Genomic DNA, 64076 nt, shown 5'->3' on the forward strand with positions numbered 1-64076 from the left:
TTAAAGGCCTGCGCCACCACCTCCTGGCTGCAAGCCTCAATTTAAAGAAAAGAAACCTGGGATTTTTGGGGTGTCATCCTGAGAGTTAGCAAAAGGGTTCTGGAGGCTCATCAAGCATGGCAGCTGAGCTCAGAGGGTGTGGAAGGGGTTCTAACAGGGGTTAGAGAGCACAGGACCGGGGCAAGGCTCGGCAGGTAGAGAGGTGCTTGCTGCCAACCTTGACAATTAGAGTTCGATCCCTAGGACCCACATGGTGAAGGAGAGAACTGACTCCATGTTAGCCCTTGATTCTCAAAATAAATGAAAATCTATGTTTTTGTTGTTTTTAAGCACACAGTTCCAAATGTGCTGCAAATGAGGTATGTCAGAGCCAGGCACTACCTGCCAATAAGCAAAGCCCCACTTTACCCCAACCCCTTATTCATACTTGGGTGAGTTTTTGTTGTTTTTACAAGTCTAGGACGAGACCTCAGACCTCCACGCACACTGGGCCAGTAGTCTGCTATTGAGCTGTACTCCAGCCCACCCAGGCAAACCTTCACCGAGCAAACTACACATTGCTGAAAACACGATCCGGGTATTTAGCAAACACCTGCTGTACAACACGTAGCCGTTCACTCAATCATGCTAAAATGCTACAGCCAGGCCAGGCATGGTGGTGCATGCCTTTAAAACCAGCACTCGTTCTTCTGAGTTCAAGGCCAGGGCTACATAGCCAGTTCCAGGTCAGCCAAGGCTACACAGGGAGACCCTGTCTCAAGAAATAAAATGCTACAGCCAGTCCACTTTATAGCTGAAACCTTGGCCTAAAGAACAGAAGTCACATGACCAGAACCACTGCCAAAGCCAGGACTTTAAACCACTTGTGTCTGGCACTAGAGTTTAAATTGTTATATCTTCTGACCTTAGGTGAATAAACTCTTGCAGACTGTCTGGGCAGAGGTTAAGTTTATACTTACTTTGTACTTTAAAAAGACGGAGCTGGCCGGGCGGTGGTGGCACACGCCTTTAATCCCAGCACTCGGGAGGCAGAGGCAGGCGGATCTCTGTGAGTTCGAGGTCAGCCTGGGCTACCAAGTGAGTTCCAGGAAAGGCGCAAAGCTACACAGAGAAACCCTGTCTCGAAAAACAAAAACAAAAAACAACAACAACAAAAAAAGACGGAGCTGGCTGGGCGGTGGTGGCGCATGCCTTTAATCCCAGCACTCGGGAGGCAGTGGCAGGCAGATCTCGGTGAGTTCAAGGCCAGCCTGGTCTACAGAGTAAGATCTAGGACAGGCACCAAAGCTACACAGAGAAACCCTGTCTCGAAAAAAACGGAAAAAAAAAAAAAAGATGCAGCTCTATACACATGTGATGCAGATATAAATGCAGGCAAAACACCCATACACATAAAAATAAAGGTTAAAAAAAAAAATGAAGCTCTCCTCCCTCATTGTTGGAGACCCAAAAGAGTGGGCTGAGAGTGACAAGAATCCATGGAATTCTCGGATGAGTTCTCTGTACCAGGAAAGGGCAGGGAAGAGAAAGGCTGGGGCTTGGATGAAAACAGGCGCAAAAGTCATCCCTGGATGTGACTCCCCCAAGTTCTTTGCTAGATACTTCGGTGAGAACAGCTCTGCTTACAGGAACAGACAGCTTACTCTTGCGTGACAATGCTCCTTCAAAATACATTCCTGTGGGACAGGGAGAAAACACTAAATTTTCATTTACTCTTTCAAACTTCTCCCAAGGCAAGCCGGTCGTTAGCTTCGTTTACAATTGGAAAAACTGCAGCTGCCTGAAGTCACAAAGCTGATCAATGACAGCTGAACCTGATCCCATGTCAGGCCCCTCTTCCTACACAAAGCTAGTTAGCTGTTTCTCACAGGGATACAGTGTATCTGTGTGAGGTCTATTTTAACTCCAGGATTCTCCCCTGATTCTTCTCCACATTGCCTTTCCCGTTTCCTTCACATGGGAAAGTTTCTAGACAGAAAGACCCACAGCTGGTTGTATAATTTTTTTGTTATAAAACGTTTAATGTTAACCTACAATACAATGTAAACCTTTATGAAAAAAATTTGAAGTACACTAGATTTCTTCAGGAAATTGTTAACTACTCAGGGGCAGCACAGGATGGGGCACTGCATCCTTTGTGGATGGATATTGTTGCTGTGTTCTTCTCAAGTCAGAATCTCCCCCAGACCAACAGAAAACCCAACCAGCTGTAAGGTGGCGGTCCCTGTTCAGCACCGAGTGACACCCTGACTTTGTGTTCTGGGGGATACTGCTCCTTCTCAGTCCATTTCTGCAACTCTTTCGAAAGTTGGCCTTGGCACCATTAGCAATTTTCATAATAGCTGATCAGTTGGAGACTCTAGTTTTAAAGAGACAGGAACTCTCTTGCCGTCTCTTCTCTATTACCTCATGTGGAAGCAAGCAAGGAGAAAAAACAAAAACAAACCTATATGCTGCAGACAACTCAGCAGAGGAAGACCACACAGGACCCACTGAGGCTGCAAAACTTCAGCTCACTCAGGCACCACTGCCTGGTCATCCCCATGGCCATTCAGCTGAGACAACTTCCGTGGGGAGCAAGGGACAGAACTTGAAATAAGTGCTTCTATCATCCATGACTTGCAATTTAGACACCAGCAAAGGCTCACAGGTCTTAGGGAGTCACAGACTGTACTGGCATGAGGGACACTATGTCAAATTCATATTTCACCTAGGAAAGGGGGAACTGCCACCCAGACAGCAGAACTAGGGGCAGCAAGAAAATGGAACTGTTCAACAGCTACTATAGAGCCTGGTGTGGTGGTGCACACCCATGACCGTGCCACATGAGAGCAGGAAGCAGGAGGGTACGAGCTCAAGGCCAGCCTGGGCCACCAAAGCTGAGGAAAAAGCTAAGGGGAGGTGAGATGACAACAGTTGGGCAGGCACTTCATACAAAGCCTCCAGTCCACGAACAGGCTGTCTGTCCTCAGAGGTCCCCTGCTTTTATTCCACCCTCTAGTATCTTTTTGTAGCTCTCAAAAGGTGAGAAGCATAAAATGCACACACTACAGAATGAGATTAAGGGGGGGGGATCAGAACTTCCTCAAGTAGGTGTGAGCAAGACTTCCACAGTACACCTGCCTGTGTGCCAGGCAGATAGACTACACACTGGGAGAGAGGCTCCAGGTGAAAAAGTCCCTCTGAGTAGCTGTCATTGAGAAGACTCCACTTCAGGGCCATCTAGGCCCATCACTGCTGTTTGGCATCAGGTGTGGTTTCTCACCCACCCTGGCAGCCAGTCAGTAGAGCTAACATTTCCTAAGGTAGAATTTCGAGCCCTGCACTACGGCCACAGGACAGACATTCTCAGGTTTTCCAAAGGACTCCATGAGGCATCCTCACCACGTTTATTTTAACAGTGGAAAGCTACAGAGAGCAGGAGCACACTGTCACAGAGAGCAGTGGCTTTAGTTAAGAGGGGCTTCTGGAGGTGGCCAACACAAGCTATGCTTTCTCGACTGGAATGCCTTGCCTCAGGGTATACTAATGACTACAGTCAATTCAAAGGGTGGCAGTGTGAAGCCTGTGTCAGTCTAGCTAGTCCACACTTTGGAAAACTTGTCAGTGCACACCAGTGTGTGTTAATGCATGGCCTAACCATGTACCCACTACCATGAACTCAACCACAGATGAGACATTTAGAGGAAAAAGCTCCCATTGCTTCACCACGGCAAAGGAGAAAGGCTAAGAGCTGCCTCTGCTAAGTGGCCTCATCAGAAAGTGAAATGTGCCTTCCGACAACTTACACAGGCTGGGAATCTCATTTCCCCTTGTTTCGAGACAGGGTCTCATTATGTAGCTCTGGCTGGCCTGAAAATCAGAGATCTCACTTCCTCTGTCTCCCAGTGCTAGGACTTGAAGTGTGTACCACCACGCCGGCTATGGCTCCACGTTTAAAACGTCATTACCACACTTGCACTCAAACAGGACGGGCACCCGCAGGTGGAACGGTGGGCCCAAGGGTGGGTCCCACTAGTCCTTTGGGAAGGCACCAAGCTTGACAAGTTAGGAAAGCTGGGAAGAGTAGCATGTGCAGAGAAGAACCAGAGCCCTTCACCACCACCTGGTACAAATGCCATGGAAAAGCTGCAGTTGTGTGTCAAGGTGAGCACACACCCCACACACAGGTATAAACTGTACACACACAGCCTTTGTGGGTCACGAACCCAGAATTCTTCTCACTGCTCCAAATGGTATACACAGTGGCAGAACTGTACCGAAACAAATGACCTCTCTGGGAATATGAGAGGGGCAATGGCAGACATAAGCGCAAATTAGCCCAGGGCACCTTTATTACACTACCTTGGGCTAAGGAACCCACGGCACTGGCTCTTTATCAAATAAATTTAAGGAAAAAAAAATACACCTAAGTCAGCCTCATTCCTTTGGTCATTATCGTTACAAAACAAACAGAAACAAAGTTATTCGTAAACTGCGGGCAGTCTGCTCGTCTGTTCCATACTGGCTTCCCCTCTTATTCAGGAGATGCTGCTGTAGCTGGTTGACGGAGGTTTCCATTTGTATTTTCTAGAAAAGCAAGAATGAATGAGAGACAGTGGGAATGTCTCCTTCCCCACTTGGACAATGGATGGGTTAGAGGAGAAGTCTCTTCACTGGAAGATGTGTGGTAGAGGCTGTGAGAAGGTAAGTCTGCCGAGCAGGTGTGTTCATTGCTGGCCTTGCACACGCACACAGGCTGTGACTCTTGCAGGCAGCATGGTTTCTGATCCTTCCTTAGGATGCAGCAGTTTTCTTCAAAAAAATATTGTATTATAATAATAATAATATGAATTTATCTCTTGTTCTCTCTTTTTGTTTTTCCATTACTTTTAGGGATTGGGGTGGGAGGGAGGAGGCATCAAACTGTCATTCGTCTGTCAGGTCCTGAACAAAGAGAACCTCTGTGTGGCTGAGTCCCGCCTCCTGCAGTGTGGGGGGGTTGGGCCATTCCTCTGAAGGGACACAGGGCAGGACCCGTCTTGGGAAATTGGCTTCAATCTGGAACTTCTCAGGGCTTTCCTTCAAGGAGAATAAGAAGTCATGGATGACCTGTAGATGCCACACAGAAAACAATACAGTGAGGAGACACACTGTGAAGTCAGGTGTCCCCAACCTTCCCCATGATGACCCAGTAGTAGTCATATTACAATGGAATTGAATGTATGTTCACTGGAAAAAAAACTGTGTTTGCTCTTTTTAAGAATTCACAAGGAGCCAGGCAGTAGTGACATACGACTTTAATCCTAGCACTTGGGAGGCAGAGGCAGGCAGATCTCTGAGTTTGAAGCCAGCCTGGTCTACATAGTGATTTCCAGGACAGCCAGGGCTATATAGAGACCCTGGCTCAAAAAAATTCACACAAGCCTATCACTAGTCCTCTGAATTATGTTTTATCTTTGAGAATCTGTCTTTAAGTAAAGATAAACCATTTTAAGTTTATTCATTTGTTTATTTGAAAATCTCACAATGTAGACCAGGTTGACCTTAAATTCAGAGATCGACTTGCCTCTTCTGCTACTTCCAGTGCTGAGACCACAGGCATGTACCAGCATGGGGCAATTACACCCAGCAAAGTAAACAATATGTACTCAGAAATAACCACAGTTACAGAAAAGCTACAAGTGTAGTATACAAAATATATTTCTCTTTGAGGTAGTCTTAAGAGGTCTGTCAACCTGGTGTCCCATTACCCCAGAAGACATTATTTTGTTACACTTTAAATGACTTCAAAATCAGAAAATTTAATTGACATATTACAAAAATTTATACACTCATCCCTCAATACCATGCAGGATAACAGTTTCAGGATCGCTCCCCTAAGCCAAAATCATCAGACACTCAGATATATCTCAAGCATTCTTCTGTATCCTTTAAATTGTTTAAAGTACTTATACCTATTTAACTGATAATATTATACAAGTTACTGTTTTGGGGATTTTGTTTGTTTGTTTGTTTGTTTGAACTAAGGTTATCAGGCTTGGTGGCAAGCACCTTAAGCACTAAGCTACCTCATTGGCCCTTATTTTTGAGTTTTAGGTAGCCCAGGCTGGTTGTGAACTTGGTATATAGACAAGGCTGGCCTTGAACTCCTGATCCTTCTGTTTCCACTTCCCAAAGTAGCAATTACAGCTATGTGCCACCACTCCAAGCATTCTTTTCTTTCTGTGATGAAAATGAGCTGAGTAGCAGCTGGATCTCCTTTACATTTGAAAGGAAGTCAACTGCTTTAAAAATGTCTTAAAAATTATGTGTATATGGTTGTCAGGGGATGGGGGTTGGTTCTGGGGGGGTATGTACACATGAGAGCAAGGCCCATGGAGGCCATGGGAGCTTGAGTTACAGGTGGTTGTGAACCACCTCAAGTGGGTGCTGAGAACCAAACTCAGGTTCTCCGGATGAGCAGGAAGTGCTTTTAATAACTGAGCAGCTCCAGCTGCTGCTTTCTGGACCACCCATAGGATCTAGGGATGGTTTTCCCCTGTGGTTTAGCCTTTTTTTTCTTTTTCCCCCTTCAAGACAGGGTCTCATTGTGCTGTCTGTGACTAGCTGAAAATTCAGTAAGTAGACCAGGTTGAACTCAAACTCAGAGACAGAGGCACATTTATGTTACCTAAATAAAAATTCCCAGGCTTAGCGGAATTAAAAGAACTGGCTGCTCTTCTGAGATCTTTAGTTTAATTCCTAGCACATACATGGTGGGGCTCACAACCATCTGACTGTAGTCTCATGTAATTCTCATGGAATCTCATACCCTCTTCTGGTGTACAGATAAAACATTAATCCCAGCACTAGGGAGGCAAAGGCAAGCAGATCTCTCTGAGTTCAAGGCCTGCCTGGTCTACAGAGTGAGTTCCAGGACAGCCAAAGCTACAAACGAAACCCTGTCTCGAAAAACAAACCAACATACATACATATACATAAAATACATAAATCTTATTTAAAAAAAAAAAAATCCAGGGCTGGAGATGTAGCTCAATGTTGGAATGTTTGCCTAGCATCTGGGAGACCCTTAATTCCATCCCCAGCACTAAAAATAAAACCCAAAGAATCAGAGGTGTGAATGCTTTACTCTCAATATAAGTAAACACATAAGTGGAGCTATCTGCTTCTCTTCCAAGCCACCGCCTCGTTTTCATTCTGTTTAGTCCTTTGAGTCTTATTTTCTTTTTTTGTTTTTTTGTTTTTTTTTTGTTTTTCGAGACAGGGTTTCTCTGTGTAGCTTTGCGCCTTTCCTGGAACTCGCTTTGGAGACCAGGCTGGCCTCGAACTCACAGAGATCCGCCTGGCTCTGCCTCCCGAGTGCTGGGATTAAAGGCGTGCGCCACCACCGCCCGGCGAGTCTTATTTTCTGTACTGACCACAAGTGTGTCTAGTTCAGAACACAATGTATTTTCAGTTTAAAGTTAAGGGGTGGGGAGGAGCCACATCAAAGGGCTCAGTAGGTAAGGGTTCTTTCTGCCAAGCCACAAGACCCCATCCCAAGGACCCACACCCAGGACACTGGACTCCCATGACTTGTCCTCTGGACCTCCATATGCACACCATGGTACACATACACAAACACACATCTACAGCCTAAATCTACATATATCATCTGGCTCCTTATCATCAGTAATCCTTACTGTTAGAGACTGTGAAAAATGGAATCGTCTCTCTACTCTGGAATCATTGGGTAACTTGAAAATGATCTTGACACTTTCAGGATCATCCGGGGATGGCTCAGGAGGCAGGCATTCCAACTTTCTTTCTTTTTCCTCCTGTAAGTTCTAGAAAGACACAAAACAAAGGTAAGGATTTGGCTTAAACAGGGAAACAAGAAACCAGGATACAATGGCCATGTAGGTTTATTGTGCACCAGGAAGAAAAATTAATGAACAATTACTATAAGGAAACTCTTGTGGGGGCTGGCAGGATAGCTCATCAGGTAAAAGTACTTGAGCCCTAAAGGTACAAGCCTAAAGAAGACCCGAGTTCCATCCTCAGAAACCGTGTTGAGGGTGGAAGGAGAGAGAGAGAGAGAGTCCCCAAATTGTCTTCTGACCTTCACGGAAGCCCTGTGGCATTGTGTACCAGCACTCACACATCACATATACACATCGACAAAATCTCATTGACTGACTGACTGTTTGATTGAGGCAGGGTCTCATTATGTAACCCTGGCTGGCCTAGAACTTGTTATGTAGATCAGGCTGGCCTCAAATTGACAGAGATCCATCTGCCTCTGCTTTCCGAGCGATGGGATTGAAGGCGTGCACCACTACACCTGGCTGGATAAAATTATAAATCAACCACCCCCAAAAAACCTACTTGGCAAGAAATGAGGAACAACTTCACTGTACCACCTGTATTGCTGACTATGTTTAGGCATTTGATTATTTAGAGGAAAAAGGATCCTGGCTGTAAGCAAGTGGCAATACACAGTGAAATAACACCGTGAGCAAAATGCCTGTCTGCTGACACTGATACCGAGAACCAATGAGGTGAGAAACAAGTCACCCACAATCCCAACACAACTCCGGCCTCACACACAGAGCCCTGAGTGACAAGGTCTCAGCATGCTGGGAATGACAAGGACAGAGACAGGGCTCACCTGCCGCCTTCTCTCCTCTGCCAGCTTCTGCTGCTGCACCTCCTCCTCCTTCCGGCGCTTCCTCTCTCGTTCCTCTCTCTTCTTCCTTTCTTTCTCCTGGTCTGCCCTGAGGGAAGCCAGGTAGGCTTCATCCTGTTGTTGTCTCAGCACTTGGGTCTGGTTCCTTTCTTCCCTGAGGACAGATCAAAACCCCACCAACAAACCCCACTTCACAAAGCTGTTTTCTAGCCTGTCTTCCTCCTCCCGCTCCCTCTTCGCTCTAGGGATAGAACCCAGGGCCATTGGTGTGCTAGGCAAGTACATTTCTTGACTGTGTTTCTCCCACTTCCCTTGTCTTGAAGGTTGGCCCCTCGCTTGAGATCTTCCTGCTTCAGCCTTTCAAGTACTGAGATTAGAGACATGCCCACCATGCCCAGCTCCTGGTTTTTATTTTATTTAAAAAGGTTTTTTTCTGAGACAGTGTCCTGGTTGCTGCTACTTATTTACTTGTCAATCTGACTCAAGCTGAGTTACCTGAGAAGAGTGAGACACACCTGGGAGAGTGCCTGGCTCAAAGGCATTTCTTAGTGATTGAGGGAGAGGGCCCAGTGCATTATGGGTGGGGCCACCTCTGGGCTAGTGGTTCTGGTTTCCATAAGAAAGCAGGCTGAGCAAGCAGGTAGCAGCACTTGTCCATGGCCTCTGCACCAGCTCCTGCCTCCGGTTCCTGCCCTGTTTGAGTTCCTGCTCTGACTTCCTTGGATGATGAACTGTGATGTGGAACTCTAAGCAAAATAATCCCTCTCCTCCCCATCGTGCCTTTGGTCATGGTGTTTCACCACAGTGATGGAAACCCTGGCTAAGACACAGGATCTTACACACCTCAGGGTGCTCTCAAAACTCACTACGTATTTAGTCAAGGGTGACCTTAAACTTCTGACGCCTTTCCCAAGGGTTAGGATTCCAGGTAGAATCGAACTCGGGGTTGTGCATGCCAGGGAGACACTCTACTAGCTCAGCTACATTCCCAGTGTATCTTCTCTTTTTTTTTTTCGAGACAGGGTTTCTCTGTGTAGCTTTGCGCCTTTCCTAGAACTCACTCTGTAGTCCAGGCTGGCCTCGAACTCACAGAGATCCGCCTGGCTCTGCCTCCCAAGTGCTGGGATGAAAGGCGTGCGCCACCACCGCCCAGCTCAATCTTCTCTTACACTGCAGATTTGGTGGCAAGGTGAACATGCTGCTCCGCAAAGGTATTTCTGAAGCAGAGCAGAGTCTGAAAGAGCCACACCCTTCCTCAGTGGCCAGCCTCATGAGGGATTCGGTCAGGACCAGAATCTGCCTGACAGACAGTCCCTTTACCTGCTGAGCTACTTCACTGCTCTCCACTTACTGTTGGACAATCTCATCATTTACACAGTGACCTTCATTCATCTTCCAACTTCCATCCCCTCTCATCCCCTCCCTTTCCACTGACCTTCTCAACAAGTCCTCTCGACCGTCTTTCTGTATGTGGCCACTGAGTTCAGTTTCTTGCCAGAGGGTAGTTGGGAGGTTATTTATGGAAGCATGGACGACTTAATCAGTGCTACCCCCAACAACCACTGAGGCACAGACCCTCAGGGAGGGCTGCGGCCTATGAGGCCCACCCAGGATGACGTGCTGACGAGCCGGTCACACAGCTGCAGTGAGTTGAGGAGTGCAACGGCTGGGCTGTGTCCAGACGACGTCTCTTCACGCCCCGGCTTTGACTTCCTTTCTGCGCCTACTTCCCGGGTATTCCCTGAGCCCTGAAGGGCATGGTTACAGCTCTTCCACTTGAGAGCCAAGCACGTCATCAGCACTATTCTCCACACTTTGGCCAGTTTCAGGCTTCTGCATGTTTTCTCCTACATGTATTTATTTGCACATGTTACAGGGATGGAGTGAGCACCCCACAGCACAATGTGGAGGTCAGAGGACACTGGGGTCAGCGCTTTCCTTCCACCATGTGGGTCCTGAGGACTCAGACTTAAAAACAAGTGCCACCTGGCTGGCCCTCAACCTTGAAAAAAAAAATTTATTCTTATTTTTTAAATTGTGTGTGTTGGCCGGGCGGTGGTGGCACACACCTTTAATTACAGCACTTGGGAAGCAGAGGCAGGCAGATCTCTGTGAGTTCAAGGCTAGTGTGGTCTACAGAGCTAGTTCCAGAACAGCCAGGCCTACACAAAGAAACCCTGTCTAGAAGAAAAACAAAACAAAATTGTGTGTGTGTGAACGTGTACAAAGGTGCCCTTTAAGGAGTAAAGCTGTAGTTATGAGCTGACTGTCTTAAGTGCTGGGACTTGAAATAGGGTCCTCTATAAGAGAAGTGCATGGTCTCAACTGCTGAGCCATCTCTCCAGGCCCTCTTTTGTGTGTGTGTGTGTGTGTGTGTGTGTGTGTGTGTGTGTGTGTGTGTGTCTGTGTTTGAAGACAGGGTTTCCTGTGTGTATCTTTGGGTGTCCCAGAACTCAGTCTGTAGACCAGGCTAGCCCTGAACTCACAGAGATCTGCCTGCCTCTGCCTCCCCAGTGCTGGGATTAAAGACGTGCGCTGCTGCCACCACCACCTGGCTTATCTTATTTCTTAAGACAAAGTCTTTCAATGAATCTGAAGCTTGCTCACTGGCTAGACCTCAAGGATCCTCCTATTTCCAGTCTGCTCAGCATTGGGACTGCAGCTGTACCTAGCTTTTCATGTGAGTGCTGAGAATCTGAACTTAAGTTCCAGTACTTGCAAAGACAGCATTTTATGGATAGTCAACTCCTCAGTACCTTCTGATGGTTGTTTATGCCTTTATCATGCTCATGCAATGAAGTCTGCACTAGATCCTGGAAGGACGTAATTTAAACACTGCCTGAGAGCTGAAACAAGTGAAGCTAAGTGCTTCCAGAGTTTGCTGAACTGCTTGAGTAAATTAATCAAAGTGCAAGCTGTGGGAGCCTTGATATATGGTTCTAAAAGTACATGCAAAACAATGCAGGAGTTGCAACTGGCGTCTACAGTGAGAGAGGAGAAAGGTGACAGCCTTGAGGCTTGGGCTCGACAAGAGGGTGGGAAGTGAACTGATTAAGCAGACACCCAGCTGTAGTCCACCGCTGCGGAACCACTTACACAGCTGGAACCAGAAGTGATGTTCTGAGTATGGCAAGGGAAGCAGACAGAGGTGTGCACAAGTGTCTACAAAATTAAAAGTACCCTAGAATTATGACTGATTCCCAGTGTCTTTGACTTTCCCATTTCAAATTTTCTGTAATTGTTGTACATAATTCACGTAATAGGGGAGGAGTTATAACCAGTCCACCTTTTTCACATTAAGTTCTTTCTATAATGTTCAGCATTCTAAGATATTCTTCAACATGAAGCAAAGGCTTTTAAAGTGCCTAGGACAAGGGAAAGAAGTTTGTGGAGCCCGAGGCCAGCACTTCAAACACATCTGTCTCTTTTTAGAAAGGAACTCCCTGGTACCTTTCCAGGCGTTCTGATACCAGGTAAGTCTGGTTTGCATCCATAATAAATGTCAGCTGGTTGATGAGGTCATCGGGTTGAATGAGGCCTTCCAGCCGTCCCACCACAGTCATTCGGCGATCTTTCAACATGATCACAGCCAGGAACGGATAGGTATTCTCTCGCAAAGCCTGTGAGACTGACAGACCCAAGAGACCAGGGTAAGACTTGGGGAAGAAACAGATCAACCTTCTGACTTTGCATACTGAGTGACGGAATGCTTTAATCTTGGCTGGGAAAAAAGAAAGGTGTCATTTCTTCTCTGCCTATTTCTTTTTCTACTGGCTTCTTTTTCTTTTTTATAATAGCTGCTGAAAATACACTTAAAGATTTATTTCTTTTTTATGTATATCAGTGTTTTGTCTCCATGTATTTATGTGCACCACATGCACAAATAAATGGTACTTGTGAAGCCTGGAAGAAGGTGTCAGATCCCCTGGAACTAGAGTTACAGACAGTTGTGAGCTGCCATGTGGGTGCTGGAAATTGAACTAGGTCCTCTGGAAGAGCAGCCAGTGCTCTTAACCACTGAGCCATCTCTCCAGCTCCTCTACTGTTTTTGTTTGTTTGTTTGTTTTTCTCTACAGGCATGTGCAGAGATCAGAGGACAGCTTTCTGGAGTTGGTTCTCTCCTTCCTCCATGTAGGATGAACAAACTCAGCTTGTCAAGCTTGATGGCAAGTGCCTGTTCCAACTGAGTCCTCTAGCTAGCCCTGCCTGGCTTCTTCACCTTTTCTGTCACGTGTTTGGATTCTTAAACTGAGGTGAGTGATTGGAACAGGACAACCCTTTCTGATGAGTTGTTATCACGCTGGGAAAGGTTGCAAGGTTCTAAGACCATGTCTATTGAATGGAAGAAGGCTCGACAAAGAACCAGCTACTGCTTAAGTTATAATTTCTCCAAATATCAACGAAGGGTCAAAGCCAAAAGGAGACAAGGCTGCAGTTCTCAGCTGCATGCTGTTGGTCATGATTTCTTTTTTTAAATTTTTTTGGTTTTTTTGAGACAGAGTTTCTCTGTGTAACAGCCCTGGAACTCATTCTGTAGACCAGGCTGGCCTCGAGTCAGAGATCCACCTGCCTCTGTCTCCCAAGTGCTGGGATTAAAGGCATGCACCACCACCACACGGCTATTGTCATGGTTTCTACACACTACATATGCTCTGTCTTTTCCTCCTCATCTAATTGAGGCCGTACCTCATTTTCCTAATCTTTTTTTTCTTCCCTTAACAGGGCTAGTTTTTCTGATCCAAATAAAGTAAGAAAGTTGGTCTGGAAATAGCCAAAATTTTACTATAATACACTTGCATCTATGTCCTTATGTTATGAAAGAAGAAATTTTATAACTTTCTACAAAAAGTACCCTTTGTGCCATTTATCTGCTAGCTCTACAGAGCCATAATAGAATGGCAAAACACAGACTGCAGGACATGCCAAATGGTCACAAAACACTTAGGAGTAAAGATTAAGAACTAAGATGCAAGGCTGGGTGGCAGTGGCACACGCCTTTCATCCCAGCACTTGGGAGGCAGAGGCAGGCAGATCTCTGTGAGTTCGAGGCCAGCCTGAGCTACAGAGTGAGATCCAGGACAGGCACCAAAAACCACACAGAGAAACCCTGTCTCAAAAAACAAAACAACAGAGAAACCCTGTCTCGAAAAACCAAAAAAAAAAAAAAAAAAAAAAAAAAAAAAAAAAACAAAACAAAACAAAAATGGGCCTTAAAGTCTGTCAATCCCGATCATGCTTCAAAACGTGCTGACTGTATGCTCTTGGATCTGTCTTATGTTAGCCTCTGAAATTGTTTCATATAATCAAAGAAACAATACAACCTTCATCTCTCAGGACTACTGACCAAATTAAGTGATATAAATAAAAACTACAACTAGTATTATGTTTACCACAAAATAATCAGCCAAGAAATGGCATGGCATATTTTTCCAGACCTCCCCAAGGATATTCTGATACGCTCAATGAGGCAAGAGAAACACCACTTACCCCTGTACCCCTCAGGTTTGTTTGTGGAACAAGCCCAAAAGAGCATCCTGCTGTTTATTAGTGTGACAACTTCAGGTGCACAGAGAGTGTTGCTATGGAACAGGATGAAAACAACGTAAGAACAGCTTGCCAACTATAAAGTGTCAGAAAAGAAAGAAAATGACTCACTTACTTACCGACAGAACTCATCGGAGTCCTGGTGGTCATCTCCATGAAGATAAACCAAAAGAAATCGAAGTTCCCGCTTGGCATCGTTAAGTGCCTGAGAGAGACAAGGTCACCGCTCACTATTAAGATCCTGAACTTCTATTTAGGCTAACAGTCCAAAGGACATAACTATGTATTATCAACATCAGCAACCAGGAAGAAGGGGGAGGGATGGGGGGGGAAGGAAAGCAGGAAGGTAAGCACTTCTGAGGCTTCTACCTTTACACCCACCCTGGCACTTTTCTCCCTGTAACAGTTCAAGCTGACAAGCTTTGATGAAAAAGGTTTTAGTGTTGTTAGAATTTACACGGCATCATCAGGCACGTCAGAGTAGACAAGGTAACACAAACAAGTCAGAGAAAGTCAGCTGCCCACGGTTTAAAGACAAAAACAGGAGCCTGTGACTGTGTGAAAGCTACTTTGCAACTCTGAAGTTCTTGTTAATAAAAAAAAAAAAAAAAAAAAATAGCTGCAAAAATCAGTTGGATCCAGCAGGAACCAAGAATGAAGGACCAGGGCACCCAAAGGCATTCTAAAGAGCACAGGGTTCAGAAGATCTTCTAAGACAAAGCAAGTGTCCACGAATCTTGTATCACACACAGTATACTCCTGAGTAACTTCCACTCTAATGGTAGTCTACCCTCAAAATCATACAAAGAAGTGCTTCTTTCCCTCATCCCTGTTCTCTGCAGCCCTGAGCAGGATGTCTGAATTCTGTACAGCAGGCATGTAATGTTTACTGAGGGGGATAGCAGCAGCCACCAAGAAGACCAACTGTGAGAAAAAGCAGATGTGGGGGAAAAAGCAGAAGCAAGGTGAACCCCTGCCTTCTTCCAGCAAGAATCAGAAAACCTGGACACTCCTAAATAGAATCATCTTTTAACTATGTCCATGGTGTTGATTATTTTTCTCTGACAAGTTATATATGCCTGTCACCCGGTTTTCCCCCTGAAAGGTGACAACTGAAAGGTTTTTGTGGCTTAGTTTGAGTGAAATGAGCCACCTTGAGCCTATAGTCTAAATTCTATTCAATTCTATAAAGGATCAAAACAAATTCAGGTTTTGCCTTCAAGGTAGTCTGATAACAGAGCAAAGACATGAACACAAATCACTGTAAGGAGGAATGTAAAATTGCTATAAATTTAAAAATAGAGGAATGGAAAACAAAAGGGAAGGTCAGGACTTTAGAAAGCAAGGTAGGGCAAGACAGGGGACAAGTGGACTGGTTAGGGAGGATGGCATGAGCTGGTCTGAAGGATGGGCAAGATGCCCGTCAGTCACAGTGTTAGAAGGACATTCCAGGTGAAAGGAACAGCAATAAGCAAGGCACTGAGGTAGGGAAGTGTTCAGGGAAGGGTGTGATTGGAACCCAGGGCGTGAGGAAACAAGTTATGCAAAAAAGACATCAGAGAAGATTGGGATTAGATCAAGGAGGGCCTAGATTAGATAAAAGGTTTGGTCCTGTCTTTAAAAAAAAAAAAAATTCTGTAACCAATGAAGAGCTATTTAAGTCTTTTGAGTATAAGAGCAACATGATCAGAGCTAAACTACACTTCCCTTTGAGGACAGAATCATATTGTTAAGTTGGCATCTATTTGGTTTGTGGCACTGACCTGGCTGTACGTTCCCTGGTAGAAGACAGGGTGTGCCCTCCCATATTTCTCTTCAAAAGAGTGCATAAATGAAACAATGTCCCCAACAGGGTCAGTGACCCGGCTGCGAGGGTCAGGCCGTATAAAACGAAGAGCAAACCTGGGGAGGAAGGAATAAATATCACATGAATTGGCTTCCTGTAGTGCATATGGAGTGGGCCAGTTTGTACAGACTTCTACAACAGAGCCAGAGGCATGGCAGCAAAGGAATGAATGGTCAGTGAGCAGGCCATCAAATTGGAGTGTAGAGCCTGGCTCAAAAGCCACAAGGCTGTCAAGTGTTCCACTATCTGCTCAAAAAGAGTGCACACCACTAGGACTACAGCATTCCAATGCTGGCCTAACCCTTCCTGAGTGCTTTCTGTAGAAAAACAGGGCTAGAAGGACTGGGTAAGGAAGATCACAATCCTAGACACTGTCTACTATAGCAGCCACTAACTACTTATGGCTATAAATTTAAATACATTAAATTAGATACAGCTAAAATTCAGTGCCTCAGTCACACCTGTCATGTTTCAAGTGCTCAACAGACACACGTGGTTAGTGATTTCCACACTGAACAACGGAGACAAGGAATGTGTCCTAGTCAAAGAGTGCACAGGACAAACACTGCTCTAGAGCAGACACCTCCTCTGCATCCTCCTCCTTGCAGCTTCCTCTCCTTCATGTCCTTCTGGGATTCTGATTTTAACTCATACTCTCAAGTTACTCAGGTTATCAACAGGGACTTCAAACCTGAACTTAGTCACAACTTACTTGTTCTTCAGAGGGGCAGGTAACTTTGCTTCACTGTGTTTGCACTGATGGCATCCATAAAACTGACCCAGATGTGGTGTACTGTTAGCGACTTTAGAGTCAAGGATGCATTGCCTAATGAGCCCATACATCTATTCCCAAAGAGCCTATCACACTGCACCTTGCCCCTTCTTTATGCTTTGGGTTTCCATAGAAGGCAGTGGGGTAGAGGATGAAGTGGGACATTTCACATTAAGTTGCCTGGATGACACCACTGCATTAAAATTAGTAAAACATGCCATGTATATTTTCCAAAGGAAAGCAAACAATATTTACTTGAATTTTTTAGCATAGGAAAAAATAACTACACTCTGATACTTTCTTTACCAATTCTTGAGCCTATTAATACTTTAACAAATTCTCCACATGTATTCAATGATATTTAGTTTTTCCTAAGTCATTAAACCAAATTCATCAATACAAACATGCCAAGAAAATTAAAGACATAAAATGCCATTACTTCTATATATAGGGAAGCAGTTATGAGTGTTTCAGAAGGCCAGTACTTTGACTATTTTTCTGAAAAGATTATTTAGGGTTATCTCTTTTTAAGTGTCCAAATTCTAGGAAGGGGTAAAGGCTTTAAGTCTACTGTTTCTCACTACACTGTATTTCCACAGCCAACTTAATTTAAGAACTATGTGTCGACTCAGTTTTCATTGTGATTTTGAAAGATTTTATGGTTCCACATGCCCATTCCTGAATAAAAGAGATGGAAAAACTACAAAGCAAGTAGCCACTAAGAAGTCTGCACTAGCCAGGTGGTGGTGGCGCATGCCTTTAATCACAGCACTCGGGAGGCAGAGGCAGGCGGACCTCTGAGCTCGAGGCCAGCCTGGTCTACACAGAGAGTTCTAGAACGGTCAGGGCTACGGGTGGGTGGGGGTGTTCTTTGCTACAGTAAGGATGCCATTAAACAAGAGACCAAGGGGAAACAATTATCCAATCCCTGAACTTCTGCAGTGGCTGGCTCCTTACTTCCAGCCTCTGCTATTCAGAGCAGAGCAAAAGCTACCCTGAATTTGGAAGGGGCACTGTGTACACACTGTACTTCCAGCTCCATGTGCTGGCCTGCACGTCATGCTCATTCATCATACTCTCCCCATCCCTTTCCAAACTCAAAATCCTCTTGCCTCATTCTCAATAGGATTATAGGTGCGTGCTACCACACCTAGCCTCCAATGAACATTTCAGTCTCCGACAAAGCCTGGGTGTAGCTCCAGACCATATTCTTTGCTAAGCCTGATCTGCCAGAAGTCAGGTCACACTCAACATTTCCTAGCTCTGGACACACACTATAGCTTCCCATGGTAAGTTCTTTGAATGGTACACAAAGAAAGCTTGATGGTGAAAGTATGAAACAAATGGGTATATATACGAAAGGGTTCCAGTGTTGACAACTAAGCACTGCCAGGGCAGAGGGAAATGTACAAAACACTGCCTAGAAAGATGCCAACAATCTATGGCAAAGTGGGTTGTTTCAGAACAAGAAAATCTTCTGGGACTGTAGTGAGGTAGAGAAGAAGTGGTTTAGGGTAAAAGTTCCTGGAGTATGAAGTTAGGAGATGGACAATGGTGGTTAGAAAGGAAAGAGCACGGTGATTAACTTGGGAATGTAGTGGTGACAAACGTGGTGGGGGAGGGAAAGATCAAAAAATACAGGCAGATTAATTTGATTCCTACAAACAACAGCCAGGACCGATTTAAAGCCATTTATAACACCTTCCACTATGGAACAATTTAAAACATTTTTTTTACTATACAAAAAGAGAGTGCAGGAAGAATATTTAATCTGGTAACAAACTGGCTAGTAACAAATGATTGAGCATCAAGCTCACTCTAAGTCTCAGAGCCCACCCTGCTGCTGGTAGTACATAAACACAGAGGTACATACCTAAATATATCAAGTATCGTGTAATAGGTAAACCGGAATGGAAGCATTATCAAGTAATAACCCCATCCAAGCAGCCCCTGAAATTCCAAAAACAAAGTTAGAGACCTCATTCTCTTAATGTCCAACACTTCAGAAAATGGCTAGTTCGTATTTCCATGCCCCTGACCCCACTACGGTGACTCTTCTTTCTATAATATACAGTGTCCTCTTCCTGGCAATCTCAGCCTTCGATGCTACTGCTTTTGGTATTATTTCATCTAAGACTATTATTTTTTTTCCACAGGATTTTTATCTTTAATCTCCATAACATTCTCCAGCAACTACTTATATTCATCGTCAACTTCAAGTTTCTCCCCACGTAATAAATATTCATTCTTTCCATCTTATATTTAAACATCAACATATGGCACACAGAAATATCAAGAGAGATGATTATTATTACTTTGGACACTTGTATAAGTCTATTATCATAAGGATAAATCCTTATAGCTACTAATCTTTGTAATAACATTAATTAACCTTATCTTATTGCTGTCATATACAAACAGGGCTTATTGTCACACCGTGTCAACATGTCCTGTGTATCATCAGGGGGAGCTCTAAAGCTGAATGGGGACCAGGGTCTCAATCACAAAGTGAGCCAGTTCAAGCTGAGGAAACGGGTATATAGACAACTACTCCTTGAGTTATGTATTGCTCCAGGAATTTGGAGTTTCTTATTTGTTTGTTTGTTTGTTTGAGACAGGCTGTCTCTATAGTCCTGGCTGTCCCAGAACTCAGCAGGAAGCCCAGGCTGGCCTGCTTCAGGCAGCTGAATGCTAGTATTTCAAGCAGGAACCTTTACCTGGCAAGTCTGTACTCATCTACTTACGTCTTTCTTCCCTTTATCTATGGCTTTTTTTTTTTTTTACAGTTCAGTTATCCTCAGACAACTGAGGTCTGAAAATATTAAGTGGAAAATTCAAAAACTAAATAATTTGTAAGTGTTAAACTGCAAATTGAGTAGTGTGGTAAAATAGTGTGCCATGCTGTTCACTTCCCACTCAGGAAGAATCTCTTCATCCAGCATTCCATACATGACACCTGCCTATTAGAATCTTAGTTGCCATCCTGGTTAGCAGATGTGTCAGGGTGTTGCTTGTGTTCAAGTAATCTTTATTTTACTAAAAAAAAAAAAAAAAATGGCCCCTGCGCTGGGCGGTGGTGGTGCACGCCTTTAATCCCAGCAGAGGCAGAGGCAGGCGGATCTCTGTGAGTTCAAGGCCAGCCTGAGCTACAGAGTGAGTTCCAGGAAAGGTGTAAAGCTACACAGAGAAACCCTGTCTTAGAAAAAAACAAAAAACAAAAAAACAAGGCCCCTGCTAGACATGGTGGTGCACGGTTTTAATGCCTATTCTGGAGAGGCAGAGGCAGGTGGATCTTTGTGAGTTTGAGGCAACCTGCTGTACACAGCAAGTTCAAGGGTAGGTAAGGCTACATAGGAGACCTGGTCTCAAAACAACAACAAAACTAAATAATTAGCTGGAACTGATATGGCAAAGGGAAATCACAAAATGACCCATTTAAGTGAACAGGTAAGACTTAATAAGCCAGGAAACCATATGGTAAGGTTGCTAATATCTACAATAACAACCAATCTTTTGTTCATAACATTGTGAAGGAAGAGAAATCTATGCTGGCCTTGCTGCTGCCCCTTCAACAGCAAAAGTGATGGTAAATGCTTGGTGAAGATGGAAAAAGCATTAAGTAATAAGGCTTAGCAGTACAGAGTCTCGGGTTTCTACCCTGGAAGTGTATCCTCTATGGAAAAGGGTAACTAAGCTCCACATTTATCTGGGGACATGGCTGCACTACACTGCCCAGGTTAGCCTCAAAACTTGTGATCCTCCTGCCTCAGCACTCCTTTTTTGTTTGCCTGCTTTTTTTAATTCTAATTTTAATTCTATGTGTATGGGTGTTTTCCCAACATGATGTCTGTGTATTATGTGTGTGCCTGGGAGTTGTGGAGGCTGGAAGAGGGCACTGGATCCTCTTGTGACTGGAGCTACAGATAAGTGTGAGCCACCATGTGGGTGCTGGGAATCCAACCTAGGTCCTCTGGAAGAGCAGCCAAGTACTCCTGACTGCTGAGTAATCTCTGTAGCCAAGCCTTTTCTCCATGGCAGTGTCCCATCAATAGAGCTGGGCTGCCCTTGAACTAGAGCTCCTCCCACCTCAGCCTCCCCAGGGCTAGGATCACAGGCATGCACCACCGTCTAAAGCCATTTTGCAACATTAAAGTACTCCAGACACATAAGCAAAAAAGGGTATGATAATGGAGTACTTTTAATTGTTCTAGGATTTACTGAAGTGCTTAAAAAGTTTTTGGTTTTTTTTTTTGGTTTTTTCGAGACAGGGTTTCTCTGTGTAGCTTTGCGCCTTTCCTGGAACTCACTTGGTACCCCAGGCTGGCCTCGAACTCACAGAGATCCTCCTGGCTCTGCCTCCCAAGTGCTGGGATGAAAGGCGTGCACCACCACCGCCCGGCTTTAAAAAGTTTTGTTTGTTTTTTTTTTAAATTCTAAATGGATGTTCAAGGGATGAGTGTCATCACTCAAGGATAAGATAAGCTCCAGAAAGTTCTTCGGAGTTCATGATCAGTTATATATCTAATTTCCTTAAACAGATCATGAGAAATCAGACTGTAAATAGGAAAGCTAAGACAAAAGGATCCAGAGTTCGTTCGATGATAACCTGGACTACATACTGAGATGCTGCCTCGAAAAGAGAGGAAGTGGATCAACAGGCAGAGGGTCTGCTCTCCCTATGACCCACACGGTGGAAGGAGAGAACTGACTCTGCAGGTTGTCCTCTGACTACATGCACACATACACAAATTAATAAAATGTGATACAACAATGTTTATAAAGGAAAGAAAGGGGGAGGGGGGAGGCAAAGGCAGTGAAGGAAAGGAAGGAAGGGAATGAATGGGGAGGAGGAGAGAAGGAGGAAGGGAGCAGTAAATTAGTTCTTTCTGGACCTCTACACACCCTAGGAGCAGTCAACTGGTGCGTTCTGAAGTGCACCACCTCTATGCCACCAGTCCTTCAGGACCAGTTTCAAAACAGCAGCACAGAATTCCCAAAGACTCTAAGCACTTCCTTAAAAGTAGCTGAAGTCAAGTAAACTCAAGTCACAAAAAACTTATCAGATTGCAATTTAATGGTAGAAAGTTGCCAGGTATGGTAGGTTGTTCATGCAACCATTCCAGAACTCAAAGGCTGAGGCAGGAAGAATGTCCAAGGTTTGAGGCAGCCTGTCCTACACAGTGAGTTCCAATTCAGCCTAGGCTGTAGTGAGTTGCCAACTAGTCTGGGTTATTTAGTGAGCTCCTGTCCAGCCCAGGCTATATGATGATTTCCAGTCCAGCCTAGGCTAGACTGAGTTTAGACTGAGTTGACAGCCAGTCTGGGCTACAGAGTAAAATCATGTCTCCAAACAAAACAAAACACACACACACACACAGAGAGGAGAGAGGAGAGAGGAGAGAGAGAGAGAGAGGGCCTGAAGAGATGGCTCAGTGGTAAGAGCACTTACTGCTCTTACAAAGGACCCAGGTTTGGTTCCCAGCACCCACATGGTGGCTCACAATGGCCCATTTCCAGTCCCCAGGGATGCAGTGCCTCTTCAGGCTTCCATGGGCTCCTGCAGGCATGTGGGCACAGACATATGCTCGAAGCAGCTCTATTCAGCCTGCAGCAGACATTTCAAAAGCAAGTTGCTCAAAACAAGGTACAGAAAATACTTTTTCAGTAAAGAACAGAAAAATAGTTCCTATAGCAATTCATTAAAAGATCCAGGAAAACTGATAAACCCATTAAGTCTTCCAAGGGCCCATACCTAACAAGTTTATACTGCCAATATTTCTTTTGCTCTATCACACGAAAATAACAAAACCAAATGGGTGAAATCGTTAAAAAGGGGGATATTCTAGCTACAAAACTTGCCCTTGGTTGTGGTCTTGAGACAACATAGCTGTAGATCCTGTGATCAGCTGTATTAACCTGTAGGGGTCGGGACGGAGGTGGATTGAAAACACTCGGTACACCCTCTTGCTCATTCAGTCTGTCCTGGACTGCAGCCTGAGAAGGAAAACAGAACACAGAACTTCAGTGATGCTCAAATCCACCCAAGAGGAAATTACTGTTTGGTGTCTCAAAACAAGGTCAACACTACACGAAGGTCACTTGATGAGTACATGTCAAGGGACCTTTATCCTGCTATGCTATGGGGTAATGAGAAATCTTACCTGGTGGAATCGGCAACTTGTCTTGAAGCCACATTTATACAGTAAGCACATTATTACTAATATGTGTTATTCAGAATGGCAAAAGTACAACGTGCTTTGCCACACAACCCCAGGAAAGGCAGTCCACAGAATACAGTAGGACAGCACCTCCAGGGCTGTGCAGTGGGCAGTTTTGGCAAAGAGAGTATAGTCTGAATACAGCCCCATAGCACGGAAAGAGACTAACTTACGAGTCGGAGATTCTTTCTCTGTTCTTTAAAATTCAACTATTTATTTTACATCCCGGCCACAGCCTGCCTCCCCACATTCTCCCCTCCCAGTCTGTACCCCCCCACCCCTCTGCTTCAGTCTCCATCCAGGAAAGGGTGGTTCTTCAATGAGTACCAACAAAACACAAGCCTTAGATTCTTTATGTGCAAAATTGAAGGAAACTTAATGTGTAGAATTAATCTGAAAATTTTTTAAATTTAATTTAACTTTATTTTTTGTACACTGGTGTAACTCCACTGGAACTGGAGTTACAGACAGTTGTAAGCTTTCATGTGGGTGCTGGGAACTGAACCTGGGTCCTCTGGAAGAACAGCCAGTGTGCTATTAACAGCTGAGCCATCTCTCCAGCCCTGAAATTTTTTTTTTTAGTAAAGAAACAGATTTGTTTAAAAAAAAAAAAGTGAGAAATTCTTCAAAATGGGAGGAATTTGAAGGGAAGGTCGACTTAATCTGAATATTCAGAGCTTGGGATGTAGCTCAGTTGATGAGCGCTGGCATGTATGAGGCATAAACCATTGCTTTAGTCCCAGAACTCAGGAGGTGGAGAAGGGAGGGTCAAAAGTTGGTGGTCATTTTGAGCTATATAGAGAGTCTGAGTCAAGCCTTGGCTAGAGAGTCTGTCTCAAAAACAGAACAAAACAAAACAAATTCACCAAGAAAAAAAATCTGAATATTCAGGTTTAAAAAAACAAAAACAAAAACAAAAAACCCTTCATTCTCTAAATTCTGTCTCTGAAAATAAGCTTTCTGTCTCAGTTTTGTGACAAAATTGGCCATACCCAAAGAGATGTCTGGCTTCTCCTCAATGACCTATTCTACCTGATAGGAGTAACTCTTTTGTTATTATTACTGGGATTGCTCCACCTAATAAACAGTCTGAGGGGAAAATGTGGTAATGTCAGAAAGACCAGCCATATGATTTAGGGTGGGGGACTTTGGATAACTGGGTGTCTGTCAACTTGGAGACTGCATTCTACCATATGGGCAGCCAATCAAATCAATTATGCCTAGATAATGAAGACCAACAACAACAACCTGAAAAACCAAAACCCACTCTGGACACTTCACTAAGGTGTATGTCTCTGGGGGTTGGGGATTTAGCTCAGTGGTAGAGCGCTTGCGGCCCTGGGTTCGGTCACCAGCTCCAGAAAAAAAAAAGGTATATGTCTCTGGCTGTCAGTAGCTTATGCATACTGTCACCCATCTGTATAAGGAAGGTAATGCATCCTGACTCCACAGAAGATGGATATACAAATTTCCTATGTGGGAAGCCTTTGAAATCCTGTTCGAAGTCTCTTAGCTGGTTTTTAACCTACATTAGTATCCTATCAAAAACTATTATCAGGACTATGGAACAGTTTTCAGTGTGTTTCTATTGAACTAAGTGAATTCAGTGTGTTTCTAGTGAATTAAGCCTGAGGATCATTTTGGAATTCCATTGAACTCACAGTTGGTGTCCTCTTTGGGAGGGCTATGTGTCTTCTAAACTTGAGAAGTGGACTTAACCTTTATGGTTTGATTAATTCCAGGCAGTCAAATCATACTCAGTGGGCAAAGAATAATCTTTCAGGTCTGGCAAGCTGGCTCAGTGGGTATCTTAATTAGCTTTTTGTCAACTTGGCACAAGCTAGGTTCATCTGGGAAGAGGGAACCTCTACAGAGAAGATGCCTCCATGAGACTGGCTTATAGGCAAGTTTGTGGTGCATTTTCTTGACTAATGATTGATATGAGTGGGCCCAACTCACTGTGGGTAATTCCACCCAGGGCAGGTGGTCCTGGATAATACAGGACAGCAGGCTGAGCAAGTGTGAGGAGCAAGCCAGTAAGCAGCACTCCTTCACAGACTCTATTTCAGCTTCTGCCTTCAGTTCTTGGTCTCATGTCCCTCAGTGCCACTGTGATGTGGCACTGACTGTAAGCTGAAATAAACTTTGCTCATGGTCTTTTTATCACAGCAGTAGAAACTCACTAAGCCAACAGGTAGAAGAGCTTGCTGCCAAGCTTCACCTTCTGAGGTTGGTCCCCAGGTTTCTCTACAAAGCGTAAGAATTTTGTGTTTAAACTTTCATAGGCATATTTTGTTTCTGTAATTGGAAAAAGACAAGACAATACCATTGGGAAATGAACCTTTCCAGTCACATTTAAGCTATGCAAAGTAATCTCATCAGATATGAAGGAATAAAAAACATGGATATAGCCAGGCAGTGAGAGCACACACCTTTAATCCCAGCACCCGGGAGGCAGAGGCAGGTGAATCTCTGTGAGTTTGAGGTCAGCCTGATCTACAGAGTGAGTTCCAGGACAGGCTCCAAAGCTACATAGAGAAACCCTATCTCGAAAAACCAAAAACAAAACAAAACAAAAAGATATAAATCTTTAGCTCACAAAATATTCAATCTTTGGTAAACACATACCTGTCAACAGCAATTTACCCCAAGAAAGAAGGAAATGGGGAGCAAGAGAGGACATGCAAGCAACTCACAGACAAGCTGTTTTTCCCACATCTGATGAGCAGAAATTTGAAAGTGTACTACATAAAACATTTCAGGGTTAGGAGCTGAAAGGGAGGCACAGGACTGCCCTACTTTCTTCTCCCTTCTTCCGAGACAGGCTTTGCTATGTACTTCACACAGGGCTCAACTCCCGACCTTCTTCCTTAGCTTCCCAAGTGCTGACATGTAGGTGTTACCATGCCTAGTTCACCCCTCCCCCAAGTATATTTGTTTTTGTTTGAAATATTTAATTTAAAATATACTCATAGATTTATGATGTCAACAGAAACTTATTAGAGACCCAGACACCTAAATGAAGTAAAATGAAAGACTAATATGAAAAGGATAAACTGAATTACGCCATAGAAAAAAAATAAAAATTTTAATTTTGTGTACACACACACTCATGCTGGAGGTCAGGTGATGACCTCTGTGTATTTCCACAGGTGCCGTCCACTCTCTTTGAGAGAGGATCTCTTTCAGCCAGCATATATAAGCTGCTAATATACTAGAAGTGGTCAGCTGATATCCCTTAAGAATCTACTCTTTTCTTTGCCAAGGTTTCTCTGTGTAGCCCTGGCCATCCTGAAACTTGCTCAGGTAGACTAGGCTGACCTTGAATCCACAGAGATCTGTCTGCCTCTGCCTCCTAAGTGCTGGGATTAAAGGTGTGCACCACTGCTGTGGGATGTTTTGTATGGCAAATGTGTTGCTCTGATTGGTTGGTAAATAAAACACTGATTGGCCAGTAGTCAGGCAGGAGGAAGTGTAGGCGGGACAAGGAGGAGAATAAAGCTGGGAAGTGGAAGGCTGAGTCAGAGAGACACTGCCAGCCGCCACAATGACAAGCAGCATGTGAAGATGCCGGTAAGCCACAAGGCAAGGTATAGATTTATAGAAATGGATTAATTTAAGCTGTAAGAACAGTTAGCAAGAAGCCTGCCACGGCCATACAGTTTTTTTTTTTTTTGTTTGTTTGTTTTTTTTTTTTTTTGGTTTTTCGAGACAGGGTTTCTCTGTGTAGCTTTGCGCCTTTCCTGGATCTCGCGCTGTAGACCAGGCTGGCCTCGAACTCACAGAGATCCACCTGCCTCTGCCTCCCGAGTGCTGGGATTAAAGGCGTGCGCCACCACCGCCCGGCCAGTTTGGTAACCAATATAAGTCTCTGTGTTTACTTGGTTGGGTCTGAGCGGCTGTGGGACTGGCAGGTGAGAGAGATTTGTCCTGACTGTGGGCCAGGCAGGAAAACTCTAGCTACAAATGGCGCCCAACGTGTTGGCAAGAGTTTCTACCTAAAAACTGAGAAAAAGATTCCAAAACAGACCTAAAAACAGCCTCCTAATTTTCTCTCTCAAATGAGTGGCAGCTGCCGGTTTGAGCTACTGGTGGGTTCCTAGCGTGCACACGTATGGCGGGAATGAGGCCTCTGCAAGTGGCACATTAAGCTGCATGGTGGATTTAGCCTTTGCTAGTGCAAAACAAAAAAAGAGGTTTCTGGGCTACACGCTGCTTGGATAAAAGCATAGACCCACGACAGCTCCCAGAGCAAACGTACCACCGCCATGTTGGGAAGCTGAGGTGGGCGGAGCCAGCAGCCACAGCTGCTGCAGTTTAAAGCAATAGATTCACAATAAGACAGATTCAGATGTAATAGTTTACAATGTGTGTAAAATATACGTAGGCTTGAAAGAGACAAAAAAGGTGATATATATAGTTATAGAAACAAATACATAGTTTTAAAAAATAAAGTCTTTAAAGAGACAGTAAAATTAATATAAAAAATAAGCCACGTGAAGATGAATATTATACAGAGAATCTGGATTGTGTTGTCTTTGGGATTTTTAACTGCAGAAAAAACATTTGATAGTAAAAGATGTTGAGTTAAACCAATATGTATATTTTAAAGATACCTTGACTTCAAAATTTGGATGTAAGGATATGTTGCTTTGGAAAGGAGACTCTGCTTTTGTTCCCACAGAAAGCCAGAGGCTATGGATTTGTTTCAGATTAAGATATATCAGGTTTGACCAGCCAAGACCCCCTGAAAGATCTCCGATGACACCATGGCCCAGATGATCCAACATCCAGAACCGTTTCAAGGCAACTGGCTCAGACGATACACCCTCACGGACTATTCCATAATCCTAAAATTTTCTTTGTGTCCCCATAAGATACAGTGCCCCCCTCCAGCAGGAAGTAGTAAGAGAAGCTACGCCCAAATTCCCAAATTATGTGTAATTTTACTTTGTTAAGGTTAAAACCTTCCTTTTTGAAAAAAGAAAAGAAAAGGGGAAGTGCTGTGGGATGTTCTGTATGGCAAATGTGTTGCTCTGATTGGTTGGTAAATAAAACACTGATTGGCCAGTAGTCAGGCAGGAGGAAGTATAGGCAGGACAAGGAGGAGAATAAAGCTGGGAAGTGGAAGGCTGAGTCAGAGAGACACTGCCAGCCGCCACGATGACAAGCAGCATGTGAAGATGCCGGTAAGCCATGAGCCACGTGGCAAGGTATAGATTAATGGAGATGGATTAATTTAAGCTGTAAGAATAGTTAGCAAGAAGCCTGCCACGGCCATACAGTTTGTAACCAATATAAGTCTCTGTGTTTACTTGGTTGGGTCTGAGCGGCTGTGGGATTGGCAGATGAGAGAGATTTGTCCTGACTGTGGGCCAGACAGGAAAACTCAAGCTACACACCATCACAGCCTAGCATCAAGAATCTAAACATAAAGGTGGGGGTGGGGTGGTGCATGCCTTTACTCCCAGCACTCAGGAAGCAGAGGCAGGCAGATCTTTGAATTCTAGGCCAGCCTGGTCTACAGGGCGAGTTCTAGGACAGCCAGGGCTACAAAAACAAAACAAAACGCTCTCAAAAAAAAAAAAATCTATATAAGTTTTATGCTCAGAGCAATTAATGAACCCAAAATGAGAATTCTGTTGTCCTGGGGTTTCCATGCTAGTCACATTCTAGCAGAACTACCTCAAAGCAGCTAACACTGCAGTGTAATGACCACCACAGGCATGGTGGTGAGAACACCTGTTCATAGGAAGGGATAAGGACAGAGGCACTACATGAATGGGATTCTTTATTTTCAGAGTTTCTATACCTCTACGCGTGGATTTTAAACACAAAGAAGCTATAATTCTGATATAACATAATGGGAGAAGGCGCTGTAGCAGCGGGACTTCGCTGTGAGTGTGGTAGATGGGTGCCCATACCTCCATATTCCAGTTATGCTGCTCCAAAGCAAGGCGACACTGCTCCATGGATTCTATGCCAGTCAGATCCTGAAAGAAAGGGGAAGCACAAGGTCACTATGGAACTGGGGCTGAGTTGGCTGAGTGCTTGTCTAGTTTAGCATGCACAGAGCCCTGGGTTCCATCGCCTGCACTGCATAAACCAGGTATGGCAACACCTGCAGGGATTAGCAACTGGGGGTGTAGGAAGAAGGGTCATTGTTGGCCATTTAGTCATGTGCTTGCCTTGCACATACAAGGACCTGAGGTTAACCCCTAGAGCCTATGCAAACCTGGACTACGGAGCACACACAGAGCCTCTCTACAGTGAGTATAACTGGCTTTCTAGGTTCCTTTCTCACTACCTCCTTTGGGTGTCCAATCCGCATCAAACCTAACAGTTCATATGCATATCACATGCCTGAAAATCGGACAGTGCTAGGCCATTCAACACAGTACAAAAGCCACATCCCTCCCTCCACTCAGAGACCTTTCATTCAACAAATGCTTACTTCAGGGTACTATACGAAGATGAGTTAAGGTACTCTCTACTGTCAAATTCCTAACCGCTGGCAACCACAGAGACAGTGATTTATCTCAACCAGACTGTTAAGTCAAAACAAAGTTTCTTGTCTTGATTGTGTACTCTGTACTCAAGGACAAGATTTTACTTCTGGAATTTAGTTTCCTTTATGTACAATGTTTAATCTGGATTAGATAATCTCTCCAGACTTTTTTCTAACAATTATTTTTTGTGTGTATGAGTGTTTTGCCTGATTTTGTGCAATCAATGTGCAGCTGTGCCCTTGGAGGCCAGCAAAGGGTGAAGGATCCCCTAGAACTGGAACCATCATGTGAGTGCTGGGAATCTAACTTGGGTCCTCTGGGAAAGCAGACAGTACTTTTAACCTCTGAGTCACCTCTCCAGTCCCCTTTCCAAAGGTAACAAACAAAACTCCAAATTTTCATTTCTTCCCTTTTTAACCTTCACTTTTTTTTTTTTTTGGTTTTTCAAGACAGGGATTCTCTGTGTAGTTTTTGGTGCCTGTCCTGGAACTCACTTTGTAGCCCAGACTGGCCTCGAACTCAGAGATCCGCCTGGCTCTGCCTCCCGAGTGCTGGGATTAAAGGCGTGCGCCACCACCGCCCGGCTAACCTTCACTTTTTAAGACAAATCTCAATGGACCTGACATGCACAGACTTCGAGGCTCTAGTGCTTCAGTTACAGGAGTGCGCCATCACCCTCTGGCTTTTAACGTGGAGTCGAGTCTGAAAGTATGCAGCAGGCACTATAACCAACTGAGTCGTCTCTCCATCACAATCTGAAATACTGCAAACCAGTGTTACTGGTCTAGGAAGTTATATCTGAGGACAGTCTGAGCTATCAACAAGAGCCTCTCTCCTCCCCCCCCCCCCCCCCCCCACACACACTATCTTAAAACACATATTTTTTCCGTGGGCAGAAGCAATGGTTCATGGTTAAGAAGTATGTTTTCTTTTTACCAGGTGGTGGTGGCTCACGCCTTTAATCCCAGCAATCGGGAGGCAGAGTTAAGCAGATCTCTGTGAGTTTGAGGCCAGTCTGATCTACAGAGCGAGATCCAGGACAGGTATCAAAGCTACACAGAGAAACCCTGTCTTGGAAAAAAAACCAAAAAACAAAAAACAAAAAAAGAAAAAAAAAAGAAGTATGTACTGCTCTTGCCGAGGATCTCAGTTCAGTCCCAGCACCCGCAAAAGTGGCAATCCTCTGTAACTACAGCTTTAGGGAGATTCAATGCCTCTGCCCTCTGTGGGCACCTACGCTCATGTGCATCTATACATAATTAAAAACAAAAATAATCTTTAAAAAGTATACATACAAGCCAGGCATAGTAGTGCACACCTTTAATCCCAGCACTCTGGAGGCAGAGACAAGTAGATCTCTCTGAGTTCAAGGTCAGCTTGGTCTACAAAGTGAAATCTGCTTCAAATAATGATAATGATAATAATAACAATAAATTGTATTATATATATATAGTGTGTACACACTAATGAAAATTTTTTTTTTCTTTTTGAGACAGGGTTTCTCTGTGTAGTCTTGGCTGTCCTGGAACTCAGAGATCTGCCTGTCTCTGTCTCCCAAGTGCTGGGATTAAAGGCATATGCAACCATGCCAGGCTCAAATGAGATTATTTCAAAAAATATGTCATTATAGTTAACTGTGATGAATATACATTAAGACTGTTAAACAGGAAACACTGAGTGTAGGGAACACGGGAATTTTATGTATTATCAGTGTAATTTCGTGTAAATCTAAATGTATTCTAAAATGAAAAGTTATTTTAAAAGTAAAAGGCAGGCAATGTAGGTCAGTGGTAGAGTACTACCTTAGCATGCACAAGACCCTGGATCACCCTAGGATGAGCTTTCAAGCTGGCAAACAGAAGCAGGCAGAGCAGGGTCATCTAAGGACAGTGTTTCTCAGTATTACCCACCTCCAAAAATCACTTTTTGAGGGGTTGAAGAGATGGTTCAGAGGTTAAGAGCATTGGCTGTTTTTCCAGAAGACCCGGGTTCAATTCCCAGCACCCACATGTCTGTAACTCCAGTTTCAGGGGATCTGACACCCTCACACAGACATGCATGCAGGCAAAACACCAACACACATTAAAAAAAAAAAAAAAAAAAAAAAAAAAGGAAGCACTTTTCGTCTTATGCTGGGGAACGAACTCAAGAAACAAGGCCACACCACTGAACCTCACTCCCAACACTTAAGAAGACTTAAAATCATCTACATATGCCTAAACCTCCCACTCTAAGCAGTTTAATCAGATTCTCTGAAGGTAGTATAGTGGTGCACACCTTTGATCTCAGCACTTGAGAGGCAAAGGCAAGTGGATTTCTGTGAATTCAATGCCAGGCTGGTCTACAGAGCAAGTTCTAGGACACAGACCTGTTTCAGGGAGGAAAAACAAACAAACAAAACAAAACAAACAACAACAACGAAACAGTATTCAGTATTCTCTCTGGGCAATTCAGGGCCATTCTAGGCTACTGGGAGAATTCCAGGACAACTTTAGCTACACTGTGAGATCTGGTCACAAACATCTTCATCATCAGCTCTTAACCTGTGGGTCGAGGACCCCTTTGGGGGTCAAATGATCCTTTCACAAAGAGTTGCCTAAGACCATCAGAAAACACAATATTTACATTGCAATTCCTAACAGTAGCAAAATCACAGTTATGAAGTAGCAACAAAAATAACTTTATGGTTGAGGATCCCCACAATATGAAGAACCATATTAAAGGGCTGCAGGATTAGGAAGGTTGAGAACCAGACCTTGATGAGCATTTTCATTTTTTTTCCCTTAGGAATATGCACATTTTAAAACCTTGAAAGACATTGCCAAAGCCAGTATAAAGCTGTCATAAAAAACGACCTCAGTTACACTGTCCAAGCTGGTTGCCAGTGTAAGTCAAAAGCTACCTTATTCCCATCTAGTGTCAACATGTATTTTCTAATGCCAGAGGGGAGGGGAGTTTCCTAGAACAGACTCCACTGGCTTTGATGCCACAAGTGCTTTCTCAGCAGAAACATGTTTAGCTATCATGCAACTTAAGGAAGGAGAGATGCATTGTGTCTCACGGCTCAATAGTGCAGTCCATCATGGCAGGGAAGTGCAGGGAGCAGGACTGTCAAGCAGCTGGTCACATGGCACGCACACTACCAGGAAGCAGAGAGGGTGAGCACTTATGCTCACCTATCCGCCTCTTTATCCAGCCCAGTACCCCCCTCATGAAATAGTGCTGCTCACTTTCAGGGCAGGATTTCCCACCTCAATTAACCTAATCTAGATAAACCCTCACAGACAAGCCCAGAAATTTGTTTCCACGGTGATTCTAAATCTCATCAAGTTGACAGTCAAAAAGAAGTAAAACAGGCCCGGCGGTGGTGGCGCACGCCTTTAATCCCAGTACTCGGGAGGCAGAGCCAGGCGGATCTCTGTGAGTTCGAGGCCAGCCTGGTCTCCAAAGCGAGTTCCAGGAAAGGCACAAAGCTACACAGAGAAACCCTGTCTCGAAAAACCAAAAAAAAAAAAAAAAAAAAAAAAAAAAAAAAAAGAAGTAAAACAGAAGTAATGTTAGACTCGATAACCTCAGAAATTTTCAGTTCTTTTCACAGTAAATTTATTTGAAGTCAACAGATCATAATTTTGTCTTTTAAAAAAAGATTATTGCGGGCTGGAGAGATGGCTCAGAGGTTAAGAGCACTGGTTGCTCTTCCAGAGGTCCTGAGTTCAATTCCCAGCAACCACATGGTGGCTCACAACCACTTATAATGAGATCTGGTGCCCTCTTCTGGCCTGCAGGTGTACATGCAGACAGAATACTGTATACATAATAAATAAATAAATCTTTAAAAAAAAAGATTATTGCTTCTGTGCATGTTTATCTGTATATATATGCTATTTGTGTGATGAACAGAAGATTCCGTGGAAGGCGGTTACAAATGGCTGTGAGCTTCCTAACATGGGTGCTAGGAACCAAACTCAGGTTCTCTGGAAGAGAAGCAAGTGCCCTTAACCACTGAACCATTCCTCCAGCCCAGCCTATCCTTTTTGTTTTTCAAATCGATTTCTTTTAGAGTGTTAGGGGGTTGAATCCAGGGTCTCACATAGGCTCAGCATATCCTTAGCCCTGCTTGCCAGTGTCATGCCTTATCATACACTAGGGAATGAGTGACTTCGCCTGGTGGCAGCGGCGGCAGTGGAGGCAGGGGGCAGAGGCAGGCAGATCTCTGAGTTCCAGGCCAGCCTGATCTACAGAATGAGTTCCAGGCCAGCCAGGACTAGAGACAGAGAAACCCTGTCACAAACAAACAAACAAACGCCAGGCAATGGTGGTGCACACTTTTGATCCCAGCACTTAAGAGGCAGAATCTCTGAGTTTGAGGCCAGCCTGATCTACAGAGTAAGTTCCAGGACAGCTAGGGTTACAAAGAGAAACCCTGTCTCAAAAACAAAAAACAAACAAACAAACAAACAACAACAACAACAACAAAAAAAACCCAAAACCAAAAAATAACAAAGAAAAAAAAAAGAAAATGAATGACTCTTATTCTACCCTGACAGCTTTTTTCCCCCTATTCTCATTCTCTCTCTCTGCTTACATGTAGGCAGGGGTGTGTGTGTGTGTGTGTGTGTGTACACACACAGGTGTGCGCGCATGCCTGTGGGGGCCATAGAATGACCCTAGGTATTTTCCTTAGAGGCCACTCAATTTGTTTGGTTTTGGTTTTTTGAAACGGGGTGCTATGATTAAAGGCATGCACCACCACTGCCAGACTTCTTCCTCGTTTCTTACACATCATCCTTATTAGTTTTGTTTCTACTGTGTCAGAAACTATTCTGGCTATCTTCAATATGTTGAGTGATTCTATGAGAAAAAGATTACCATCAGGCCACGCCCACCATGAGTTAAGATCTGCGTATGAAGTCAGTGAACTGGTTTGCTTACATGCAGACCCACTGACATCAGATGGGACTTGAGACAACACGGAAAGAACAGGAGCAATCGGAACAAAGGCTAAACTCACCTAAGGCTCCTTTTCCCTCTAAACTCTTGCCATAAGGCAAATGTTGGAAATTGTTGCCAAACACCCTCAGGCAGGCCCATCGGACAGAATTCCCTGCCATGAATTGACCTCCTGATGATTTAGGAGCTGCATTCAGATACAGTAATTTACACAAAAGTCTAAGTGATGACAACATCAGAGAAAGATGGGCAATATTTATTGTTGGGAACCAAAATATCCTGGAGTTCCAATCCATCGCAAGTACTATGTAGAGGGATATTAGGAGAGTGTGTGAAGTACTTTCTTCCATCTAACCCTGTTCTAACTTCCATCTACTCAGAAGTTAAAGGGATGCTGATCACTTGAAAAACAAATGCTGAATTATTATGATTGCTGATCTAGCTCTTAGGAGAGTATAACTCAGGGAGGAAATCACAACAGGCTGGGTGTGTAACAATTTAATCAGGTGTCATAATGAACTATTTGGATATGGATTGGGAAACCAGGGTATACTCACCTGCCTTTCCTAAGTGTCTCACTTTCCACATCTCAAGTGTTTGTAACAACACACTCAGTAGACACCTAAGTGCTCTTGCTCCAATTGGCTTGCTGAGGTTTATATTTTAAGTTTTTCCCAGAGTAAAACTTGGCAAACAAAACAAACAAACAACAATTAAAAACAAAAAAAACAAAAAAACGGTAACCTTTGTTTTCTCCTTCCCACCAGACAGGGAGGGCAGGTTTGCTTACTCAGGAGAAAAATGGAATTTAAAGTCCATTCAGAAAGTGATGACTACTAACTAGGCTTTGAGCTCCAACTAAAGCTCTTAGAGACCTTCACTGTTTACATTTAATTCTCATCAGTTCCCACCTACTAAACACCTACACTGGGTAATAAGCAACAGTGTGTGTAAAAACCCTCATTTTTAACAACAAGAAAGCTGCTGGGCGGTGGTGGTACACACCTTTAATCCCAGCACTCAGAAGGCAGAGACAGGATGAACTCTGTGAGTTCGAGGCCAGGCTGGTCTACAGAGTGAGTTTCAGGATAGCCAGGACTGTTTTTCATAGAGAAACCCTGTCTCAAAAACAAAAACAAAAAACAAAAACAAACAAACAAAAAAAAAAAAAAAGAAAAAAGAAAGCCAAGTATCCAAAGGTTACACTGCCTGGCCAGTAATACTCGGTAACAGTGAAAGCTAGAACAACTTCCAAAGTCCAGGTTCTCTTAAGCAGCAATGCCTCCCATTATTTGATACTCATGTTTGAAAACAAGCTCCCAATTCTTTTTTTTTTTTGGTTTTTCGAGACAGGGTTTCTCTGTGTAGCTTTGCGCCTTTCCTGGAACTCGCTTTGGAGACCAGGCTGGCCTCGAACTCACAGAGATCCGCCTGGCTCTGCCTCCCGAGTGCTGGGATTAAAGGCGTGCGCCACCACCGCCCGGCGAGCTCCCAATTCTTAACTCAGAAAATTTGAATATTTATTGAAAATACGATAATTTGGCTGGACGGTGGTGGTGCATGCCTTTAATCTCAGCACAGGCAGAGGGATGTGGATCTCTGAGTTCAAGGCCAGCTTGTTCTATAGAACAAGCCAGGGTTACAAAAGAAACAAACCTTGAAGAAAAAGAAAGAAAAAGAGATAAAGAGGAAAGAGAGAAACAAAAGAAAGAAATTTTTCTTCTTTATGCCCAGAATCAACAAATATGTTTATATAATTTTACTCAATCACCAAATGGTTTACAATCAACTAAGACTAGAAAATGTGGGGCTGGACAGTTGGCTCAGCAGTTAAGAACACCTGTTCTTAGCTGGGCGGTGGTGGCGCACGCCTTTAATCCCAGTACTCGGGAGGCAGAAGCAGGTGGATCTCCGTGAGTTCAAGGACAGCCTGGGCTACAGAGTGAGTTCCAGGACAGGTGCAAAGCTACATGGTGGATGACAACAACCAGAACTTCCGTTCCGGAGAATTCAATGCCTTCTTCTGATCTATGCAGGCACAAGGCACACATATGGCTCACACAAACATCCAGTCAAAACATTCATACACATAAAACAGGTTTAAAACTATTAAGGAGAAAATGCTGCAAGCCTATAGCTTCTCTCTCCAGGTGACTTTGGCTGGCCTGGAGCTCCCTTTGTAAACCAGACTGGCCTCAAACTCACAGAGACTAGCCCATCTTGGCTTCAGAAATAAAGTATTTTAAAACGCTTTGAAATTTGAAAGGTCCTGTTTTTAAAAAGAAAGAAAATTTAACCTACAACTTTACATAGGGGAAAATCCACCACCGCCACCGCCACCGCAACCACTGCACTTCTTTGGTTTTGTTTTAGTTTTTTTTTTCAGAGACAGGGTTTCTCTGTGTAGCTCTGGGTGTCCTGGAACTTGCTCTGTAGACCAGGCTGGCCTTGAACTCAGAGATCCACCTGCCTCTGTCTCCTCAGTGCTGGGACTAAAGGCTTTCGCCACTACAGTCCAGCTGAAAAATCTTTTTTAAGAAGAACACTATTAGCTAGTCATGATGGCACACACCTTTAATCTCAGAGCTCAGGAGACAGGCAGGCAGATTTTTTGAATTCTAGACCAGCTATGGCAATACAGTGAGACTGTATCTCAAAATAAAAAATAAAAAAACAAAACAAAACAAAAAACCACCATTAACAGTCCTTGAAGTTTTTTTTTTGTTTTGTTTTTTTGTTTGTTTGTTTCTTTTTCTAAGAATCAGATTGGAAATCACTGGTTAGGCCTTTAGATGTTAAGTCAAATGCCAAATGTCAATCAAGAGACAACTATATGTATTCATAGTGGCTTCTTAAATATTTTGTATTTCATTGTATCCAAATGTTTCACAGACAAACATTTGAATCTACTTAAAAATGTTACATGAGGGGGTTGAAGAGATGGCTCAGCAGTTGAGAGCACTGTCTGCTCTTCCAGAGGACCCAGGTTCAATTCCCAGCACCTACATGGCAGCTCACACCTGTCTGTAACTCCAGTTCCAGGGCTTCTGACACCCTCACATAGACATATGCAGGCAAAACATCAATAAGCATAAAATAAAAACAATAAAAAAATACTAAATGAATACTAGGAGTACTGCTCATCAAAGTGTTTGCTTAGCATGTATACCTTGCTCACACGCTCACACACACGCATGCTTCCAGAAATAAATCCACACCACTCTTAAAACTAGGTGGAAATAAGTTGAACTCGTTGAGAAAGCTGGGGACGCTGGAGTCCTCAACTCTGGAGTCCCATCACTTCACCACTCACTAGACTGGTAATCATAGGCATCCTTTTTAGGTTCAGAGTTTCAGATCATCTCAGCAGTTCAACAATGATGACAAGGTGTATTATAAAGGCATTTGTAAAGTGTTGGGAGATGAACCTGAACTTGCTTAAAATGTCAAGCACTACAGTAAACTTTGGGGAAAGTCAAATGAAATCGTGTTTCCCTTAATTCCTACTCTGGTGTCCTTTCATTGGAGGTAGTTCACCAAAATGAAGAGCAAAAGCACTGTGACCTTGGCCACAGTCCTCTAAAGGTGAGTCTTTTTGTTTTTTGAGACAGGGTTTCTCTGTGTAGCTTTGGAGCCTGTCCTGGAACTCACTCTGTAGACCAGGCTGGCCTCGAACTCACAGAGATCCGCCTGGCTCTGCCCCCCGAGTGCTGGGATTAAAGGTATGCACCGCCGCCACCCAGCCTTAAATGAGTCATCTGCTCAGGATCAAAAGTATTCCCCAGAGCCAGCTTTCCCTACTTTCAACCTCCCCTTCTGCAAAAATATGCTTCTATATGTTTCAAAATAAGCTTTTAAATTTTAAGCGGGAGCAAAACAAACAAAAAACAAAAACAATTTGGGGAAAAATTTAATCTTTATTTTTTAAGTATACAGGCATTTTGCCTGCATGCTTGCCTGTGCACCATGTCTATGCAGTGCCCACAGAGGCAGTAAGAGGGTTTCAAATCCCTAGGGACTAGGGTTACAGATGGTTGTAAGGTACCTTATGGGAGCTGGAAATTAAACCCAGGTCCTCTGGAAGGCACCAGTGTTCTTAACCACTAAGCTATCTCTCCAGATCCAAAACATTAACATTTAATAATGAATACTTTCAATCCTAAAATTGGGTTTAATTCTATACATATGAAAAAGATCAGGTACACATTTGTGTTATTTACCTTCTTGTTGCTGTGACCAAACACCAGACAAAAACTAGGGAGGAGTTTAATGTTGCTAACAGTTTGAGGGGACACAGTCCGGCATGGCAAAGAAGTCACACTGCATCTGCAGTCAGGAGAGAGACCAACTGATGCGCAGCTGGCTTCCTCTCTCTTTTCATTCAGCCTGGGACCCATCCTATGAGCCTTTCCTTCTCAGAAACAGCCTCATAGACACACCTTGGAGGTTTGTTTCCTATGTGATCCCAAATCTAGTCAAACTTCTAATAAACAGTAAGACCCACAAGTCCATCCAAACACATCACTTTAAATAATAACATTCCACTTAAGTCCCTACAGTTTCATGTTCACCTCTAATGCAAAATACACTCAGGAGGCTAGAGAGATGGCTCAATAGTTAAAAGCACTTACTGCTCTTGCAGAGGACCTGAGCTCCATTACCAGCACACACAAAGCAGCTCTCAATCATCTGTAACTCCAGTTTCCAGAGGAGCCAATGCCCTCTTTGGTCTTCCAAGTGCACCAGGTACACACATGGTGTACAGACATACATGCAGGCAAAATACCCATATAACTAAAATATTTTTTTAAATTACATAATGAATTTAACTCAGCTGTAAAAGCCTTCCAACTCAGCTGGGAGTGGTGGCGCACACCTTTAATCCCAGCATTCAGGAGGCAGACACATGTGGATCTCTGTGAGTCTTGAGGTTAGTCTGATCTACAAAGTGAATTTCAGGAAAGCCAGGGCTTTTACAAAGAGAAACCCTGTCCTGAAAAACAAAACAAAACCAAAAACAAAACAAAAAAAAACAAACCAAAACAACAACAAAACACAAACAAACAAAAAATCCTCCAAATCTTAACAGTTTTAACACTGTTCAAAAAACAAGAATCCAGCCAGGTGGTGGTGGCGCACGCCTTTAATCCCAGCACTCGGGAGGCAGAGCCAGGCGGATCTCTGTGAGTTCGAGGCCAGCCTGGACTACCAAGTGAGTCCCAGGAAAGGCGCAAAGCTACACAGAGAAACCCTGTCTCGAAAAACCAAAAAAAAAAAAAAAAAAAAAAAACAAGAATCCAAATTCTATTGTGAGACACCAGGCAATCTCTCTCTCTTTTTTAAAATTTATTTATTTTTATATTGTGTGCATTGGTGTTTTGCCTGCACATATGTCTGTGTGAGGGTGTCAGGTCCCCTGGAACCGGAGTTAGAGATAGTTGTGAGCTGCCATGTGGGTGCTGGGAATTGAACCCAGGTCTTCTGGAAGAGCAGTCAGTGCTCTTACATCACTGAGCCATCTCTCCAGTCCCCAGACAATCTCTTAACTGTGAGTCACCCTACAACAAAAAAAGAAAAGTTGTATTTCCAATATACAAGGGCACACACACAAAAAAATTCATTCAAAAAGAGAAAAATGGAGTCACAGGAAAGAATTATTAGGCCAAAGCAAGATCCAAACAAACCCTGCATCTCTATGTCTAGGATCTGGGTCTCTTGGTCTGGGCTCCAATGGGCCTGGACATACCCACCTCTCTAGTTCTGCAGCTGCAACACACATGGCCCCTCGTTTGGGCCTGGCCTCTCTTGGGCCGGCCCCACTCTTCCTGCAGCTTTCCTTGGCAGATGTCCCACAGTACTGCCATCTCCAACATCCTGAGCTCTCACTGCAACTTAGGACCCATCTTCAAAACGGACGAGGTCTTAAGGAGCCCAGCCCTTGAACTTGCTTAGCACAAGAGGCTGGCCTTGAACTCATCTTCTTACCTTCACCTCCCAAGTACTGAGATTACGGGGTGTGTTTCTTTCATGTTCTCTTATCCTTCCACGGTATGCCATAGAGTAACGAAATGCACAGGCTCTTGACGGTACAGATTTTTCAAACTTGGGATTCTCAGCCCCTAGGACTGGAAGAAACAAATCTTTGTTCCTTATAAATTACCCATCTTGGGTATTCTGTCATAGGAGGACAAAATGTACCAATACGAGGTGGATTCGCAGCCTCTAGAGTGGCAACATCCTTCACTTCCCTGGTCTAACTGAAACTTTCCTTTTCCCTGAGGACACACCCTCCTTGGAGCCTTCCTCCCACATTTTCTCTACCCAGTGGATATGGAAATGAGACAACTGTCATCTTTGTTATTCTCTTCTCTCCTTACGAGTCTACCTTCAGGAAGAGGTGATAAGGAACTTTACTAGTAGGAGCACTTGCCCGACACAGTGGAAGCCCCTGGTTCCCTGGTAGGAGAATGGGAGTTTCATCAGTGTAAGACCTGTGCTGAGTATACTACCAGAGCTGAGTTTACTGAGAATGGGATAAGTTTCTATGTACAAGGATATACACTGCAGCATTATTTGTGGTAACCAAACCAAACCAAACAAAAAAATAAAGAAAACATATTTGTCCATAAACGTCATGGTGGTACACGCTGCACTGGGAGGTAGTGGCAGGTGGCTCCTCGTAAGTCCAGGCCAGCCTGGTATACATAGCAAGTTCCAGGTCAGCCACTTACTCTGTAACATGGGGAGACATTGACTCAAGTTGATTAATTAATTAAAAATAATGCTTAACATTCAGATATTTAATATTTGCCAATACTTCAGCTATATTAACATTTAAGCAGCAAAGCAACCTTGTGAGATGGATAATATTATTAGTCCACAAAGAAACTATGCCACAGAGACAAATTAAATGATAACTTGCCCAGAGCTGAAAGTTAGTAACTGGAGAAGGCAGAATTCGAATCCAGGCAGCCTTATTCCAGAATCAGTCTTCACAAGCAAGCATTTACACACTGCTGCCTTTCACAGTACACACATGTCCCTGTAAGAGAAAGACATTCTTTTGCCCAATGAGAATGGGAACTATAACCAGTCAATTAACTGAAAGCCCACTGAAGGAATCAAACATCCCATACATTGTTGTACTTCATCTTAACAAGCACACACATCCAGGCAGCAATCTTCTGATGAACAGGAACAAGCCCACTGGAATGCTTGGATTTTTCTAGCAAAAGCATATTGTATTTATTTTAAGGAGAATGCAACCTTAAACACCTGCCAATCAAGAAGTGTATAATCAGCCAGGCGGTGGTGGCGCACGCCTTTAATCCCAGCACTCGGGAGGCAGAGCCAGGCGGATCTCTGTGAGTTCGAGGCCAGCCTGGTCTCCAAAGCGAGTTCCAGGAAAGGCGCAAAGCTACACAGAGAAACCCTGTCTCGAAAAACCAAAAAAAAAAAAAGAAGTGTATAATCCCTTATCTCAGGCACTTTCTTCAAGTCATTTAGTTAGCTTATCTAAGACTAACTGAACACCAATTTTCCCCAATAACTTATCCCCTTAGAACCTTTCCAAAGCATTTAAGCTAATTTCATAGAAGCAAAACAGTTTTTGTAAGTATTTTACTCGTTCATATAATATTTAATTAAACTTCTATGACAAACATCAGTACACAGTGGTTCAGAACAAATATAAATGTTGACTCTTGTCAACAGCACAATTCAAGGAGCACAATTCAAGGAGCACAATTCAAGGAGTGGGCTACATGTAGTTCAGTGGGCTAAGGTTCCTGCCACATAAGCCTGATGTTTAACCCCTGAAACCCATGTAAGGGTAGGAGAAAAGTTATTCTGTGATCTCCATTACATATCACAGCAATAAATAACAATAATGAAGGCTACAAAAGAGAAATAAGGGAGCACATTTTAAAAACCACACATGAGCTTGGGAGACAGTGTCACAGTTGAAGCACTGCCGCACAAGTGAGGTCTGGATCCTCAGAAACCCATGTAGCCCCGGAAAGCATAGACAAGGACTCCCAAAGCAAGAAAGCTAGCAAGACCAGCCTCATGGTTTCATTGAGACCTGCAACAATGGTAAGGTAGAAGAGCAACTGACCATGATTCCCAGTATCAGACCTCTACACGCACACTCACACACATGTGCAAAAGTAAAAGTGCCCAGACACATACACGCACACAAATAGAAGAAAAAATAAATAAATAAACAAAGCCCACTAGGGGCTGGAGAGGTGGCTTAGCTGTTGGGAGCACTTGTTCTTGCAGAAGGCCCGGACTTGATTCAAAGCATCCACAATTATCTATCACTCCAGTTCCAAAACACATGATGCATGTGAGCAAAACACTCAAACACATAAAGAGAAATTTAAAAAGATCTAAAAAACATTCTTAAAAAAATAGATAAAAACTAGATCTTAGAAAATAGAGGCTATCTCTTATACTCAGTGACGTGAAGATTAAGGTAAGAGGTCTTCTAAATTAAGCATTTGTACATATAGAAGGAAAAAGTACATAATGATACACAACAATCCCAATGTTTATTTGATGACATATTGTCTAGGATATTCTATACATTGTTTGGTAGGGTTTTTTTTGTTGTTTGTTTTTTTAAGTAACAATAAGTCAAGTTTGGAAGGCAGAGGCAGACAGATGGCTCCAAGTTCAAGGTCAGCTTGGGTACCAGACAGGGCTATATAGTGAGACCCAGTCTCAAAAACAAAAGGTTCATGCCTTTAATCCCAGCACAGAGGCATGTGGATCTTTATGAGTTTGAGGCCAGACTGGTCTACAGAGTGAGTTCCAGGACAGCCAGGGCAACACAGAGAAACCCTGTCTTGAAAAACGAAAACCAAAATAAAACAAAACAAAAAACAAACCAACCAAACAAGTCAAATGTGGTGGTGCATGCCTAGAATATCAGCTCATTGCAGGCAGAGGCAGGACAATTTTGAGTTCAAAGATCATCTGGACTATATTGTGAGACCTGCCTCAAAAGGAAGAAAACAGAGAGGTAAGAGTGGGGTGAAGGTGGGTTAAACAAAACTAAGGATGCATGAAAAACCCTTATGGAAACTCACTAGTTTGTAAGCAAACTAAAAAAATAAAATTAAAGGGGGAGGGGAACAGAAGAGATGGTTCCTCTCTTGCAGAGACCCAAAATTCAGTTCCCAGCAACCACATCAGGCAGCTCACAACAGAGGCGCCAGATCCCTGGAACTGGAGTTGCAGGCAGTTTTTTGTTGCCCATCACAACTAGATGGTAAGATCCTATTGCTGAATCCACAGCACACTTTGACTAAGGACACAGAGAAATAAAACTGGAACTTGGTTAGAAAACACCCTCCTTACTGGCTAGCTTCCACAGTACCAGAAGATGCTATGCAGGTCACTGGGGGGTGGTCTTAACTCAGTGCTGAACTTTATGTGCTACAATTTGCCAGGCCAGGTATGACCACTGATGCAATAGAGGCTTGATTGTTTAAAGGTAACCAACTACTTCCTAACTAGATTTGAGACCTACTCCACAGGAGTAAAGTCATGCCTGGTACTATAAGACTGGTCAAAGCCCAGTTCAGATCACTGGCTCTAGCAGGGAATTTAGTACTGCTGTTCTGCTGAATGGCATGCTGTCCTAAATGTTTACGTTTATATCCATAGATTAGTGCAACTCTCAGCCTTGGCCAGGGAAGCTTCTTTCTGAAATGGGCAGCAGTTAATACAGAGACCCATAACTGTCAAAGGGCTGAAAATAATTGACTAGAGTGCTCAACTCTAAATAGGGCATTCCTATCAACTCCTTTCCTCCCACCAGGCTCAGGGAACACTGCAGAAGGAACAGAAAGACTGTGAAGAGCTGAAGAGTGCTGTCCTCTAGATAGGACACGGCCCTTTCACTCATGAACTCACTTCAAGACCACCTGCACACAATCAAGCTCAGACAGGCCAACAGTACAGCAGGCAGCAATAATGAACTTAGTCGATTACCAAAAAGACATCAAGGTGGGAAGGGAATGTGTTGGGAGATGTCTGGTTGAGGAGAGGAGAAAAGTGGGGATGAATATAATCAAGACACATTGTACAGACCAGGCAAGGTGGCCCACACCTTTAATGCCAGCACTCAGGAGGCAGAGGCACCAGGATCTGAGTTGAAGCCAGTCTGGTCTACATAGTACCAGGACAGCCAGTGCTACATAGAGAACCTGTCTCAAAACAAACAAACAAACAAACAAACAAACAAAGAAAAATCTAACCCAGTCATATGTCACAAAAAGAAACATAAGAAATCTCAGATTTCCTGAAATGCTTTATTTTTTACTAATTCATTTATTTAAGCTCTTTGAGACCTCACCTTGAATGGTAACCCAAAATTCACTATGTAGTCCAGGCTGGCCCTGAACCTATAGTAATCCTCTTTTTTTTTTTTTCCTTTTGGCTTTTTGAGACAGGGTTTTTCTGTGTATCCCTGACTGTCCTGGAACTAGCTCTGTAGACCAGGCTGGCTTCAGAGATTCGCTTGCCTCTGTCTCCCCAGTGCTGGGACTGAAGGTGTGTGCCACCACTGCCCAGCCTGTAGAAATCCTCTTAGCCTCTCAAGTGCTAGCACTGGGATTACAGGTATGAACCACCATGCTGTTCTATTCTGATACCCATGGAGATTCTAAGCACACGACCCCTATTGCTAGAGAAGCAAACCCCAAACCCAGTGTTGTTATTCCCTGGTTAAAAACACTCTCATGACTGCCTCCACCACAGACTTGAGCACAGCACTGCTAGGTCTTCAAAGTCTGGCTCTCGGTCGGTCCCGACACAGCCACACTTGCCCATCTCCATGTGAGAAGCCCATTTTCTCAGCTTCGAACATCCTCCTGCCCACTATCTGCTGAAATTCTATTCCTCCTTCAAAACTGAAAGGCATTGCACTAAGAGCTCGGCCGTTCAGTCCAGAGCTAGAGCCTCTGGAATTCCACTACTTGAGCAAATAAACCTGTTTCTTTACCAGATAATGATAGAAGGCAGAACACCATTTGTACTTATGAGGTAACTGTGTGGATTAAGTATTACGGTTATACATCACCATAAGGCACAGTAGGTAACAAATATTAACTTCTAAGCCATTCTTCCTTCCCCCTTCAACATCAGTAAGTTTACTCTTCCCTAAACTCCAATAGCAAAGACAAAGACATACAGACACACACAGACACATGCCCCAGAGAGCTTTCTAGGCACTCGTATGATTTATGTTATGTACCCTGGCTTCAACATTAGGATATGAACATGATACTTATGAATGTGGATTTCTAGATACATGCAAGGCACTGTTTTGCATTATCTGACCTCTCATACCTGTTTTCTTCAGTAATAGAATGGCAGTTAACCCTTTATAGTCTTTTAAATTAGTTTAAGGTTATAATGCTTGACATTTGTAAATGTCAAGCAATATTTAGCAGCAGTCTGAGATGATAAATCTGATCCACACTTGCTTACAGAACACAAAAACACAAAATGCATTTTCTTAATAAATTCAATTTCATAAATCCTGACATGACCTTAATTCATCTTACTACACTATTATTAAGCTGCTAGCCACCTCTTCTGACGATGTCACTGAAGACCAGGAGTTCCTTAAGCACTTTGTCTCACAAACATTGCCATATATTCACACATGTATTTCTAAGTCACCACAATTTACAACTCATACCTCATTTCACAAGTGGCTTACCCTAAGAGTTGTAAAGTGTAGTCTGCAAGTTAAATAAAACCCTGATGCTGGGCGGTGGTGGCGCACGCCTTTAATCCCAGCACTCGGGAGGCAGAGGCAGGCGGATCTTTGTGAGTTCGAGGCCAGCCTGGTCTAGAGAGTGAGATCCAGGAAAGGCGCAAAGCTACACAGAGAAACCCTGTCTCGAAAAATCAAAAAAACAAAAAAACAAAAAAAAAAACAAAAAACCCTGAAAGTAGTGGTCTACAAAGAACTGAAGGCTGTCTCTTCTTTCTCTATTTCTAATATGGTGTCATTAATTTCTCTATTATAAACTCCACTCAAATAGCAACTAAGTCTATGATAGTATTTTACCATTTATACACACCCAGCACACTGCTTAAACACACACACACACACACACACACACACACACAAAATAAACATCACAGCAGTTACAGCCCACTCTGAACTATACACTCTAACACAGACTGTATAGCAGAGACACCAAAAGCCCACCAAAGGCCCAGAGAAGACTGTGCTTATGTGACACCACCATTTATTAGCTGTGTGCCCTAAGCAAGCTGTTTGTTCCTTTTGTTTGGAAAAGGCTGGCCTCAAACTCGGAGTCCCCCTGCTTCCACCTCCTGTACCCAAGAATACAGTCTCGGGCCACACCCACTGGTGCTACTTCTTAATAATCCATATCCATGTATGAGACAGGGATTGTCATAGTACGAACGCCATAGGGCTGTGTGTTAAACAAGGTACCATGCTAAACGTTAGTGACGGTCTCACAACATCACAAATATTTAGTGGGCGGTAGTCTAACAAGCAGTGTCTGTCACTAAGATTTTTCATTAAAAAAAAAAAAACTGCTCAAAATGAATAGTTAGCACATTTCCTATAAGGAAACGACTTCTATTAACTTTAGTTCTACCTGAAGTTAAATGTTCGCAGCAACTGTTCAGGCACATTTTACTGTTTACAAAGTCTTTTTAATACCTTGTAACATCCATAAACTGTAGTTTACCTCCAAAACATCCTCAAGGGAACAGACATTTTGAAGTCATGCATTTAAGAACTAAGGCAATTGGCTAATAATGCCATGGTTACCACCACGGTGGCCTCCTCCACCTCGGTTAAGTGTTTAGAGCCCACCCCACCCCTCCCCGCCCCTTTATTTTGTTTAACATCCACTAACAGGAGGCCGAGTCCTGCAAGATGCCACCCTCCTCAAGCATAGTCAGCAGTTCAGGAGAAAGCCGAAGGTAACAAATCCAGTCAGACGCCATCGATGGTACTTAATGTTGCATTATTTTCCGCATGTGGCGTCCGCCCACATTTCTAGGGCAGGTGCCAGGTCTGTGTGTAGGTGCGTCCTTCCCTACTACAGCCCTCAACACAAGACCTAGTGACAAGAGCCCCTCAGCAAACGTCTGTGAATAGCACGGGATGGTGGTCGGCGGTCCAGACCCGCGAGCTGACGCCAACTCTGCGATGGGGACTTAGTATCTCTAGCACATCAACAGCGATGGGCGGAGAGGGTCTGGCGGGTTAACCAGGCTGGCAAGGATTGCGGACCCGCGCCGCTAAGGGAAACTAAGGCAGCTGGCCCACTGTGGTCGAGCCTGGCTGGCAGCAGTGGCTGGAAGGCTGGGCACCGACAGAGGTTGGGGGCCGGGGAAATCCGGGCAGTTGGCGTCGGGGGGGAGGGGGCCGCCTGCCGGTCTGAAAACGGGCCCAACCCCAACCTGAGGATGATTTTGCGCTCCTCGAGGGCCCCACTCCCCATCCCGCGGCGGCCTGTGCTGCACCGAGAACTCGCTGCTACCTGAAACTGCAGCAGCTTCTCGGTCTGCTCCTGAGTTAGATCCTGCTCCTCAGGCGCCGCCATTTTGCCGCCGCCTCTACGCTCCTGACCCGTCCGCACCGTCACCCGCCGGAAGTGATCTCAGGTGCAACCACATCCGGTCCGAACCGCCGCCGGTACTCAACTGCGTCTGCGCGCGCTAACTCACATACCCCCCGTTCCGAATCTCGCCGCCAGAGAGCGACATTCTCGAGCCTATGCCGAACAATTCCGGAAACTGCCGAGGTAGTGAAGCTGTCAAAGATCTAAGATTGCTGAAAAGATGTCAGAGCCCAAAGGGTCCCAATAGAATTCCAGTAGCTGCGAAAAGTCCCGCAGTCTGACTGCTGCTTAAACATTTTCCAGCCATTTCCGATATTCTTGAAGATTTCTCAGGAAACTATTGTTTTGACGAAATAGCACCAGTTTGATGCTTAATCCTTTTTCTAAAGCAGGCTGCCTTGGAAGGGGAAACTGGGGAGGCTTTGCTTCCACTTGTTAGGGGTGCTTGTAATCAGGTTAATGGTGCTCCCGGACCCTCAGAGCTCTGCACCCGGGTGGCAGCCTCAAGCCCAGGATCTAGACCACTCGCCCTTCATCCCTTTGACAGACCAAAGGTAGATTCTTGGTCTGGGTCCAGGAGACTTGACTTTAAGTGTATTTGACACCTTGCAAATGACAGACATCCTGGAACAACCACCTGGACTCTGTGTTACTTTTTGTTAAATGCGATTAATTTACAGCCCCCTTAGGCCTCCCCTGCCTTTCCCTGGGCCAAAGAGGCACGCTCTCATAACTCCAGCATTTGAGAGGCTAAGGCAGGAGGATCTTGAATTCAAGGCCAGCCTGGGCTACATAATGAGATCCTGTATCAAAACAACAAAACCAAACAAACAACAACCCCCTCTATTCCCATTTTTTCTAATCTTTAGAGCCTTCTAGAGTAAAACCTTCCAATAAAAATATGTGGACCACCCGTGGAATTTAAAATAGTAGTCACACTAGGAAGAAGTGAAATTCTGCTGATGGGAATGTAAATTATTAACCCATTCGCTATGGAAATCAGTATAGACAGAAATCAGTATAGCCGGGTGGTAGTGGCGAATGCCTTTAATCCCAGCACTTGGGAAGCAGAGCAAAGGGAATCTCTGTGAGTTTCAGGCCCGCCTGGTCTACAGGGCGAGATCCAGGACAGGCATCAAAACTACACAGAGAAACCCTGTCTCCAGAAAAAAAAAAGGGGGGGAATCAGTATAAAGATTCCCCTCGAAATTAAAATTAGAACTACTACCTAGGGGGCTGGAGAGATGGCTCAACAATTAAGAGCACTGGCTGTTCTTCCAGAGGTCCTGAGTTCAATTCCCAGCAACCACATGGCGGCTCACAACCATCTGTAATGAGATCTGGTGCCCTCTTCTGGCCTGCTTGTATACATGCAGGCAGAACACTATATATAATAAATAAATAAACTTAAAAAAAAAAAAAAACTACTACATAATCTAGCCACACCAGTTCTGATATAAACCTTCAGGAATCAAAGTTAGTTTACTATAGAAACACCCATATTCTGGCTGGGCAGTGGTGGCACACACGTTTAATCCCATCACCCGGGAGACAGAGGCAAATGGATCTCAGTAAGTTAGAGGGCTGCCTGGTCTACAGAGAGAGTTCCAGGACAGCCAAGACTGTAACACAGGGAAACCCTGCCTCAAAAAAACAACAAAAATTCCCATATTCACATATTTACTGATGCACAATAAATTATGGAATCATCCTAAGTGTGTACTAATAGATGAATGGATAAAGAAAATTCTATATATAGCTGGGCATGGTGGCTAACACCTTTAATCCTAGAATTCTATTGGCATTGGCAGGTGGAACCCTGAGTTCCAGGCCTACCTGGTCTACAGAGCAAGTTTCAGAACAGCCAGAGATGCACAGAGAAACCCTGTATGACGAAAACAAAGCAAAATTCTGTATATGTACAATGGAATTTTATTCAGCTATAAAGAAGAATGCACTTACGTTGTTTGCAGGGAGACGGATGTGACTAGAGACCATCATGTTAAGTGAAGGAAGCCATGTTCACCAAGTAGCCTGTGATTTCTGTCATATGTAGAATCTGAAACTGAAAGAAAAAGCAGGATTAGCAGGGATGAGGGGCAAAACGGGGCGAGGAAAGGGTTAAGAAAGGATAATGAGATAATCAAAGGATACTTACATACATATGTGGAAATACGGCTCAACTGGTTGATTGTCTGCCAGGCTAGCACCAGGGCCTGAGTTCAGATCCCTAACACTCACATAAAGTCAAGCCCTGCCATCCAGTGGTAGTGGCTTGTGCCCTTATTCCCAGCACTTGGGAGACAGAGGCAACAATCTCTGTGAGTTCAAGGCCAGTATGGTCTACAGAGTGAGTTCTAGGACAGACAGGGCTACACAAAGAAACCCTGTCTCAAGAAGAAGCAGAAGGAGGAGGAGGAAGAAAAGAAAGAAAGAAAGAAGTCAGGTCCTGCAGTGTTGATCTCTAATACCAGTTCTGAAGGACAGAAGACAGGCAGATCCCTGGAACTCATTGTCCAAACAGCCTAGCCAAATTGTCCCAAATTTGGGACATAGCCCAGCCAGCCTGGCCCAAAAAAGTGAGGAAGAAGGGCTGCAGAGATGGCTCAGTAGTTGAGAGCATGTGCTGCTCTTGCAGAGGACCTGCATTTGGTCCCCAGCGTCTACATCAGACAACTCATAAACTCCAAAAGTCCAGTTTCAGGGGATCTGATGCCCTCTGGCCTGCTGCTTGGGGATACATCTCCCTGCCACGATGAACTCTTATCCCTCTGGAACCATAAGTCAATTCACACTCTTTCTTCTGTAAGTTGCCTTGGGCATGGTATTTTACCATCGCAACGAGAAAGTAACCAATATACATTTGTTAATTATGTTCTTCTATAGATATTAGGAATTCATCTAAGAAATACTTACTCAATGTTTGCTTTGAGGACAGATGTCATCAAAGATAAATGGCACATAGCTATTGTCCTCAAAAAACACACAGATAAATAGAAAATTAAATGATTTCATCAACTCTCTGGAAGTATTTGTGCGTGTGTGTGTGTGTGTGTGTGTGTGTGTGTGTGTGTGTGTGTGTGTGTTATTTTACTTGTACTGAAATGTGATTTTAATTGTATGTTAATAAAGTTGCCAAGTGTTATTATGTCCTGGATCCCAGTCTTTTTTTTTTAATTTTTTTTATTTTTCAAGACAGGGTTTCTCTGTATAGCCCGGGCTGTCCTGGAGCTTACTCTGTAGACCAGGCTGGTCTCAAATTCACTGAGATCTGCCTGCCCTTGCCTCCCAGGTTCTCGAATTAAAGGCGTGCACCACCACTGCCCAGCCTGGGTCCTAGTCTTATGCCTATACCATGCCAAGACTTGTGACTAACAATTATCTCAGAGAATTTAATTTGTATTTGTTTCTCTAGTAATAAGGTTTGCCAATGTCTTGTAATTTTTTAAAATTTATTTTGTTTTATGTGTATGGGTGCTGTGGGATGTTCTGTATGTCAAATGTGTTGCTCTGATTGCTTAATAAATAAAACACTGATTGGCCAGTAGCCAGGCAGGAGGAAGTATAGGCAGGACAAGGAGGAGAAGAATTCTGGGAAGTGGAAGGCTGAGTCAGAGAGACACTGCCAGCTGCCGCCATGACAAGCAGCATGTGAAGATGCCGGTAAGCCAAGAGCCACATGGCAAGGTATAGATTTACAGAAATGGGTTAATTTAAGATATAAGAACAGTTAACAAGAAGCCATTAGGCCAAACAGTTTAAATAATATAAGCTTCTGTGTGTTTATTTTATAAGTGGGCTATCAGACTGCCGGGGCTTGGCGGGACCCGGAGAGAAAACAATCCAGCTACATATGGATGTTTTGCCTGCATGTATGTGGGTGCATCACTTTCATGTCTGGTGCCCTCAGAGGCCAGAAGAGGGTATCAGATACCCTGGAATTGAGGTACAAAAGGTTGCGTGCCCATACCTGGATGCTGGGAATCAAACCTAGGTCCTCTGGAAGACCAGACAGTACTCTTAACTGCTGAGCCATCTCTCCAGCCTTCCTTTTTTTATTTTTATTTCTTAAATTTTTCCTATCAATTTTTTACTTATTTATTTTATCTGTATAGGTGTTTTGCCTGTATAAATGTCTGTGCACTATATTCATACCTGGTGTTCTTGGAAGTCAGAAGAGGGCATTGGATTCTCTGGAACTGGAGTAATGGATGGTTGTAAATCATCATATTGGTGCTGAGAATTAAAGCTAGATGCTCTACAATAAAGGTTTTCTTTCTTTCTTTTTACTTTCTTTCTTTCTCTCCCTCTCTGTCTCTGTCTCTCTTGTTCCTTTTTTTTTTTTTTTTGCCAAGGTTTCTCTGTGAGACAGTCCTGGAACTTGCTTTTCAGGCTAACCTCAAACTTACTGAGAACTGCCTGCCTCTGCCTTCCAAGTGCTGGGATTAGAGGCGTGCACCACTGCCTGGTGCAATACACATTCTTAACTGCTGAGCCACCTCTTCAACCTCTTTTATTTGGTTCCTGATGAAGAACAAATTCTGTCCCACAAAGACATGGAAATCTAAGATAAATCCCCATTTTTTGAGTAGCTAGAACATGTGATATTTTCTATCAGTTGCGAACACAGCAATTTGATTACTGCATACAGTACATGGTGAAATGTGTGGTGGTTTGAATAACAATGGTCCCCATAGGCTCATAGAGAATGGCACTATTAGGAGGTGTGGCCTTGTTGGAGTAGGTGTGGCTGGAGGAAGTGTGTCACTGTGGGGACAGGCTTTGAGGTCTCAGAAGCACAAGTCAGTCTTTTCCCTGCTACCTGTAGATCAAGATGTAGAACTCTCAGCTCCTTCTCCAGTACCTGTCTGCCTGCATGATGTCATGTTTCTCGCCATGATGATAATGGGCTAAACCTCTGAACTGTAAGACAGCCCTAATTAAATGTTTTCCTTTATAAGAGTTGCTGTGGTCATGGTGTGTCTTCAGAGCAATAAAAACCCTAACTAAGACACCATGTTGGCAATAGTTTTTATCAGCTATATGTTGAAGATCCTTAGGTTTCTGAGAAGGCTATCAGGACAGATAGAACAAGCTAGGCTTAAAGGCTGAGTTCTACTTTGTGTAAGTCACAAAATATATCTCCTGCTCTTCAAGAAGATTTGAGTACAAATACTGATGTCAGTAGGTGTGGCGGTGAATGCCTTTAATCCCAGGACTCCAGAGGCAGAGGCAGGAGGATCTTTGTGAGTTTGAAGCCAGCCTGATCTATACAGTGAGTTCCAGAAGAGCCAGGGCTATGTAGAGATACTCTGTCTCAAAAAACCATACACACAGCACTTGGGGAAGGAGCTGTCTCAACCAGAATGACCCGAACATTCTGCATGAGGCCAACCCAGGGCCCAGCTGCCTATCCTACGAAAACAAACAACTTGGAGGTGTTGGTGAGATTGCCCTACTGAACAACCCGCTCAGCTGAGATCCATTCAGGATTGATTTCAGAAGCCTACAGTCTGCAGTCTGAGAAAACAAGATCAGCTGAGGAGTTGGCAAGCAAGCAAAATGCGACCTGAGAACACAAAAGGCGGCTGTCCAGCCACCCAACCAGATCACCAGAATCATAAGCCCAACCTACACAGACAGGGAACAGGTAAGCCCCCATCTCCGGGCCAGCAGACCAGGTCTCTAGTCCCTAGGCCGTAGCCATCGGAGTCCCAGGGACCAGACAGCTACCTTTCCCTGCTTCCCCACCAAAAAACAAAAACAAAACAAACAAACAAACAAAAAAACCAAAAAACCCAACCCCTACGAACCCAACAACCACTGGAGCAATAAGCCCATCCTGCACCAATTGGGAACAACTGCTCCCTGAGACAGAACCCACAAACACTGATTGGATGAAGCTGCTCCCGGAGAAGCAGAGTCCAACAGCACCAATTCGACAAGAACTCCTAGTGGACTAAGACTATCAATTAAAACAAGAGAGGCACCTTCAGACACAGACACTGCCTGACGAGTAGATGCCAGTGCAAAAATACAGGCAACACAAAGACCTATATGACAACATCAGAACCTAGTGAGTCTACACCTGCAAGACCTGAACATACCAAGGCAGAAGAAGCAGAAGAAATCAACCATAAAAATGACTTTAAGAAGATGATAGAGGCCCTTAAAGAGGAAATGAAAAACTCCCTTAAAGAGGAAATAAAAAATCCCATAAAGAAATGGAAGAAAAAAACAAAAAAAATGGAAGAAATCAAAGAAAGCCAAGAAAAACTAATTAAACAGATGAAGGAAACAGTTCAATATTTGAAAATTAAAATCCAGACAAAAGACACAGAGTGAGGGAATGCTGGAAATAGAAATTCTGACTAAATGAACAGAAACTACAGATGCAAGCATAACCAATTGAATGCAAGAGATGGAACAAAGAATCTCTGACACTGAAGACACAATAGAGAAAATAGATTTGTCAGTCAAAGAAAACACTAAAGCCAAAAAAGTGGTGACACAAAATATCCAAGAAACTTGGGACACCATGAAAAGACCAATCCTAAGAATAATAGGGATAGAAGAAGGAGAAGAATACCAACACAAAGGCACAAAAAATATATTCAACAAAATCATAGAAGAAAACTTTCCTAACCTAAAGAAAGAAATATCTATGAAGATACAAGAAGCCTACAGAACACCAAATAGGCTGAATCCAAAAAAAAAAGTACCCTCACCACATAATAATGAAAACACTAAAAATACAGAACAAAGAAAAAATATTAAGAGTCACAAAGGAAATAGAGCAAGTAACATATAAAGGCAGAACCATCAGAATAGCACCAGACTTCTCAATAAAAATTATGAAAGCCAGAAGGTCCTGGACAAATGTTATGCAGACACTAAGAGACCATGGATGCCAACCCAGACTATTATACCCAGCAAAACTCTCAATCACCATAGGTGGAGTAAACAAAATATTCCATGATGAAACCAGATTTAAACAATACATATCAACAAATCCAACCCTACAGAAAGCACTAAAAGGAAAAATCCAACCTAAGGAGGTTAAACACATCCATGAAAACTCAGGCAATAGATAATCCCACACCAACATACACCAAAGAAGGGAAACACAACACTACCACACACAAAAAAAATAACGGGAATTAAAAATCACTGGTCATTAATATCCATCAAAATCAATGGTCTCAACTCATCTATAAAAAGACACAAGCTAACAGAATGGATACGAAAACAGGATCCATTCTTTGGCTGCATACAAAAACACACCTAAACTTCAAAGACAAACACTACCTCAGAGTAAAGGGCTGGGAAAAGGCTTTCCAATCAAATGGACTTAAGAAGCAAGCTCTTGTAGCTATCCTAATATCTAATAAAATAGACTTCAAACTAAAATCAATTGAAAGAGATCAGGATAGACATTACATATTTATCACAGGAAAAATCTACCAAGATGAAGTCTCAATTCTGAACATTTATGCTCCAAATACAAAGGCACCCACATTTATAAAAGAAACATTACTAAAGCTTAAATCACACATCAAACCCCACACACTAGTAGTGGGAGGTTTCAACACACCACTCTCACCAAAAGACAGATCTACCAGACTGAAACTTAACAAAGAAATAAAGGACCTAACAGATGTTATGACTCAAATGGACTTAATAGATATCTACAGAACATTCCACCCTAACACCCCATGGAACCTTCTCAAAAATTGACCACATGCTTGGTCACAAAGCAAATCTCAACAGATACAAAAACTTTGGAATAACCTCCTGTATCTTATCAGACCACCATGCCTTAAAGTTAGAATTCAACAACAACAAAAATTATAGAAAGCCTACAATCTCATGGAAACTGCACAAAAAATATATTCAACAAAATCATAGAAGAAAACTTTCCTAACCTAAAGAAATGCCCACCTGAAACACCAATGGGTCAAGGAAGAATAAAAGAAAGAAATTAAAGATTTCCTAGAATTCAATGAATATGAAAGCACAACATATTCAAACTTATGGGATACTATGAAAGCAGTGCTAAGAGGAACTAAATGCACACATAAAGAAGATGGAGCAATCTCATACTAATGACTTAACAGCACACCTGAAAGCTCTAGAACAAAAATAAATAAACTCACCCAGGAGGAATAGATGCCAGAAATAATCAAATTGAGGGCTGAAATCAATGAAATAGAAACAAATAAAACAATACAAAGAATCAATGAAACAAAGAGTTGGTTCTTTGAAAAAATCAACAAGATAGACAAACCCCTAGCCAAATTAACCAAGAGGCAAAGAGAGAGCACCCAAATTAACAAAATCAGAAATGAAAGGGGAGACATAACAACAGACAACGAGGAAATCCAGAGAATCATCAGGTCATATTTCAAAAACCTGTACTCCACAGAATTGGAAAATCTGGAAGAAATGGACAATTTTCTGGATAGATACCACATACCAAAGTTAAATCAAGACCAGATAAACTATTTAAATAGACCAATAACCCCTAAAGAAATAGAAACAGTCATAAAAGTCTCCCAACCAAAAAAAGCCCAGGACCAGATTGTTTCAGTGCAGAATTCTACCAGATTTTCAAAGAACCAATTCCAATACTCTTCAAATTGTTCCACACAATAGAAACAGAAGGAACATTACCAATCTCTTTTTATGAGGCTACAGTTACCCTGATACCCAAACCACACAAAGATGCAACAAAGAAAGAGAATTACAGACCAATCTCCCTCATGAATATTGATGCAGAAATACTCAACAAAATATTGGCAAACCGAATCCGAGAACACATAAAAAAAAATATCCACCATGACAAAGTAGGGTTCATCCCAGGGATGCAAGTATGGTTCAACATATGAAAATCTGTCAATGTAATACACCATATAAACAAACTGAAAGAAAAAACCACATGATCATCTCATTAGATGCTGAAAAAGCCTTTGACAAAATCCAACACCCCTTCATGATAAAGGTCTTAGAGAGATCAGGAATACAAGGAGCATTCCTAAACATAATAAAGGCAATTTACAGCAAGCCAACAGCCAACATCAAATTAAACGGAGAGAAACTCAAAGCAATTGCACTAAAATCAGGAACAAGACAAGGCTGTCCACTCTCCCCATATTTATTCAATATAGTACTAGAAGTTCTAGCTAAAGCAATAAGACAACAAAAGGAGATCAAAGGGATACAAATTGGAAAGGAAGAAGTCAAACTTTCACTATTTGCAGATGATATGATAGTATACATAAGTGACCCCAAAAATTCTACCAGGGAACTCCTACAGCTGATAAACTCCTTCAGTAAAGTGGCAGGATACAAGATCAACTCAAAAAAAATCAGTAGTCCTCCTATACACAAATGATAAAAGGGCTGAGAAAGAAATCAGATAAACATTACCCTTCACAATAGCCACAAATAATATAAAATACCTTGGGATAACACTAACTAAACAAGTGAAGGACCTTTTTGATAAGAACTTTAAATCTCTAAAGGAAGAAATTGAAGAAGATATCAGAAAAATGGAAGGATCTCCCATGCTCATGGATAGGTAGGATTAATATAGTAAAAATGGTAATCTTACCAAAAGCAATCTACAGATTCAATGCAATCCCTATCAAAATCCCAACACAATTCTTCACAGACTTGGAAAGAAAAATACTCAACTTCATATGGAAAAACAAAATCCCAGGATGGCTAAAAGAATCCTATATGATAAAGCAACCTCTGGAGGCATCACCATCCCTGAGCTCAAGCTCTACTATAGAGCTATAGTAATAAAAACAGGTTGGCACTGGCATAAAAACAGACATTCAGACCCTGAGCTCAAGCTCTACTATAGAGCTATAGTAATAAAAACAGGTTGGCACTGGCATAAAAACAGACATTCAGATCAATGGAATCAAATTGAAGACCCTGACATTAATCCACACACATATGAACACCTGATTTTGACAAAGAAGCCAAAACTATACAACGGAAAAAAAGAAAGTATCTCAACAAATGGTGCTGGCATAACTGGATGTCAACATGTAAAAGATTACAGATAGATCCATATCTGTCACTGTGCACAAAACTCAAGTCCAGCCGGGCGGTGGTGGCGCACGCCTTTAATCCCAGCACTCGGGAGGCAGAGCCAGGCGGATCTCTGTGAGTTCGAGGCCAGCCTGGTCTCCAAAGCGAGTTCCAGGAAAGGCGCAAAGCTACACAGAGAAACCCTGTCTCGAAAAACCAAAAAAAAAAAAAAAAAAAAAAAAAACTCAAGTCCAAGTGGATCAAGGACCTCAACATAAATCCAGTTACACTGAACTTGATAGAAGAGAAAGTAGGAAGTACTCTTGAATTCATTGGCACAGGAGATCACTTCCTAAATATAACACCAGCAGCGCAGACAACAATTAATAAATGGGACCTCTTGAAACTGAGCTTTTGTAGGGCAAAAAAAACCATGGTCGATTAGACAAAAAAGACAGCCTACAGAATGGGAAAAGATCTTCACCAACCCCACATCTGGCAGAGGACTAATCTCCAAAGTATATAAAGAACCCAAGAAACTAGACATCAAAATACTGAACAATCCAATTAAAAAATGGGCTATAGAGCTAAACAGAGAATTCTCAAAAGAAGAATCTCAAATGTCTGAAAGACATTTAAGGAAATGCTCAACATCCTCAGTCATCAGAGAAATGCAAATCAAAACGACTCTGAGATACCACCTTACTCCTGTCAGAATGGCTATGATCAAAAACATTAATGACAGTCAATGTTGGAGAGGATGTGGAGCAAAGGGAACACTCCTCCACTGTTGGTGGGAGTGCAAACTTGTACAACCACTGTAGAAATCAGTATGGCGGTTTCTCAGAAAATTGGGAATCCATATACATCAAGACCCAGTCAAACCACTCTTGGGCATATACCCAAGGAATGCTCAATCATACCACAAAGATACATGCTCAACTATGTTCATAGCAGCATTATTCGTAATAGCCAGAACCTGGAAACAATCTAGATGCCCATCAACTGAAGAATGCATTAAGAAAATGTGGTACATATACACAATGGAGTATTGTATTACTCAGCATGAAATTTGCAGGCAAATGGATGGAACTAGAAAATATCATCCTGAGTGAGGTAACCAAACCCATAAGGACAAACGTGGTATGTACTCACTCATAAGTGGATACTAGATATAAAGCAAAGAACAATCAGACTGCAACCCACAGGGGGGACCCTAGGATGACTGTGGCTTATAATAAGTTTTGGTTTTACTCGATCACTGGGCAAGCTTCACTGAAACATTTCACTATTAGGATAAGAATTTGTATTGTATCAAGCTGATAATAAAATATTTTTAAAAAAAACCATATATACACACACACACACACAAAGAGAGAGAGAGAGAGAGAGAGAGAGAGAGAGAGAGAGAGAGAGAGAGAGAGAGAGAGAGAGAGCGCACTGTTGATATAATCATCAATTGACTGTGACTACAGCCAGTTAGTTATTTCCTCTGAACCTCAGTTTGCTCATCTTTACCTGTAAGTTTTGTTAGGATCCTGTACATGCGCAGCTCGGGGTCTTGTGTCTTATGTTATCAGGGGGCACTGCGACTACATGGTCATGCAATCTGCACCTTAAAAAAGCCGAAAGCAGACCCCACCCCCCCTCTCTGCTCTCTCTCTGTGTTCTCTGCTCTGCTCTGTTCCCTCCCCCCAGGCCTGGCTCCCCTTTCTCTCCCCCACCTCTTTTCCCTCCTAATAAAGCTCTCAAAACTACCACTGGGTTCTGTTGTAACCATGACCTTTCCACGTGGTAACCAGTGCCACAACCAGTGCCATTTATCCTTTATTGGTGCCATGGACTCGGATAGGAAATTCCAGGGCTGAACGTTGTCAGAAACCTAACCAAGGCCCTGCGACTACCCTGCCCACTAAGTTTTTTTCACACCACTGCCACCACGCCTCCCACCACCACACTTGAGTCCCCTGCAGTTTCCTGCGGCTGAAGCCTGAGCTATATTACTTGCGCCGGACCCCTGAGGAGGTCCTCAGCTGCGTACCAAGACACATTCTATCTTGATGAAGTATGGGTTGCTGCCCGGCTCCTGGGGGGGTCTTCCAGTACATATGCCCCAGTCCTTACCCTTATTGTGGGGATGGATCAGGTAACCTGTGCTGTTAATGCCGATTCGAAGACTGCCTATTCTCAAGGACACTTGAAATAGGAGCCTGGGATCTCTCTCAGTGCTGCAGCCATGGGACACAGGGGCAGATACCAGTAAATCTGGCCGCATAAAGGCTTCACGGGAATTATCTAACTTCTGCCAGTGAACAGGCAAATGAAAAGAGTTACCTTACCCCTAAGCTTTCTACCGAAGCTCTGAACCTCACCTCCATCCCCCCTCTCCATTTCTGATTCTTTCTCTGCCATGTGTAACCACTTCTGCCTATCTGACTTCTGCTTTCTGCTCTCTGGCATTGGGCGGGCTTTAATTCCCCTTAACTCCTCCCACTGATTCTTAAGCTGCAGTGAGAGGCACAGACGTCTGAAAGCAGGCTAGGATACATGCAAATAAGTTTACGATCAGTTCACACCCTGCCTCCTGGCGGGTCTTCCTAAAACTGTCCTCAAGCCAGCAGACATCAAAAAAATATATATATATCAAGACAGAGTAAAATCTGTCTCTTGTCCCCCAGACCTCCCTGACATAGGGCTAAAACTTAAGCATCTGGAGAGTAAGACTCCTGACCCCACAGGCAATGAGAAGGCAGAACAGAAAGCCAATAAAAAGACAGACACACAGGAAGTAGGTCTCTCTCGGAGGGGAAGGACGACAGCTGCAGCGAAGGGTAAGAAAGGTTTTTTAGCATCAGCTCTTAGCTACTGCTCTGACCTCTTGGGCTTTTAACTCTGCATTTGGCTCTGTGTTTCTTATTTAATAAGACTGTTACATCTACAGGCTCATTCACAGGAAACCCAGAAGGCAGCATGGAAGTCATCCATTTCTTTCCTTCTGGACACCAGAGCCACTAACCCAGTCCTGGGATTTTTGGGGTCTCACCTCTCCTCGTTTCCCTATTGTCAGGGTAGGGAGGACAGCTTTACCCACCTCACCAGATTTAATTGTACTTTCAGAGTTACTTAATGGGAAAAGATTTTCCAGCTAAGATAGGAGCTTTCATTTCATTGCTCCCTCCATGTGCCTCACTCCAGACCTGTCAGGACTGCTCTCTTCCTCATGCACACAGACGGGGTCCTGATCTCTGCCTTGTCCCTAATTCCAAAGAAATAAGTTCTCATGCACTACAAGCTTTTCTCTTCCCAGTTCCCTCTTCTAATTAACTGCTCAGCTAATGGCTGCTTCGGACCACCACAGAACTGGAGTCCAGGGATCATCAAGTAAGAAACTGTAACAGCTAAAAGGTATTTATACCCCCAAACCCAAAAGTGTCTGGGTTCTACAAAAACAGACTTTAATATAACCATCTATTACTGTTAAATGCTCTCAACAATTGATCACCTGTGTCTCCTGGATGCTAAACTGGTAAAGGAAACAGGTGCCTTAAATAGTCTGTCTCTGATAAAGCTTAAAAACATGTTGCAATCTCTCTGTCTCTCTCATCAACACTAACCAATATAAGCAGAGTACTAAATGCTACAATGGTCACCAATTTTCTTATGGCTGCTTCTTAACACATTTAAAATTTTTCACAAGCTCCAGAAACCAGCTTAAATCCATCTGGACAGGTTGGATCTACTTCAGGCTTTTTCTGTCTCACCAGCATCCTGTCAGACACAAAAGCAGCCAGAGTGCCAAGCCAAGAGGGATGGATGGCAGCAGAACAGCCCACCATCCCAGGATACCTGTCTACCTCAGAAGGCCCCCCCATTCTCCCTAAGAGCCAACCAATGCCCACCAAGTCAGCTGGAAGCAGTTTTTCCAGGAGAAACGATGCCCCTATTCCTAGTCATTAGCTTTTTATAATAAGCTAAAAGATTGGAATGTTAGGCTCATGTTACAGGCACAGCTCGGGGTCTTGCATCTTACATCATCAGGGGGCACTGATGACTATGTGGTCATGCAATCTGTGCCTTAAAAAAGCCGGATGTGCCGGCTGGTGGTGGCACATGCCTTTAATTCCAGCACTCGAGAGGCAGAGGCAGGTGAATCTCTGTGAGTTCGAGGCCAGCCTGGTCTACAGAGTGAGTTCCAGGACAGGCTCCAAAGCTAAACAGTGAAACCCTGTCTTTAAAAAAACCAAAAAAAAAAAGAAAAAAAGAAAAAAAAAGAAAAAAAAAGAAGCCAGACATCGACCCCACTCCCTCTCTCTGCTTGCTGCTCTCTCTCTGTTCCTTCTCTGCTCCCTGCTCTCTGCTCTGTTCCTGCCATCTTTCCCTCCCCCCAGGCCTGGCTCTCCTCTCTCCTATTCCCTCCTTCCTTCTAATAAATAAAGTTCTCTGTAACTCTAGTAATCGTGGCCATGGCTCGTAACTTTTCTGCCAGTAACCACCAAACAGAGCCATTTATCTTTCAAGTACACTAATATTATACCTGTCACACAGGACTGTGACAAGGCTTAAATCGGAAGGCATCTGAAATGGCATTGGTGAGTAGGGTGACAGACACCATACCATGTTGCTGTAACTACACACACCACTTTGTGTGGGCTGATCCTGTGCCACACCATAAAGAGACTTTGTCAAAAGCCTTCATTCCAACCCTCAATCGCATAAGCTGTTGTTATGGTTATTGAAGTGGAGCAGATGATGGAGTCCATCTTAGGAATTGTAGACAAAAGAATCTCTTCACCTGCCTGTTCCTGAATAACTAGTCAGAGGCTTAATATTAATTACAAACTGTTTGGCCTATAGTTCAGCCTTATTAGCTAGTTCTTATATCTTAAATTAACTCATTTTTTTGTTAATCTATGCATCGCCACACGGCCAGTGGCTTATTGGTACTTTCATATCTTGCTTCTTGGGTGGCTCACTGGCATCTCCCCTGAATCTGCTTTTTTACCTCTCCATCTTCAGTTTGAAAGTATTGGCTAAACTTTTTCTGCCTCACCATTGGCCAAAAGAGCTTTTTTTTTTAATCAACCAATGAGAACAACACATATTCACAGCATACAGAAAGACATTCTACAGCATTTCCCGTTTTCTGTCTAATCAGAAAGGAAGGTTTTAAACTTATTTATTTATTTATTTATCTTGGTTTTTTGAGAAGGGTTTCTCTGTGTGTAGTTTTGGTGCCTATCCTGGATCTTGCTCTTTAGCCCAGGCTGGCCTCAAACTCACAGAGATCCACCTGCCTCTGCCTCACGAGTGCTGGGATTAAAGGCACACACCACTGTCTGGCCAAGGTTTTAGCTTTAATACAGTAAAATTACATATAACAAAACAGTTATCAAGCAAGAATTACAGTTACAATGTCTATTTGGCAAATTTTAAGAAAATATCCTATCATTTATCCTATCTTTGTGAGTCTAAAGTTTCATATCTAATTTACCTTTTATCATGACTAAGGAAAACTATAACTATCTAGTCTTCAACTCCATCAAAGACCCTAGGAAGATATATTACCTGAGCAAACAGGAAGTGCATTGCAAGCAACTTCCAAAATTCCAGAAATGACAGAGACACCTGGCTGCCTGGACAGTCACTCAAAGTTCCCCTGCAACACTGGGACATCTATCTTCAGTCTATAGGCCTAGAGTATACGGCAGACTTTTTAGTGTAGCAGGAAATTTCAAGGACTGTCCTGACTATTTTGACAAAGTTCATCAGTGACTTTCCTCTGTGTCATACAAAACGTCTGGCAGTTTCTTCTGTGAAGCAGGGATCCTGAAGGATCATCGCACCATGTTTTGACAAAGTTCAGCAGTCATTTTCCTGTGGATCCTACATGTTCAGTTTATATAGCATACAGT

At 43.4% G+C, this 64076-nt stretch overlaps 1 protein-coding gene across 2 annotated transcripts; it reads right to left on the minus strand.

Annotated features, from left to right (window-relative positions):
- Positions 1-4306: 4306 nt before the first annotated feature.
- Positions 4307-48169, minus strand: Faf2 (Fas associated factor family member 2). Of its 2 annotated transcripts, none has more exons than XM_052727828.1 (11): positions 48040-48169; positions 28955-29023; positions 22729-22806; positions 18686-18762; positions 15958-16096; positions 14314-14399; positions 14138-14229; positions 12101-12278; positions 8633-8804; positions 7665-7808; positions 4307-5091 (listed from the first exon to the last, which is right to left on the minus strand). In XM_052727828.1, the coding sequence occupies exons 1-11, from the start codon at positions 48100-48102 to the stop codon at positions 4909-4911; spliced, it is 1281 nt and encodes a 426-aa protein (XP_052583788.1). In that variant the 5' UTR covers positions 48103-48169; the 3' UTR covers positions 4307-4908. The 2 variants fall into 2 exon arrangements, with proteins under 2 accessions (XP_052583788.1, XP_052583787.1); XM_052727827.1 differs by having other exon boundaries at positions 22672-22806.
- Positions 48170-64076: the final 15907 nt, after the last annotated feature.

Source organism: Peromyscus californicus, unplaced genomic scaffold, assembly GCF_007827085.1.
Source record: "Peromyscus californicus insignis strain IS unplaced genomic scaffold, ASM782708v3 Scaffold_8__1_contigs__length_139910024, whole genome shotgun sequence".
In the NCBI taxonomy this organism is placed as follows: Eukaryota; Metazoa; Chordata; class Mammalia; order Rodentia; family Cricetidae; genus Peromyscus; species Peromyscus californicus.

Excerpts from the sequence above, each read along its gene's own strand:
- Faf2 (XM_052727827.1), bottom strand. The coding sequence starts at position 48,102 with ATGGCGGCGCCTGAGGAGCAGGATCTAACTCAGGAGCAGACCGAGAAG. Across the intron at positions 18,763-22,671 it reads TCTCAAGACCACAACCAAGG|GGGCTGCTTGGATGGGGTTA; the intron begins GCAAGTTTTGTA and ends TTGGAATTTCAG. Across the intron at positions 5,092-7,664 it reads ATTTTTCACAGTCTCTAACA|GTCATCCATGACTTCTTATT; the intron begins GTAAGGATTACT and ends TGGCATCTACAG.